The sequence below is a fragment of the Daphnia pulicaria genome, chromosome 7 (genome assembly GCF_021234035.1).
Source record: "Daphnia pulicaria isolate SC F1-1A chromosome 7, SC_F0-13Bv2, whole genome shotgun sequence".
Lineage (NCBI taxonomy): Eukaryota > Metazoa > Arthropoda > Branchiopoda > Diplostraca > Daphniidae > Daphnia > Daphnia pulicaria.
This window is the reverse complement of record NC_060919.1, coordinates 9,007,715-9,079,655: the sequence shown is the minus strand read 5'-3', so window position 1 is coordinate 9,079,655 and position 71,941 is coordinate 9,007,715. Positions and strand designations below refer to the sequence as shown.

The following is a 71,941-nucleotide window of genomic DNA, read 5'->3' as shown; positions in this document are numbered from 1 at the left end:
AATGAGCGCAATGAGCGCGTTGCGAGCCAACGGCAATATCCCTGAACCTAAAAATGTGAGAATCCCTTTGATAAGCATATCTAGCGCCGCCTATAGTCAACGCTAAATCTTTGCGCAAGGCCGACTGTCGGAAAAACATCAACTCGCAACATAAGTGATCTCGCTTTCAAAGCGGTTAGCACTACTTTTGCCTCCCGCCAAGACTGAGACGATTTATAAAACCGATAGTGGAAGACAGGTTCCGTAGCGGCGGAGTCGAAGGCATTTCAAACGAGGAAAAAGAGGACGACAAAAGATGCCTCCTTTTAGCGGGCAGTTGTTCCGCTGGCGGAAGAGACTCCTCTTCTAACCACGTCATCCTTACGCTTTGCGTCATCCTCATGACCACTGTCAGACATGGACATGGCACTCAACTGCGAGATCTGCTTAGCCATCACCTCTTCCTCATTTTCTTCATCATTTTCCTCATCATTTTCCTCATCATTTTCCTCGTCTTTCCCCTCGTGTGTCTTCTCCACGTTTTCCTCCTCTTCTTCCCTATCGCTCCCCGAAATTGCGACTACGCGGCGTGGCAACAACAGCGTCGGAGTGACACAAATGTGGGCAGCTGTGTCGGTCAGAAGGGCGACGAACGTCGACAATTCTGGGATGCAAAACTTTTCCCACTCAATTGCCATCGCCACGTCTTTAATCTGAGAGCGCTGCAGATTGCCACAGATTGCACCCGCTGAAATTATTCTACATTTCCAACTCGTGCCAAAGCGTAGAGACCGCACATGTCCAACTCACTGATCCTGCCCGCAAAGTGTGCGAGAAAGTCGGCTAGCGTCGCCCAGGCACGAAGCTCTTGCGCTGCAATGAATCCAAACCCATAAAAAAATTATAATTAACGAAAATGCAAGAAATGAAGTAGTCGCTGTGAACATTCAAACTATCAAACTGCAGACGTATACATGATAAGACATAAACTTAGATGCCCGCTTACGCATGTCTAGACGTTCACAACTATAGACCTATGCATTAATTTTGCGCATACCTTTGTCGCAGACGTCGGCGTAGATTGAGCAGTCGTCAAACTTCTTGCAGTACTTTACAGCCAGATCCAAACGTTTTTTCTCTGAGATACTGCTTGCCCAGGGCGGCTGGTGACTCTCAATCCACACAAATCCACTCCATGTCGTTTGCGTTGATGTTTTCGGCCGAAGAGGGGGAGAGCCCAACGCAGTCTCCGTTAAACCAACGAGTGCACACTCCGCACTGCACGACAAAATATGAGCCAATTTCATCTTCTCGGCAAAGCGGATGATTGCACAATAGGGCCTCGTTCTCATCGGCACGGACATCCTAGGTATCGCGAGGCAAACGTTTGAGAAAAAAAACCTTTGATCCTACTCGTGGTGAAAAAAATCGCAGAGTTTTCCACCAACCCTTCACACCCTCGACCAACTAGGCCCAGTAATAATTCGAAATCTCGCCCTGGATGAGGGAAAAAATTAAACACCCACCTTCAAGACCAATTTGGAGGGCGTGTTGCCGGCATCATACGTCGTCCCCTCGCGTGTTCCTAGCGGCCTGTTGACTCGCTGCATAATGCCTAATTTTGCAAAATTCAAAAATTAGCAAATGTCGCACTCATGCTACTGTGTGCACACCGACAGTTTTTTTTTAACATTAGCCAACAAAACACAATACTATTCACCCTCCCCCTTACAATTTTTTTTTAGCTTAAAATGTCCATTTACCTACTTTGGTAGCGTATAGGTATCCCGAAACAGGCGGTCGAATACCGTACCGCGGAATTTTATTGACTATGCCGTCCAAAACGTTGGTGGCAAAAACATTGGTCGTGTAGTTTACCGTCTTGTTGTGCTCAGTCTGCAGGCCGCGACAAAAGAAAAACAACGAATCTCGAGGAATGCCTCGCTCAAACATCTCCGTGATGAACGCCTTCTGCAGCCACAACATACGAGTACATCCAACAACAACGAGAACAACAGCATTAATTAGCGTGGACTCAAGAGTGACCACACGACATGAGTAACATCGAACGTGAGCCGCGTTCACATTACCGTGAAGCAACAAGGACCTGAGCAAACGTCACCGACGTAATGTTTACAGTGGCTCTTTGCCAAATTGGATGCGAAGGCAGGCTTACCCTTTAGTAGCAAACGAATAGACACAACTATTCGGCATAAAACGTCACGCTTTGCTGTTCGTCAACAACTACGGACTGGCAAAACCACACAAAACAACAAATCATCGTGCACATAATCACTAAACTCAACAAATCCTGATGACCAATGCATAGGCTGACCGGCTGGTTCATGGCAATTAGAACAGTGTTGCCTGGCCGGTAGGCGTTGATGATGAAATTTGGCAACATGTTCAGAGTCATGACATCAGGCGGTTGCTGGCTGGTTGGTTGACTCATCGCTGACAAGGGCGAACGGTCACAACCTGCGCTCGCGAATTTACCCACCAACAAAAGAGGCTTCGGATAGCCAGGCCAATTCCCGGCGCCGAAATAAAGTTCTTTACTAAAGACAGAGGCAAAAAAACGTTGCACGCGCACATAGAAAACCAGACACACACAAACACAAACAAAAACAGACACTCACACTCACACACATACACACATTTCAACTCTCACAAACACAAACACACATACACACCCCACTACTTGACCGGGACATGCTTCCAACCCAGATGCTTCCACGCTTTTCAACGACCCATCTCCCCTTCCCTATACATCTTCCCCAAAACCCATAAAAAATATTTTTAGCAACACCAAAAGAATCACTTACGTTTCGCTAAGTTGTACAGCTGTATACAACTTTTTGAAGTGATTGTCAGCCAACTTGTTCGACAAACCCGACTTTCACGTGCACAGGAAGACAAGCGTTTTCGCGCTTCTAGCCGGCGCGTGATTCTGAAGCTGGTAGCTGTCCAAATTGCTTCCGGTGACCTCCCCGTATGTCATGGCGGTGCGATTCTTGCACTGCCTACAGGTCGCAGGGTTAGATTTGACCAATTTGTAGACACGGAGCTCACAGAGTGAGCAGACGGGTCCGTCGTTTTCCTCATACTCAGTAAGTGGTCGAAAGGAGCTGGCCTGGACCGCTTCGGCAATCCCCTGGCCGACCAATGCTTGCCTGCGGGGTCAACAACCACCCAAAAACTAAATTAATTTTCACAAGTATTCCAGACAATTCAAATTTACACAAGTAAACGTTTAACTTCCACCGACTCCTTTCATCCACCATAAACAGGCTCAAACCAGAAATTTTTCAATTCTCCCCAACGAAAACCTACCAATTGAGTTTGTGAACCAATTTCTTTAGTGACGGTTTGCTTCTTTCCTTATCGTAACCATGTTCCGTCACTCTTGCTCTCAGTTCTTTGTGGTAGGTGGAGCTGTGACTGCATTTCTTTTCCGAATGGCAGCCCTTTTTGCACTTGAACGCCTAGTTTCCGTAACATTTAACGAACTCCTTTGGAATTCTATCTCTGGGATGGTTGGGTCACGCTTTCCGGCTGCAGTCAGCTTCGGCGTGACGTCCACCATGTGCTCTACCATTCGACATAACCAAAAAGTAGAATTATGCTTTTTTATCCAAGAAATTCATTCCGAAAACAAATAAAGAAAACAATCTCAACAACTTCTCAGCTTACTGTTCAGAGAACGCGAGAAGACGCCTTGCGTACCCATCCAGTCGTCGAATTTCCTTTTATTGGCCGCGATTGTTTGCTGGATCTTACTCGTCGTCGTGAGTGTCACAATTGGCTACAAGCAACAACAGAAATGAAGGGAAAAACATGAATGTCTCCGAGAGTCTAACTTCCCAAATACCGAAAAGAAAAAAAAAATTTGATTTCACCTGACGCGCCATGTTAGGTATGGCCGCCGCCAAATTTTGTGGTTTCGGCCAATTCACATAGTGATTAGTTGTCAGAGCGTTGTACTTCCTCAAAATCGAGCCCCAACTACACTCATATTGAAATAAAGCTGGGTCGGGAGACTGCGGCATTTCTTCATCATCTTCGAGATTTTCCGCCACCTCTGTTTCTACGGCCTCTTTCTGCAGCTCTAAGGTTCTCTTTCTGAACGTCTTTATTTTTTAGACGCTACATCCTGTAGATTGTGGTACATTCGTTCAGTGCTACAATTCCTGCAATACAAATTTAAATAGGGTTTTAATGAAGCGAACGGTGATATGAAATGTTTTGTGAAAGTCATACGCACGCAATTCTTTAACTGTCGCTGTTACACAATGTTTGTTTTAATTTTTTTTTCATATTTCCGAACCAAAAAACATTACAGATAACGGTATCAAAATTAAACGTTGTAGCGATGAAATCTCTAGCACGAACCGTAATCCGCCGAAAGCACTAGACTTGCTCGTGAACAAAATTCGATTTAGCTAGGACATAACGGAATGAAAACGGAGAACTGGGAGCCATCCGCCATGGGCCAGGACAATTTAGGCGACGAGACTCTACCTGAAATACAGGTCCATCCACTCTCTGTCGCCGGACGGAAAAGAAGTCGCCTTTCTCACTAGATTAGCCCGTGAACAATAGCCGATGTGGCGAAGAAAATGTGGAACGAGGACGGAGGGCTGAAAGCCGTCCGTCCTATACCGGGACGAGTCAGTAGTCGAGTCTCTACCTGAATTTGATCTCCGTCAACTCTCCATTGACCAACGAAAAAAAAGTCGCCTTTTTCACTATACCAACCCGTGTACAATAGCCGAATTAGCGAAGAAAAAAATGAATGAGGACGGAGGACTGGAAGCCGTCCGCCCTAGACCGGGACAAGTCAGTCGACGAGACCCCGCCTGAATTTGGTCTCCGTCCACTCTCCATCGATCGACGAAAAAAAAAGTCGCCTTTTTTACTATACCAAATCGTGTGCAATAGCCGAATTGGCGAAGAAAAAAATGAATGTGGACGGAGGGCTGGAAGCCGTCCGTCCTGGGCACGGACAAGTCAGTAGTCGAGACCCCGCCTAAAATACAGGTCCGTCCACTCACCATCGCCGGAAAAAAAGTCGACTCTCTCACTAGACTAGCCCGTGAACAAAGGCCGATTTAGCGAAGAAATAAATGGATGTGACAAGCAAGCGCGTTTTTAGCCTGGAGCGGGCTCCATCGAGTCCAATTTACTGTTTCTCTAGATGACAAGAACTTAATAATAAGAAATTTCCAAACCAAACTGACTGGTTCACAAGGAATAGATTGAAGCCTAATTCAAGTAAGAACCTTCTTTTCTACACATCTTCTTCTCACGCTGCGACCAAGATAGCGCCTATTCCTATCACCCTCAGTGACACCGTCATCCCGCCGTCCGACTCAATTAAAAAACCTGGGTGTTTTTCTTGATAGCTCCCTCTCCATGGTGGCCCAAATTAGCCAGGTGTGCAAGAATGGCTTCTTCCAACTACGGACGATTGGCAAAATTTGGAAGTTCCTGACCACCTCAGCTGCAAAATGCCTTGTTAACGCCTTGGTTTTATCGCATGTCGACTATGCCAACTCCCTGTTCGTTAACCTACCGAAGAACCTAATCACTCGACTCCAACGACTACAGAATGCTGCCGCTAAACTGGTCGTCGGTACCCGCAAATTCGACCATGCTAAGCCGATCATCAGACACCTACGCTGGTTGCCTATTAAACTAAGAGTCCATTTCAAGCTTGTGTCCTCACAGCGGCGTAAAGTGGCTTAAAATTCATACGGCGAAGAATGCTTAAAATTTTAAGGTTTTAGTGTTTTACAAGGTGCTTAAAATAAAAACGGGTGCTTAAAAAACTGGGTGCTTATCGTATTTTGCATGCTTAAAATAAAAGTACTTTCCAAAAGTTTTTCACCATGCTATGCATACTTAACATTTTGTCGGTAATTAAAAATATTGGACTTTAAACTAAAATTCCCTATTTCATTTCCAGTACGCATTGCATGCTTAGTTAACAATTTTTTTTCATTATCCATATTTATTTTTCAGTGACAATTGGGTACTTTAATAACTATAGTGTACAGTCTTTAATTTTCAGCACTCTTTGCATGCTTATTTAAAATATTACAATATTATGCCGTATTTAATTTTTAGTACCCATCGAATGCTTTAACCATTGAAACGCATTTTTACATTTCAGTACGCACCGTAGCGTACCGAGAAATTATTTCACTTAATCAAAAACTGTATTCAGTTAACCGTAAAATTTGTTGTGTTGAATTTATTTATTTTGCACACAGAAAACATCAAAACACTAAAGTGTAAACAATGCAATCGTCAGTAGTAGCATCGTTTACAGAGTCAGTAGAGTCCAAATGAATTTCACTAGTTTTTAAATGCATGTTAAACTTGTCAATGAATCTCCCAACCGTAGACGTTGTCTTTTTCCCCTTTTTACCGGGGGTTGCTGTTTTCTTCTTAAGCGGCTGATTGTGTGCTCGTGGATAAAACCGTTGAGGTAGGTACGTATCCAAAAACCTGATGGGTTTCATTAGTTTTCCAAACAGCACATAATTTTAAATTAAATATACCTTTCTTACCGAATCGAAAGTTGCGTAATGAGGAATAAGAGACACGATCTCATTCATTAATGAGGTGGGATTTACCTGCACTATAAATCTTCTCTTTTCAAAATCAGCATCACTAACCGGCCTTGAACTGCTACACTCTCTTGGTCTTTTCGCACTTTGCCGAGAAGAACCGGCCGTCGGCACTATGGTATTCTCGAACCGCTTTTCTTTTTTACTTCAGTAACTACGCATGTTTCTGGCGGAATTTTAAATGTCATCCTTGAGGCATCTCTGAAAACATACATTTAAATATAGTTTAAGAAACGCATTTCAAGTGAAATAAAATAAAACTTACATAACCACTTGGGTTTTTAGCTGTAATATCCTCCTTGATTTGAGGATACTCAGTGACAATCATTTTGAAATAACAATCTAAGACTTTCTTTTTTTCGCCATTACCAATGCCATCACTTGCCAAAAAATTGTAGTGTACCGCATGAAGTCTCACAAACTCGTGATAAACGGAACCACTCCTTAGCCGTTTTTCGTCTCTTGCCAATTGTAGCACTCCTACTAAATTTGGGAGAGTGACCAAAATCATGGTCCTACTCTGTTGTTCACCGTTGAGCGGGTTTTTAAAATTAACACAAATTTTACGGTGTTTAGATGACACGATTTTTACTAGGTGATTTAACTTGTAGTTTGCTGCTCTTTGTCTACCAGTGAAATGTGAAAAAAAGGCTCAAGAGGGGTGATTTGTTAAGGGAGGAACGGTAGAATTCGTATCCCAAGGCCAAAGAAAACTGTTGTTCTTTCCCCGGGAAATAATTTGTTTTATATAATGCTACTTTGAAAAAGAAAAGGGATCTTTTTTCTGTTCCACCTAAGATTTCCGAAAAATAATTATTTCTCATTGTCAAGGTCAAATAAAATCTCGAACTAAAATTTTTCTTCTAAAGCAAGAACTATTTATGTGATAACATCCAATTTATTTACCTCTTTTTTCTTAAAAGGGACATTTTTTGACTCGGAAGCACCAAGAATACCGGAGAGGTCCGTACATGCGAATTTGTGTCGTAAGGTGATGAAGCGCATGCAGTTTTGTTGTCATGGTGCTGTTCCCATCACATTTTTAGTAAAGTTCCAGAAAGCCGTTGTGATGCATTTCAATTTTATTTTCGACCTTGAGTAAATCATCTTCTGTGAAAGATATACACTGTAGTGACGCGAATATTTTTAAAAGCAGCAAAAAATTTGAGTAGTGGGGATCAGTAGTTGTACAAATTTCACCAAGGAAAAGAGGGAGGATAGAACACAGGCTACTCATTTCGGAGGAGGAGTAGGAAAGCTTTTTTCCCCTTCATTTGTCCTTCGCGTAATAGAGGGAGGTCGAGTCAATTCTCTATGAGAAGATAGAGAAGAGATAAAGTGATTCACTCCTTCGATGGAAATGACTTTGGCTGTCAATAAATGTTCAAGCAGCAAGCCGCTTTCAAAATTAAGAATACCTTCATCACCGATGTGCATTAAGTCATGACAAAAGCACTTTGTGGGATCAATATAGCTAAAATATTTTGATAGTCATGCTTTCTAGCGTTCAAACAAGATAAGTGGTGACACTTTGCATGAAAGGACGGGGTAGACTGATGTATATTTTTTATATGGTTATATTCAATATGGATGTTGGCTGTTGAAACATACCGATCGCACATACCACACTGAAATTCGAAAATTTCATCCATTTCAACTTAAATTTACTGAACTATCGGATGCTACATCTCCCTGAGAAACTGGCTCATCAGGGGAATGGCATCATAGTGAAGTTTCATCAGGGTGCTTACAAAATTGAAAAGCCCTTTCTAAATCAAGCACCCTACATAAAATAAGCATGGATTGTTGAAAACAAGTATTCAGAGGGGGCTGAAAATTAAAAGTTCATGCTTAAACGAAAAACAGGGTGCAATCCAGTTACTTCTTCTACTCTATTCCCTCTGCCTGACGATGACTAATATCGGAACGACGGAGGCTACGACTGATTTCGGATTTATATTTTTCAAATATTTATTCAATTAAGGGACGCAAAATTTATTTCTCCTCCAAGTGCTGAATTTGTAATTAAAAGCCGTTTTTTTATTGGCTTCTGAAATCAGGTAATACTCGAGTATTTGAATGATAAGTACGTCTATTTTGGATAATCTTTTTAAACTTGACTATCAATACTTTATAAAACTTGGGCCAGCCTAGATGTATCTGTACTAGGCAAAATATTTCAAAAATTAAACGAATCAATATTAAAAGAATCTTCATCATAGTTTTACAACCACTAAAGCAGCATTGGTCCTCAACGGATGGCTTCTTTATGTGAAAAAGCCGTGGTAGAGGTGTCATAAAATCAAAGCGCTGCTGAAACAACATTTTTTTTCGATCTTGGAATGAAATTATATATTTCATAACATTGAATAACTCTTCCGTTTTAAGAAGTACACATCTGTACTTTTATCAAGTCCAGCAACAAATGTTAGTCAACGATTACTCATTTTGTGTTTTCATGGTTAATACAGATGCTAACATAGCTTTACCTATGGTCTCTCTTTATTCGGTCGGATGCAGATGTTAGTCTAGAAATTAAGGAAAAAACATCTTCTTTTTTTCTTCAGTTCTACTTCATCAAATGGTAACGGAACGGTGATCACATTCCAGCAATATCGAATGGTGTTCAGGTACTTACTGATGGCCTTGTGATTAGGGAGGAGCCTCAAGTGGAAAACTTAAGTGGTGGTTATTCCACCCTTTTTACTTATGGTTTTTCCGCACCTTCAACTAGTGACTATCTAATGCTCTACACTTTCTGCAGAGTAGTTTCTGAAAAGGGAAAAGTGGTAACAAACAGTTATATTGATTGTTTAGGTCGTGTGTTAAGCCACCAAGAACCAACGGTTTGGACCAACCTGAATGTTTAAATTCTAAACAGATTATGAAAAAAAAGATAAATCATTCAAAAGATAACTGTGAAAACAAAGAAATGTCAACGAAGTCAAGACAAACATATTGCTCAATCCACGCATAATAGAATCAATTAATTCCTATTTATTGTAATAAAATTTTATTATAAATCTATTCTGTTATATTTACAATAAATTTAACTTACAAGAGCATGCTGTATAGAACTCTCGACTAGTGGACCCCCAAAAGTCAACCAAATGAGCAAGAGCCTGAGGATGGCTGGGAATGCGTTGAAGGATCCTCCATTGTCAGTTCCCTGAAATAAGTTTCAAGTTGATATATTTTGTTGAGTTAGTTGTAAGATCATACTGATTTATCTAATAAAAGTGATTTATAGCGGGATGCATAGGACATTATTGGGAGTATTTTCGCAATTTAGAAAATTCTGCTCAGCCCACCCATTCGTTATTTAATAATAGAATTTCGTGTGTTGAGTCATTTTTTAACTTAACTATTATCAAATATAGTGGGATGATAAGGATTCATCATCTGATCTCAATTAAAGTGCTCACGAAAGGGGGCCTTAAAAATTTTTAAATATCATAAACATAAAGAATGATGGATCACCGTATCTTGTTCCATTATGGTCTGCTGCTATAAGTATGAAACATGGCGACTATTTAAGAACAGAAAAGTTAAGACTATTTTTTAATACTTGAGTGGATTCCATTTAGAGAGAGAACCCCTCTCTTTTTCCACGAGTTTAGTGTAAAAACGTCTAGATCACGCTTTTTATCAGATTTAATAGAATTAAAAAAAAAATTTCCGTCATAAAAACATGACTATAGTTTTAGGGAAATGATTCTGAGCAGATATGAGTAAGAGTTACCTTGGGGCTTCCGGTTAAGAATACATATCGTTCTTATCCTCTATAGGGCATTTTTTTTTTATTTTTCGCGTGGCTTGAGAAAAGCCTACAAAAGCTTTATTACACAACCCTTGTGCATCCCTGATCCCCATCCACTATAGGGTAGAAAGTAGAAAGGGAAAGAAAATCCGTTAAATTTCGGCTGCAAAAATGTCAGCTCTTCTTCGTTTCATAAACAGATACGGCAATTGTTCGCTGTTCGTTAATTCAACTCACACTTTTATTTTTTTGGGAACCACAGATAAAGGGAAGGTAAAATATTTATTTTATGTGTTTTCTTATTAGTATAAAAAAGGCCGGGGTAAGGGCGGGGCTAACTTACTGGATGTAAGACATCCGTTTCAGAAAATGTTTTTCCTTCTCTCTAATTACTAAAACAAAATTAAAACCACTAGGGACAAATTAAATTGGCGAAAGAAAAATACAGAAACAAATTTATTATCTTTGATTCTGTAGCCGAACTTTTGTTCCCAAGCGTTCATTTTGATCAATTTAATATTTTGTAGCAACTCGTTCATGAGTACAATATGCTGATCTGTGGCACATAGCGTCCGACGACGGAAGTACCCTGTTAGTCTGGAAACAAAGTGCTGCACTGGATAGAATAAAGAACGAAGATTAACATGCCCAAAGCTGCGTGAGGTCCCAGCAGCCAAATCAAGGCATCCAAGGCGTGCACAACACCCTTAATGAAAATAAATGGATCGTCAATGATAAACGGGACGAAAACAAGAATCAAATCAAATCGCTGACCATCGTGTTTGCAAACAAGTTGACCATTTGTAACAATGACATTTAAACCGCATTTAAATAAGTTAGCTTGAAATAAAATGAATATCAGGATACAGAAAGACGTACTTTGCCGATGAATTCGTCGTCAAAAAAGGTGAGGTGAATGACTTTCTTTTATAAAAAAGTTATGAGGGCCGTCCACTTTTTTTTTACTATTTTTGCCCCCCCCCCTCGTCACTATTCGTCATAAATGTCTGAACCCCCTTAAAAATTCCGTCACAACAGCTGCCCCCCTTTAAAAAATTAAAAAAACAAAAAGAGTTCAAATTAAGTTCAAAACGACTTATTTTTTTGTTTTTGTTTTGGTTTTGGTTGAGATGGCGATAGTGTCGATTGTGTGACGTCACATTTTTGAAACCCCCCTTCGTCACACTTCGTCACACTTCGTCACACTATCCCCCCCTCCCCCCTAGGCGTCTGAGGACGTTTATGGACGGGGTTATGGATGGTGGACGATCTCAGTCGCGTTTCATTCTGTAAGCGACACATACCGATATGCCGAGGAGAACAAAGCCCATGAATTCAGGGACTACCATTCCGCCCGCCCATAAAGCGCCATGCCACCAAATGCTGTCGTTTTCTGGACAGAATCGAAGCAAGCAGGTCACCAAGAAGATCTATATCATGTTATTACCAAATAGGATAAGTAAAAATGTTTAAAAACTCATGAGCGGAGTGTGTATCATACCGGTCCTATAAATCCGATGATGATAGACCCTGATGTTGACAAGAACTCAAGTTTGATTTTACTTCCAAATGATGTATTTTCAAAGGGGCTCTTTCGAGGTCGTACAACGTGACTTGGTAGTGATCGTATAGCCTCACATGCGATCTAGTCTGATATTGAAAATGCTACGGTTTACTTCGGTTTGAAATATAAAATGATGCATCAAATTTGGCTAGCTAGTCGGGAAACCGGTTCTTCTTGATGATACCACTGTCCGTCACCCGTCTCATTACCCACAGATGAGAGACCCCCTCCAATAAAAAGGACCCCATAGAACATTTGGGATTCAGAAAAGCGTCCGAGTTGTCCACTGCAGCAATATGAAGAAAAGCCAATTTGCGTCATGGCATGCACCGGTTCAACGCAAACGACGCCCATGTGAAGAAAACATCCGCCGACTGACGATACAAAAGGAGTGGGATGCGAACATAAACGTGAGTTATTGGGGGTACAGAACAGTTTCTGTTGAAGATTGAGGTGGTTCTGGTGTAGATTTTTCAGATTGAATGAAATCACCTACACCATACCGAACAATAGTGGGGTACGTAGGAACCTAAATTTAAAAAACCAACAAAACAAATTAAAATAAAAAAATTAAAAAGAAAATATTTGTCATACCGGGTGCATTTGTGCATGCTTGAGAAAACCTGATTCACTTTTAAATACAGGTCTAGCAACACACCGATGACATATCCGGTCTATAAGACAATTCTTGTAGTGATTTGATTGTTTTACCTTTGATTCAAAAGTTTTCAAACATTTTTCGTAGTTAGGGCAGGGACTCATTTTGAATCAAAGGACGATGGATCCGTGATCTGTAGTTCTTAGAAAGACAGCATCGCCAGTCCCGTGCAAAAAATTTAAAAATTAACATTTTTTAATTGTTTATATAATTGAAACGAATAAATATTTTCAATTATTAATGAGAGTCTATCCTTTTAGTGCATTGAACTTGTTCGATTATTTTAATGTTTTTTTTTATCTTCATAGTTTAAGAAATACAAGCCCCTGGATCTCCACTGCCACCAAGATTATGGGACAGTTGAACAAGAGCTTGTTTTTTATAGTTGGAAAAAAAATTTCATTGATAATATTTACAATTAATAAATATATGAGATTTTTTTTATGTGTTTTAAAAATTCAACAGCATTCTTACTGTTATGTTGCATTCTATTTTTATGTTTAAGCTCACCAGAAAATTGAGAGGGGTCAGAATTGAAACAGCTAGACAGGTTTACAGGTAGAGAACTTCATACTTGTTCATAAGAGCATTGTTTTTCATCCACTTTATTCACCCAAGTCCCAGCTACAGCGTCACTACCCCGTTGTCGGGAATCAGGGTGGCAGTAAAAAATCAGTGATGACTGATGAGACCGAAAAGAGATATGAGCGAAAACAGTATCGTTTACTTGAAACTGTGGTAGGATCTCCTAAATCAATACAGTAAATAAACCAAGAAAGAACTATTTAGGAGTTGACAAATCAGAAGTAGGTAATGGCGAGTCCATTCTTAGTTAAATTCCCTTTCATGAAACTAATGAAAATTTCTGTTAAGTCTCTAAAGGCCTTAGTGTATTTCAATCTATATGGAAGATACATAATCAATATTCCCCTATTATTTCCCAACTTGCACTGACGTTATTTTCAGGTTCAGGAGTAATAGGTTCATGATGTGGTTTAACATGTTGGGCTTTGTATATCATTTTTCTCTGGTTGTACCGTGTATTCAGTACAACAGCTAGAAAAGAATTGCTTGCTAATCAAAAGAGAGTATGACCTATTATACAAAAAATACGGCTAAAATAGCAACTTGTACAAACGTTGCTACAGAAAAAAAGAACATTCTGGAAGAAAATAAGTTAAATATATGCAACTACAAAGGGCAATATTAGAGAAACGGAATTGAGGGAAAACAAGTCAAAATAAGAAAAAAGGACGTTCTAGAAAGAAAGAAAATGCAACAACTGAGAATAAAAATAAAAATTCAATAAACTTTTAAAAATGACGTTCTCCGATGTCGCGGTTGACCTTACAATATGGAATATGGAGTTCCCTACTAGAAATGCAAAGAAAGGAGATGCAATTGTGATCAACCCAGCCTTTTTCCATGGAAATACAAAAATGTGAAAAAGCCGTTCTTCATAACAGTGAAATCAGTGTTGGAGACAGTAAAAGAAAAGTAATCTGATAAGCTTGCTGAAATATATGGGAATATGATAAAAAAAAAATTGTAAAAATGTGAAGAATAAGCTGTCCAGGCACCAAGAGATCTCAAACAGTTAATGCAAAATAAACAGCAGAAGAATGGAAGAAAATGAGCCATGACGCATAATAAAACGTATATCCTTTTGAAGGAATTCTATACCCACAGCAACCAAAAAGTTGACATAAACGGACACACATTGTCCCATCTAGACTGCGTAACATTAAATGAGTAAAATTGAATTCCTTCCTACTTTAACAGTTTCGTTCGGATTTTCTGAATTTAATAAGTCTGAAAGTGTCGCTGGAGATAATGAAGTGTGTTCATCTATACATATAGCTGCCATTAGCTGGTTGGAAATACAAAGCAATTATCTTTCTTCGGATCAGTCGTGTTGAAGATATAGCAAGCTAATTGATTGCGTTTACGTCAGTTTACTATTAAAATGACCCATTGATATAGTACGTTTAATTTGTTATCCAGCTTATTTATGGTTTCTTGGCTGTCCACCACCAATAAACCCGATCTTTGAGAGTGTGAAAGGAGTCTTCTCTCTGTTTCTTTTCATCGGTTCGATGAAAGAAAAAAATCATTTTCCATCACTGCTATGGCAGTTGATATTAATATTGTCGCTGATAATTTCCGAAACGAGAACAGCTCAAGTCGTATAGACCGTAATTTGAATCATACATCCACATCAATCGCGTTGACTGTCCTACAATTGATGTTACACCCTTCACAATATGACTTGTAGAGGTTCCCTTTGATTTCATCATCCCTTTGATTTTCTGTTTGTTAACATTGTGTGTTAACATGTGTTCACTTATCTAAATGGTTAAGGATATGTGTAGATCTGAATTAACAAACAGGTTTTTAAAAATTTGTATAACTTGAATTTGGATGATATAAAAGGAAAAATAGCAAAAACTCAATAACAGCAATGTTTTTCCCCAATCTTCTATTGCACCGAGAGCTTATGTAAATGAATATAACAGTAATTATAAGACACCGTGGCAGCGCACAGCGCAAAGAGCTCTAGCTCTACACATCCAGTTCAGTGAACGCAAGCGCCCCTCATAAAGAAAACCTGGACGACATGATTGCCGGGCAACTTGCGACCACTACTTACATGTACTTTATATCTATCCACCTGTACATAATATCTGGTATAATATATACCGGTACACAGTTTTCGGGGACGACGTTCGCTCGTTAAAAGTTAGGTTGAGAAAAAAACAAAAAAACAGTTTAAAGAGCTAATAAGCGAGCTTGATGAGATGCTGGGGAACAAGATGACGAACTGCACTAATGGCTCCACTCGCTCTGCCCAACCTGAATCGAACCAGATTTTGACCAGTGGACGTCGTGGGTATCCGCGCGCTTCTTGTGGTGATTTACCCAAAAGAAAAACGGGGTGGACGGTAAAAAACCCACAACAAGTGAGCCGGACTGACTTCTTCTTATTATTATTTTTAAAAAAGAACTGTTCTGAAGTCGCTCAAGTTGCTGACGAAACCTTTACCTTTGATCGTCTCTTCAACTTCTTTTCAAAAGCCAATCTCTTGCAGCAAAAATACCCGCCGGAAATCTTTTGCCTCCCTTTCTGTATGGACCCGTCAGATGGGAGACACACAATCATTGACGTACGCGAATATTTTGTATGTGTGTGACTCACCGCAACTTCTTCGTGGTGTCGCAAGTGGTGATGGCCCCAAGGATAAGGCATGACTGGTGCTGGCGGTGCTGGTGGCGGAAGTGATGGAGGTCGAGGTAACACGATGGCTGGATTGCTGGATGCTGCTGTCGTCCCTGTGCCCGCCGTCACCGCTCCTGCTGACGACGCTGGATACGCTGGATACGCTGATCCTGGTGGCCGCCTCGTTCGCTGTCGAATCAGCCCACATATATTTAGTCCAGACACTAGAGGAGGAACCAACACACCAAGACAAACAGGTTGTTGAGTTTTTCCAAGACAAGTCTTTTACTACGTGCGGTAAATGTGAAATTTACGCTGCGTTTTAATTTTTTCGTTCGAATCTATTTCCAACCGATGACTGGCCTGGTCATCAGAGAGTCGACGCATCAAAGAGCGGGAGGGGATCCGAACGTGAAAACAAGAAAGTGACAAGTTATTGGCTGGCTGAGATGACGCAATTTAAAAGGGAGTTGTAGTAATAATCGACTAAATAACGAGAAACACAACAAACAACTTATAGAAAAAAGGGGGAGGGGGAGAAAGAGACTCGTTTGATTGGATCCGAGAAATGATTTGGATCAAAAGTCGGTGGTAATACTAATGGCTACGGAAAAAGCTGCTGGGCATCCAAGTCGTCATATACGTCACAGAATTCTGTTTCGCCTTTTGCTTCCCAACCCCCCAACACTACTCGTCCAGTCTCGTCCTTCTTTGTTGTTGTTGTTGTTTTGCCCATGTCCACAAAGTCTTCGTGAATGTGTTTCGATTCGCCCTTGGCTTCAAGATATTCACTGATTGGGCAGGAATAATTCGAATTGTAACCATTTTTTTCTCTCCATTTCGGAATAAGAATCCCGCGGATAAAACGAAGAAAGGTTTGGGACTGACCCCCTGGATCGGAAATTGTAACGACGTTCTGCATTGATGAAGGACTTTCATCATATACTTCCGTCTCACCACTATCTCATCAGACGAACGGGACGAACAAGGACAAGAAAACGGGCGAACGAATATTTTGGGTGAATAAAAATAAAATTTCCCCTTTTTTTAAAAGAAAAAGAATTACAGCCGCATTTGAATGTGTTTGAACTGTCGAACTACTGGAATATGCGAACAAGCCAAAAGTCCCGTAAAAGTTGAGCTTGAAAACGAAAGGCCCACCACAAACAGGAGAGAGACTTTGTGTGTGTGTGTCCTTTTTTGTTTTATTTTCCAGATTTTTGCACCACTACACACTATCCCAATCGGTCGTTTGAAATTATTCTCCTTCTTCTGACTGAAACTTGAATGTGAGCGGTCCGCATTCTTTCGTTCAATCCCTCGCGGCACTTCATGAGGCCCATTGCGGCGTCACATCTCTCCCCCCTCTCGTCTCGTTGCATCTTCTGACCCTTTAATCCCTCCCGTGTGTGTGTGTGTGTGTGTAGGACGCAATGGAAACTATTCATCACGCACGGTCGTGACAGGGCGCCCGAAGTCCTAAAGTCTATCCTGTCTGCTCAGTATCTCCTGACTCGGTTCCTGACGTGCGACGACGAACGACACACTCCCTCCCCCGTTTGATGATTTGATGCATATACGTTTAATTCAACGCATAAATCAGAAATAATCGTACTCCGTAACGACTTATAATCGACGCCACCAAATAGTACCAAAAAGACAGTGAAGAGAGAGATATTTTTCCCACCTTTGATCCTGGGAAATATGGCCAGACATCATTTCACAAGTTCTCCATCCGTAGAAAAGTTGAATACACCAGGAAGGAGGATAGGGTAAAGGGTGTCCACGTGATACATCCACATTCACATGGGCGTACACGAGGACATTTAAAGAAAGGGGAAGAAATCCGTAACTCGGCTGGTAGTCAAACTGGATGCTGCTTATCTAAATGAAAAATACAAAATGGATTACAAAAAAATATCTATCAGAAATAATAAGTAAGGAAAAGTTGAAAATGAGATAGTAGGTAAACCTTTATTGTTAACAAACTTTAGAATTGAAGGTGTTTGTCTGTACAAGTTCACGATGACCGGCCAGGCGTCGATTTTTGTAACGCCAAAGTGGATTCTTCACCCGATTTAACCAACCTATCAAGCTGATTAGCACCAATGACACGCCAATGAGCACAACATAGTTAAGCTTAGAGAAAGGTGCGCGCGCGCCATTTCTTTATTTCCCCCTTTTTTCCTAGGATAGATGAGAGTAAGCTGAATCAAGCTTCAGAAAAAACAGCAATTCTTAGCTCACCACGGGAACAGCTATGTTTAGCTTATATATTTCATGGTTCTGTGTGTTGCAAAGTTAAGCTTACTAAATCTTTAGTAAAAAACGAAATTTTTGCGTTTTTTCTAAGCTTAAAAAAGTACTTTTAAGCTATCTGTCGCGTACGGGTATCTCATAAAAGATTCCGTAGATGACCTGCAAAAGTAACCGTATCGTAATAAAATTAAAACATAAGAGCAAATTGAAGTAATTGGTTACAAAAAAAATATTACACATTATAACGCGAACAAAAACGGATTTATCCACAAATTTTCTTGATAATTTTAATTTCTATGTTGAACCGGAATATCCCGAATAATCTACGCCTGCATGTTGACCATTTTCTTCTATACAGTGAAAAAAGTGTGTTAGAAACGTAAGATAACAAAATTATTTATCAAAAACAATATAAATACTTTTAAATTGGAATCAAGACGATCGAAGAAGAGAGTGTGATTATATTAACTCTAACATGCTTTAGGTGACAACCACAAATGAAGTTGAAGGCTGGGACACACATCTCGCAAATCACGCTGGACTTAGCATTAGCAGTAAAGGCCTCGACCTGTATATCCTCCTCGAAGTTCTCTACAAGGAGGCTATACAGGTTGATATAAACACCAAGATGCTTGAACAGGGCCAACAACTGTGAAGACAGCGAAACACTTTCAAAGAATTAAATTCAAAGCTGTTTGGTTTGTGGAACAACTATTCCAAACAAAAGATAACCACCGCAGAACTTTTAGAACAATGTGCAGATATTTACACAAAATTCAACGCAATTAAATATGAAAAAACGGCGAATGATACTCGTCTCTTTGAGTTAGAGACATAGAAATTAAGTGTGTGTACAAAATTGTATTAGAGGGCTACAAAACAAGAAATACAAAGAGAACACTGTGTTCACCAAAAAATATTCAACATTTCACCAAACCCAAATTGATTCGGGTGTTCACCGAAAAAAATGAAACGTTCCATAGTGAACACTACCCTGAACTGGTGGCACGGTTCCGGCTGTACAAAGTGTAAAGTTGACAGACCTGTAAAGTAACGACAATTTTTAGGCCACTGGCCTGAATGTCCGGCACCCCTAGATGACTTGCAACATAATTTTTTGTTTTGTGCCGAAACGTTCACAGTTGGTGCCGAAAAAGACACAATTGGTGCCAAAACGGATTAAGTTAGTGCCGAAACGGAAAGATTTTTAAAAAAACGAGGATTATTTAAATACAAAGGGGGTCCAAGCGTTTTATATGGGTAAGGAAAACGCCAAAATCGAATGTGCCAAAGAAAGTGCCGAAACGGGTGGACACCCAAACGGATTCCTGTTTTTCCTGATCCATTCCTGTCCCATTGTTGACTCTCTTATCTCGTCTACCACACAAAATTACCACTTTTGACAGTGAATCAGCAAAAAACCATGTTCCTGGCTCTTATGACGTAGTCAGCATCGCTGTTTTGGGAATTCTTCTCATACCTTAAAGACGAATAACCGGATACCTGAGTTGTTAAAAATTAAAGCTTCGATATTAAAAAAATAAAAATAAAAAAAATGTTATTCTTATACGAGCTTATTCTTGAGAATGTTCATATAAGTTTTTAATACTTTTTCATAAGAATGTAATTGCTCTAAACTCGTTAAAGGAAGAGAATCGAAGTCTTCCGGAATTTCCCCAGCTTCCTCGTCACTTACTGGCTTAATTGATTTTCGATCACATTTAATTTATCATTGATTTTTGCTAACGCTGACATCAAATGTTCTTTTCCAAATGAAGCCCCTTTTATTATAAAAATTATATAATAATTTAAATGAATACATTTAGATTAAAATGTTACCACGACTAGTTTTCTCCGGAATGCCAACAAGAGAATCTTCAATATCAGGAAAACCAGGAAGGTTTGTTTTTATAGATAGGTGTTGATATATGTGTTGCCATGACCCACTGTTTCCAGATTTACATATAGGACAGGTGACGGAGTTGGTGTAGGAGTCGGATAAGAGTAATATTCTGCAGTATAACTCCTTGCCTCTATTGCTATCAGCGACTAAAAACGCGTTCTACTTTATAAAAAAATTACGTGTTTCCACGAGTCCAAAAATCTGCGTGCGAGATAGCGAAATCCCTTTGTCCAGCGTCTTGAGACGGGTGTGCAAGCAATCCATTTGAGATTTCGGGTAAAAATTCCAACTCAACTTTAACATCGCACTACTGGTCAACTTAATATTAATAACATCAAAATAGAGAAAAATCTCACTCCTTCTCCACCGTGCATCATCCCCGAGCGTTTGCACTTGCAGTGACTGATATCTCATATTCAGTTAAATTAAAGATAACTTTAATAAAAAATCAGACAAAATGACTCCAAGCCATTTTAAAACTGTGTCCTTGACATTCGCTGTAATTTGAACTAAAACTGCACGATATACACTCGTTCAAGGTAAAAAAAATAGGAAGGGAGACGAAAAATGTTTAAGTAAACACAAATGTATCAAATGGAGAAGGGGTAAAAAGAAGGGTTGTTAAAAACGAAAGCAATGACAGGGTTATTATTAGAGTCAAATAACAGAGGTGTTGCATACGTTAATTTGAAAAATGTTTCCGGACGATCGAAAGCAACTTAACACACAATCAATAATTGTGCTAACTTACCAGGAGTTTTTCATTAAGAAAATCGCCAAAGAACGATGCATTAGTGAGGCCACTGTTATTTTATTGTAAAAGCGCCACAGGGATATAGAGGACGTGGAACGCAAATTTTGATCAGGAAGAAATTTTTAAAAATTCAGCAGAAATAACCAAACATGTCTTGAAAGATCATTAAAATCACTTTGGAAAATGTGTGGAAGAATTCTACCCCTCTGCTGACATGTTGTGTGAGAAAAAAATTCAACAAGCACTTGAGAAGATGAAACACCACTAACTAGTTGGACAAGATACATTTGTTGTGTTTTTGATTCCGGAGTTAAAGGTAATAAGTAATTTTACTTGAATTTGTTGGTGTGATAAACATTAAATTTTTTTTCTATTTATTTAGGAAATAGTTGTCAATTTAATTGAAGAGATTGAAATAACTGAAAATTTTCCATCAAAAATAAAGTCTGATTCCCATCAATGTGACATTGTTCCACCCAAAGTACCGTTGCTTGATGAAAATTGGTTGAGCGCTGAAGGTATTCCACAAAAACTTAGATTATCTGGTCAATCAACATCATCGACTATCTCACCTGCTCCACTATTTGGCGGCATTGGAACTTCAAGTCTACCTACTAGAAAACCTGGATCATCTGGTGAATCAACATCATCGAGACTCCAAAGTTTTGCGGCAAAAGCCATGCTGGTCCTATAAATCCAACACCATTGATCCCATTAATTACTTCTACATTATTCAGCCGTAATCACTCCCATGCCACCAGGCGATCAACAAACTTCCAGTGCAGTGGATTACAATCCAGCCATTTCAAGCAACCAAATGGAAAACTACTACCGAAGACAACTACAAAACATCAAGAAATGGTTATGCACTACCAAGAAAAGGAAAGAATCAGAATGGGAAAGGAACAAGGAGAATTTGAGAAACAAAAGCAGGAATTTGAATTGCAATGTGCTAGGGAAAGAGCAATATTAAATGTCGAAAAAAATCTGGAACCCAAGCAATCTACACCGCATTTCGTCCATCCAACTCGATATCGGAATCGAAATTCATTTACAAATACTGCTAACGAGAGCAATCAAAAGTTTTAAAATGGAAGCTGAAAAAAAGTACAATCAGTTTCCAAATCAGCTCTTCATAGAAGAAAACGCTAAGTATAACCGTTACTTACGCGATGATACAGAACAAAAAGAGTTCCCGTATTACTGGGTCGACACTTTGGGAAAAATAAGGTGCCATTATCCTGAGCGCTCATTGGCAGTTTATTTGAAAAATAACTGTTTAAATATGTCAGAATGCAATCGACGAATTTCTGTCCAATTTTCGTAAATTCCCTTGGGAACAAAGTATTCCGAAGTCCTGTAGATCACTTGGTAGAACGTTAAGAAAGGGTTCCCTTATACCATGTGCGGCTGGTCACTATTTTCATTTTGGAATTTTTAAACAATTGTTAAAAGTTGTGTCGGTTATCATTGATGAAAATAGTATTCTAGTAGAAATCCTGCTTAAATTAGTGTTGATGGTGTTCCTATGTCCAAGAGTAGCAAAAAGCAAATTGTAGCCTTTGACAGGTTTGATAACCAATATTGAATTTCAAAGAGTTGTTATTTTCGGTTTGTGGCATGGGGATTCAAAACCTTCAGACGTTAATGAGTATTTGAGGGAATTTATTGAAGAAGCTAAGAAACTATTAGATGACGGTTTCACTTTTCGTGGGAAACGCATACGATTTCGAATTGTCCTTTACATTTGTGATGCACCAGCTCGATCATCTTTTCTTAAGTGTATTAAGTCTCATACCGGATTCTTTGGATGCCCTTTGCCTACTGCATTCAATACGGACTGTTTTCTTAGAAACTGACTCCAGACTGAGAACTGATTTTTCGTTTAGGAAACGTGTTCAAGAAGAGATCCCCATCTAGAAAAATTAAATTGTGAAATGGTTTTAGATTTTCCGAATCGTCCGCAACATCTAATTGATTTGAGAGTAACACACAAAATGCTGAGAAAATGGAAAGTTGGCCCTCGCCCACATAAACTTCCCCGTACAAAATTCAGGAATTATCAAATCTTTTGGTTGAATTACAGGTGTTTATTCCCTTTGAGTTTGCTAGGATACCACGATCTCTTGATTTTTTGGCACCATTTAAATCTACTGAGCTTGCTTTGTTTAATGCCTACGTAGGTCCTATAGTGCTAAAGAATACTTTTCCAGAAAGAGAATATTTGATGTCCTCAAAGAAATACTGCCACTCTTTAAATACCTATACAAAAAACCCTTTGATATTCTTTGTTAATGATAGTTGTGTCATTTATGGCAAAGAATTTCTATGTTACAACGTTCACAATTCGATTCGGTCCCTTGTACAATTTTTCTGCCTACCCATTTGAAAGTTTCTACCAAATATTCAAAAAATTGGTGAGAAAAGGGAATCAAGTCCTTCAACAGATAGTAGAAAGGGTTATGGAGCTAAATGTTTTACTTTTGCAAGGGGTGCCTTTGAAAGAAAAATGTTCTATTTAATTTCGCTTTAAACACACAAGCGGTCTAATGTTTTCTAGCCTTCGACCAGCGCGACAATTTCAAGAAGTCAAATTTCATCCTTGGCGATTTAGCATTTAGACAACAGCTGATTGCACTGTTTAACTTAGAATCAAGACTTTAGTTTGCATCGTATTTCCTCTGTTAATAAAAAAATAAAATATGTAATGTTTCCTTATTTATTTAATATTTAATAATGATATGTAATATACTTATTAACTTTAAAATTTTATTGATGCAGCTACCATATTTAATTTGTGAGGAATTGATAAACCTTGGGTAGAGGCTGTCCATCGTTCATGGTATCACGATGACAAAAAACTTTGTTTATGGCCACCCAGATTAAAGGATTCTCCTATAAGTTGCGAGGTTTCAATGAAAATGGCCACAAACCGGATTCAGATTTGATTGGTTATCCCGCAAAAATAAGAAAAGCATACGGTTTGTTTTAACATAATATATTTACCATCGTCTCTCCGTTAAATACTTTATTTTTTACAGAAAATTATGAGAAGGCCACCAATAATCAAATAAAAAAAGCAATAAAAAACTCAGAAGATCTTGATTAGAAACCAAAGATACCGAAAGAAACACGAAACGTGTTAGAGTAGCTAAAAAAAGTATTTGGACAGTGAGCCCGACGAACTAAATCACGGAAAACATCAAAACCACAAGAAGTAAAAAAAATGCGTTGAAGCTACAAGAGGGCCAATTCCTACGCCACCAACTTCACCATTTGAAAAAGAAAACACAAAACAAAGAAGACAACGAAAAACCTTTTTCCGGAACGCGTTCTACTGACCTTCCAGGCCCGTCAACTGCAATAGTTTTTAAGAAAAAAAAAAATGTGTTGTAAATTCCCAGAAAGAGGTATAACTTAATCTAATAAACACAAATAAATTCTTTATCGATTTAAATATGTCATTTATAAATCCAGAAACAGCCATTAGATGTTGAAAATATCGACGAAAAAATATACAATGATGAAAATTACGGATAAGTTCAAGAAAATAGTAATGTTGAAAAAAAACAAGCAAATGGTATTAACAGGAACAATCGTTCATTTAAAATGTAAAAATGTGTTGGCTATTTTGTTAGGCAAGCAGAATATGATTAATGCCTATGGGAATCTTGTATCTGAATTCAAATTATCTAAAAATTATGGACTGCTGGAACCACTACAAAAAGGTAAAATATTTACAAAACATATTTTAAAAACAATATTACACTATATACATCAATATTTGAAACACTAATTATTAGAAAGCAGAGAAGCTTTCAACACTTGAAGAATCGAAAAACCTAATCATGGGGTAAAGGATAACAAGGTTTTATGTAAGAAAATTATAGATGCTATTCCTAAATCTGAAAAACCATCAGGCGATATTTGCTACAAAATTGGCTGAAACATGCAAAGGATGGTATGAAAGCAGAGTTGGCAGCGGCAGCAAAAAGAAGTCAGGAAGAGAATAAAGGCAATGAAAAAGAGGGTGGTTCCGAAGTAGACAGAAGGCCACTACCATCTTCGTCCTGTGATGAAGATTAAAAATTTTTTGTTTGCTAAATATCACTTTAATAGTGGTATATTTGGATGTTGTCTATTAATGTGTACCATGATTGTTACAAATAAAATTAATGGAGTAACAAAACAAATTGTAACATTCCTTTTTTTGTGTGTGTTAAATATGAAAGCCAATTAAAGCGCAGTTTTAGTGAGGAAAAGGTCCAATTCTTGTCCTTATTCTAAATCCGAAGGACGTCTAAAGGATGTCAAATTAGGACTTCCATGTGATGTATCCTGGGTAGGACATTTGATCTGAATGGGACGTGAACTGGCCTGAAATTTAACGTCCTATGGATGTCCCAATAGCCCATGAGAAACCCCCATAGTAATTCCCTTGGACGTCTCTGTGCTATATGGGTACTAGCTACTACTATAGGTCACTTATGCAGAACAAGTTCATCTTGCTCGCTCTCTCTTGACTGCTATTCAGAAGTTATAAATTGCTACGTATTGGTCTGCCAGTTTGTCCATTAACTGAGGTACTCGTACTAGACAGACTTCTGGTGTGTCATCATTTCTTTTCAAGTTTTGTTTTTCTTTTCTTCTTCTTCTTCCGCAATTATATTCAAATTTGTCTTTTCATCTAAACAAACCCAAAAGGAGTTTATATTCACGGAATGTACCTGGAGGGCGCCTCACTCGACCGAGAAATTTGGGTGATTTACGGTGAAATATTGATGTGATGATGATTGAGTGTAGATGATTTCGACATCCCTGTTTTTAAAAATTTGAATACCTGCTGGCTTATTTTTTTATGGGAAACCACAGACCCAACAATCAAAACGGCAGACTTTTCACGTGGCTTGCAACTGCTATTTTCAGCCATCACTGTTCTCAGCGAATTGTTGACTTGAGGCAATTTTCGTCATGATTATAGATTTTTCATAGCTCTGATCTCTATGTACACTGTGAAGGAATAGTGCATATCGTAGCATTCAACACCGTTCAACACAACACAGACGGCGTAGGTTGTTTTGGATAATTGTTTATGTGACAGCTAACAGGTTTTCAGTTATTCATTTGTTCTTTTAGCAATACAACAATTTACCTTAAATTCTTTTTTGTTTTGCTATTATCTGCCCTTGGATGAAATTAGCAACTGAATTATCGATATTGTTTTTAAACGCAAAAAGTTAGCCTTTATTTCTCCTTAAAGTTGAAGTTATTTGAACTTTTTATGTAAAAATTGATTGATAGAAGAATATTGGATTATGTGCGACCAATTTTGAAGTTGAATTTTAAACTATCTTACATCTAGCTGAGATTTGTTATTAATTGAATTAGCAGGTATAAAGTTTATGAAATTCTTCAATATATTTTATACTAAAAGCTTTACTTCTCTGTGCTTCATAGTGTTTCGGAAAAACTTAAAGTGAATGTTGAAGGATGCTGATCTGCGGAATGAGGAATACCACACCTGAACGTGATGAAGAACATGCTAATCCCCAAAAGAAAAGGGATGTGGAGTCTTAACCTCTTGTAGTGAGTAAAGATCAGATAATTTTAGAACTGCCTCTTCCCGCTCTTCAGTTTGCAGCCAAAATCTTAGAAAGTTATAAACTATTCAAAACTCTAATGGGAAAATACCCCAATTTCATCCTGAAAAAGACTTCAAAAGAAGATGACCTAGTTTTTTTATTCTACTAAGAGAAACTAAAAAAAAATGACTGAAGTAATCGATTATTTTGTATTTGTACGTGTGTATTTATGGGGGTAACGAAGGCCGAAGATACGGTTATACCTACTGGGTCAAAGCTATGAAACTGCGTTTTCCAGGAGAAAGTAACGTACCGAACATACTGAAGAGGACCCTTAGCCAAGGCTTGGTACAAAGATGTGCCTTGAAAAACCAAAACGAAGTTGAAAGTTTCGAAAATTTAAATGCACTGTCCCTTCAAAATGATCCCATGGTATAGGTGTTTCAGGCCTTTTTAATCGGTAAACTTGTTTTGACGAAGCATCGTTTATTTCCAGATACCTTGGCTTCCCAATCTAGAAGAGCCATTTAGAACATCTTGTAAACATGATGTTTGATCTTGTAAACATAATGACATGATCTTTTAAACATGATGTTTACAAGATGTTCGAAATGACTCTTCTAGATTGGGAAGCAAAAGAAATGTGATTATTCTTACGCTTTTGCATTCACGGTGTTCCTTATCGAGCTTTTTGGAACTGATGAGTTTTTGTAGCAACTAGTCCTCAAACCCGGGTACAGGATCGGAGGCAAATGCAAGCTTCCATCGTAAGGTGACTGTGTTGCATCATGTCTGTGTCCATCCTGTTGTGTCTTGTGATACCCAGTATGTCTCGCTTAGTGCTGAAGCCTCTTTCGCTGGAAGGACTTGTTGCAGTATAGATGCATATCTAGATGCCAAATGCGGACATAGGGGCACGAGTTGTTGTCTGCTAGCCAAATTACTATTTAGAGACTAGTTGCTGCTGCTCTAAGAGTGTAAATGTTTTGTTTTTAAATTTGTTTAAACAATTTGACGTGAATTGACATAAATTTTCATGAATCGGGAAATTAATATTCAGCTAAATTTCCATGAATATTTACCAAAAAAATCACAATTCAAATGAATATGAATTTTTATTTTTCCAATTCGAGTTCAACTGAATATTCGAAAAAATCTCAAAAAACACAATTATTCGAGTTGAATCGATTCGAATCAAACGCAATTCGGGTGGAAGCGCTACCTAATATGGCGGCCGCGAGGTTGCCATGGCTGGGGTACGCGTCATTGTTTTTCTCTATGGCAAGCCGAAAGGGTCACAAAAAATAATAAAAAAAAAAATTGCCATGGCGCCATCTAGTGGTCAAATAGAGAACTAAACGGCGCTTCGGTGAAACTTTTTTTACATTATTTTTTGTGACCCTTTCGGAGTGCCAAAATGAAAAATAAAATGAAAGAATAATTCTAATTATTTCAGTTGATTTATTTTGAAATTAAATGGTAGCATTTTCCATTGAATAAAAAAAAGAATCGTCACAAAAAGAAAACATGGCAATGATGCTGAGCAGACGACGATAGCAGACAATGATTGGCGATGACGAAAAAAGTGTCTGTATTCCTACAAAAAAAAGAAGATATCGATAGCTTAATTGATGGTAATTGATGGTTAATTGGTGGCAGAAATATAAAAATTTGTGAATTTGGTTTTGCAACTATGAATTTATTAAAGTTTGCAGAATTTGTAGGACACACCGATTAAAAATTGATAGGCAAGACTTCAATGGATTAATATAAGAATGGGACTAATAGAGTAGTCTAACGTCCAAAGTTGCCAGTTCGCTGAAATTGTGAAAAATTGATTTAACACGTAAAAGTAAAATGTCTTGCATGGCGGCTTATTGAGTTTCGCCTGTTTTAGTTTTTAATTTTCCCTTTTAAGTCGTCTTCAGTTGCTATTCTTAATTAGATAACTACATTCCTTAGTTATCAGGTAATCTTTTAAGATTTATTTCCCTTCGATAGTCATTGTAGTTTATTTATTATGAATTTTTAAGTAAAAGGCAATTTGTTTTCCAAGACTATATCCTGCCCCGAGGAAAGAGAACCCCACGCCACCCCTTTGTCCCCTCTTAGTTTCTTCCTTCGTCTCTTCTTTCCATTCTTCCCTTGGGACAGGAAATGGCAATATTTTTTCGTAAACACGGTAGGGACGGTTACAAAAAAATTCATAATAAATAAACTACACAATGACTATCGAGGGGAAAAAAAAATCTTAAAAGATTACCTGATAACTAAGGAATGTAAAATGTAGTTATCTAATTAAGAATAGCAACTGAAGACGACTTAAATGGGAAAATCAAAAACTAAAACTAAAACAAGCGAAACTCCATAAGCCGCCATGCAAGAACTGTTACTGGTTCGTGTGAACGTGTCAAACCGATTTTTCACAATTTCAGCGAACTGGCAATTTCGGACGTTAGACTACTCTATGGGAGGGAGGAGGGCGTACAAAAAAAGGGGACCCACGTTTCCTCTTCTCCCCCATTCGTCCCATTCTCCCTCTTCTCCCCGTTCTCGCGCTAAAAAGGAACGGCGCCATGCTGCGTTGCCAGATAAAACGGCTAAAGAATACAAATCCGAAAGAGCCCTATAGACCTTATTAAGATCCAAAGGTATGGGTCAAGCCGACCCCTTTGCGTCGCGTTGCAGTGTGAAGGGGTGCCGTGAACAGAAGATTTTTATTTGGCTCGCCCGATGTGGTTGCAAGCCAGGCTTTTCGGGTTAATCGTGCCCGAGGGAAGAAAAGGGAGGAAAGAAAAGAATGAAAAAAAGAGGGGACCAGACTTTCCTTTCCTCCCTATTCTTCCCTCGGGCACGATTTACCCGTAAAGCCTGGCTTGCAACCACATCGGGCGAGCCAAATAAAAATCTTCTGTTCACGGCACCCCTTCACACTGCAACGCGACGCAAAGGGGTCGGCTTGACCCATACCTTTGGATCTTAATAAGGTCTATAACCGGATTGGTTTTATAATCGGGTGGTTCGATTAGTGGACAACCACTGCATTGAAAAACCCTGAAAATAGTTTGAAAAGATGGACTGTTCCATCATTAATAAAAAATTAGATTATTTTTAGGTGCAGCAGACCAGTTGACGAGAAAACTGCTGCACAAAAACCGAAAAAAGTCAGAATTTCGGTTACCCTCCTCCCCTCAGTTTTTTTGTAATATCTCCCAAACTACAAAATGTAGGCAGTGTGGTTTTCACCAATGGACAAAGCGAAAAAATTTTCACAAAAATCATCTATTTGTTAATTTTTAGAACCCTCAGCGACGATTTCCGCAAAATCAAAAACCCCCAAAACGATCTATTTGTCTTTGAGTGGCGGATCGCTTGTTAAAAAATAATTTTAATTTTAAAAATTGATTTTCTTGCGCTGAAATCAGATAAAAAATCCAAAAAATCGCAAAATTCGAAGAAGATTTAAATCAAAATCAGGAAAAGAAGATTTAAATCGTCAAAGATTTTGCCAACACTGAACATTTATTTATTTTTTCTTTCTTTTTTATGGGGGGGGGGGGGGTTAATTCTTCAAATCAACCAAACCAGGTCGAACTTACAGTTACAGGCTGTTTATTTCGTCTGGTCGGCGGGTGCTGGCTCACCCTTCAATATATCGGGTTTGTTTAAATTTTTTCAGTTGTATTAAAATTTAATACATTTTCCACCTCATGCTAAAGCTAGAAATCTTGTGCTTCGTATGTTATCCTGTAAAGCCAGGCATGTTACGCAATGTTACCAAATAGTTAAATACTACTAAAAAGCAATGCTCCTCAAGCGAAACCAAACCCTCTTTTAAGTTACCATTGTACTTGCTGTAGTGTCTGGATGTCCAGTCAACGCAAATGGATTTTCCAGCTACTTTGCTCAGTAGAATTCCATGTGATTGGCGTTGCGGGCGTTGCTTTGCGGTAGAATGTACGGCGCGTCTCCCACTTCTGCTGTTGTCGAAACGATCATCCTCAGGAATCAAACTGTATCAACTTTTTCTTAGTCAAAGCCGGTCGAAGCAAAGGTCAAGCGAGAGGTTATGGTATCGTTCATCTCTAGGATCGTGACTTGATTGACTAGCTTAATTTCGGCATGGAGTGCTGATATTTGCATGCGATTGGATATTGACTTTGATGGTAGGAGCAGGGAGGGGTTTCTGGTTCTAAACATCAAGGATTTCGTTTAAGGCCCACCTCAGTTAATATCGCGTTAATGGCTTAGCTTACCGCTGTAGTTGATGTTTTTGTTTAACATATTAGCTACTGAGTGGGCTGGGCTGGATGACAACATAAGCATTGCATAATTCCTAAAAATAAGCGCTGTTCGCAAAGATATACGTATATGTATATTCTGGAATTGATACTTGGCTGTTCGGTATACCCCCGAACATGCCTTGTACTGTTATAATATAATAAGAACTTAGGACTGTACAGTATGTATGCGATTATTATGACTTATATGACTGATATGATTTACTAGTCTTATTCCACTGGGTCTAGAGACCCGAGATGCCGATAGAGGCGACGGAAGATCGAAGTCACCAGTACGGCTGAGACTGGCAAGTTTTTTTCTTTTTTTTTTTAAATACCCGATGAAAGATTATGGAAATCTAGTAATTAATATTTTCTATATTTAATTAATTAGCAACTTAATTCTTATTTCATTGACCAAAATGTGAATCTTCCACGACGCATCGTCCACTGTAGAACCGAGTACCTGAGACTCGACCGTCACCACAAAATTTGGGGTCGTAATCATAAAAATTGAATTCAAGCAATTAAGATAACAGAAACGAAACGTTAATTATTGAATTTTAATGGAACTTATTTTCCGTTTGCGAAATGCTAAGTTGGTTTCTCAATCACATCATCTAATTCATCTGACAAATCTCATCAGACAAAAAAGTAAAATAAACTTAATAGAATTCCAAGTAACTTAACACCGCGTAGTGAATTTCCTATACACTGGAGCTAACAAGCTTATTAGGTTTTTTGGCCTTTTTTTTCTATAACATTGTACGGTTATAATAACATCCTACGTCTTTTTCCTGACGTAGATTTGAAGCATAATTGTTAAGATAACTAAATATCTGACAAATAAAGTACATAACATATCAAGAAAAAAATTCATTATCTTCTGTTTCCATCAAATTTGTTGTACAGCTCGGGTTAATCATGTAACCAATCAAAAGGGTATTGAGTTGCTATGGCGACGTTCAAAAGTTATGCAGTAGATTCGTAGTACGGAACATATAGAAATAGATGGGTTTCGAGAAACGAATGGGATTCCGGGTTGAGACACTCTTGACGCACCATGACATAATATCTCTTCAGCTTGTGTTGCGACCTTTTCACCATAAAAACGAACAGCACAAATGAAGGAATAGGCTGATACGAGAAACACCAATCAATTAAGCGCTAATCTAATGGAACCAAATGTAGGCACGAACTGTAATTCAATTTTCATTCAGTTTTTTATTAAGTTCCAGAAAATAGGGGAGGGGGGTCGGCAAACGTTACGTTTTTGTTAGAGTTGGGGCTTTTGTGACAATCTGACAAGAGGGGGAGGAGGGGGTAAAAAAAATAAGCCAAAAATCGCAGTACATAATTTCTGAACGTCGCCTATGCTAAATGGTAACATTGAATGAATAAGTGGCGAATAAGCAGATTCAGTTTCATTTTCTCCCGTTGTTGTAGCTTACAGTACGCATCGGAACTTTAAAATTAGAAGCGCCCTGTTGTTGGATCTGATAGGCCAACGGATGAATTTTAAAGCCATAAAGTCGTGGGACAAATTGATTGGTTGGTTTTTTCGGTCTGTATTCAGGGTGAACCATGAAGAGCATGTGGGGGAATCCTGTCCCAAAGTACGCTCCATCAGTGTGGTGATGACGGGAGGATTTAGGGGTATAGACGTCCATACATTTTGGACAATAAAGCTTCACCATAGCTTCCCCTGGAACATCTGATAGGCCTGAGAAGGAGAACCCAAAAATATTTCAAGATAAAAGATAAATTTCTAGTGAAAGTTAAAAATCTAATAAACAGTAAAATATATAGTAATAGCAAATCAAATCATATTTTTTAATATTACCAATTGGCAACATCAGTTGATTCTCACAGTATACTCTTGGGCAATGACCAAAATCACCAGCATGATACTTTTCAAGCATTTGTAGAATTCCACGATTTGTTAAAATGTATCTAGCATGAATCAACCCATAAAGCATTTCAGCAGCTTGTTCTATCAAATCAGACTGATTGGGGTTGTCTTCAACATCATCATCTTAAATGAAAAATACTGGATAAATGATTTACACTAAGAATATGAATGAAAGAATTCAATTGGTTATTTATACCTGGCTCTAGGTCCAAAATCATATCAAGTGCCTGCCGATAGTGTGGTACTTGTTCATTCAGTCCAGTTAAATTGAACTTGTCTTGGATATAATCTTCATCAACCTGTCGAGCAATTACAAAATATGCTTAGATTAATTGTTTAAATTTGAAATTACAATTATTCCTTTCCAAGTCTTAATGAATCAAATGCACTCTTGTTATAGTAAAATCCAAAGAAAATTCTGTGATTTTCATCAGTTAAATTCTACCACTTTCTGATCAACTGATTGAAATATTAAGTGCTGTAATATGTTTTGACCTATCACATAAAATTCAATTTTTATTTTATCTTACCTCACAGAAGAATTCATTTCCACGTAGGCCACAAAACCAGGAGATCCACGAAACTTCTTCGGAGCTGCTCATTTTTCTATGGGTGAGAAAATTTGTGTCAAAACGTGATGTAATTCGTTTAACAAAGCCGTTGATGTAGTTCACAAATCCAAAAATCAATGATTTCTACTCATCAGTTTACTGATTACAATGCGCGCCCTCTCTCCCTGTCTAGCCTTCAGCGTGTGCAAACTGTGCACACCTCTCCCTTCAGAACACGTAATGTAAACTCTCCCCAAGTCACCATTCTCATTCTTATGTAGACTCTCACTAAAAAAATTGCTGAATCGACGAAATTACCATACCCGTGTACACTATGACCCCTCCTGTTTCGCTGAATATTTTCCAAGTCAAAATTGAATACAATTAATCGTAAACATGACAGTTGAAATTCAATAAATCTTACCTCTTCAAGCCTCTGTTCGCCACCCTAACAAATATGTGTGCGAAGTCGATCTCGTTTTTCTCCTAGGGCCTTATTTCTACACAGGCTTTTTTCTGTAAGGTGACATCTATTAGTAACAAGAAGAAGTGTGTGTGCAGTACAAGTAATTCCTTATGAATTCATGATTATGTGGTGAAAGCGCGAAGTTTTCTTATAAAAAACATGAGTAAAGAGAACCCATTCCTTGAATCACACAATTTGAAGGAAGAAAATATAATAGAAAATATAAAGAAATGAAGAGTACGTTGCTTTTCAATGTCTCTTCTTATTTATTTCCAGTAAATATTAGCCGCTAGATGGCTTTTTTTGTTTATTTATTCGGAAATTCCATCGTAAGCTTGTCTGTAATCTTTTCAACGCCATCTAATGATTTTCATTCACTAAACGATAATAGAATATAATTATCCGCCGTGAAGCGTTATCAACTCTACTCAATGTTGTGAAAATGTCATTCGGTTTTTCAAATGAAGAAGATGATGACTTTGGCTCAATTTCAATTAAGTAATATCATTCTTAAGTCATTTCTATTAGGAATAGATGTTTATGATATAAAAAATTACAACACTAAATCGCTATTTTAGTTCTAATTTAGCATCAATATTTCACGATTCGGGGATCCACCAATCCAATTCAAAGTCATTAATCTATACGGCACCTAAACAACCTCCAAGTAGTACACTTCCAACCACAAAGGGCATGTCCCAAGCAGTTATTGCTGCAGCTGCTGTCACATGTTATAAACTGTAAGGAGGAAAGCCAAATCAAAGAATTAATTTATTTTATTCTCCTGTTTATCATTTCCAGAAATAATGAAAAATATGAACCACTTCCTGGAAAAATAGGATTAGCCTTATTGGAAGAGAATGAAAGTAAAACTTATCGGATAATCCTTTACCAAAATAAGCAGAAACCACTAGCAAGTGTAAGGGTCACCTCAGAATTTACCATAATTGTAAGTACAATTTTTTTTGTGGATGGGGGGGATTATTTACACTACTATTTAAACTTAAATAATTTTTCTCCACTGTTTTGTTGCAGAGTCAACCAAACAACTTCTGTACATTTTATGATGACCACATGCAAAACTGGGCAATTCTGTTTGATTCCAAAGAAGTTGCTCAGAAATTTCTTGGAAAGGTATTAAATAATTGTTAAGTGTAAGCAATATGTGATTAACTATAATTTAAATGTATTTGACATTACTTGTAGATTGATAAAATGAAAAATGTTTTGGCTGGACACATGAATAAGCCATCATCTGCAGAAGCGTCTTCCATTGATAGAATAGATGGCTCATTAACAAACCCTATTGCAAATGAAACACTCAGTCAAGATAGTAACAAAACCAAACTTATATCTCGGTAATGCAAGTAAATGTTAAATAATTCCAAGTATTATGCAAACATATTTGATTGTTTCTAAACTACAGAATTGCTAAACTTGGTCAGCCCATTTTACCCCTCAGTGGAGCAATCGTGGCAGATGATAATAGCGATTCCGAACAAGTATCAGTATTTATCATTTCTTTACATAATATAATGCTGAAGATGTAATTAATATTTTCCTAGTTAATGCAGTCAACTTCCGAACCAGAACCTCTAAAAGAACGAACTAAGCCAAGGAAAGCAGCTAGGCCTGGACCTGTTCTGGCTGCTCAACCTTCGAATCGGATTGATTTCGATAGCACCCTCAATTCCATGATTGTACCGTCGCATCAATATGCTCCTCTAATGTCAGGACAACAGCCTTATCCAATGATGCAGTTCCTTCCCCCTGCTTTTACCGGAAATCAGGGTAATAGCACCCATCATTTTGACACGCTGATGTCAGAAAATAGGATGCAAAGTAGTGAAGTTCGTATGCATCTATGCCGTTTGACTGACAAGATTGACCTTTTACTGCAGAAGGTAGCGTACCCAGGGAAGCGTAAATGTATTTATTGATCTTTATTCATTCATGTTTTTAAAACTAGACCGGTGTTTTAGAATCTCATCATAAAGATAGTAACAATTCTCGGACTGTTGAGCCACATCTTGATGCAATGGCAACGGATTTGCAAAAACTTCATGTCAAATCAAATGAGCATTCGAACAAGCTGAACCTCATACTTGCCGAAATATCAGCTTCAAACAAAAACGTTGAAAATTCCATCAATCCGACGAAGGCAATAGACCAGTTATTTTGTAGCGAGCGACAGGTATGGCTGGATAGTAGAAAAGAACTGGAATGTATTATCCAGCACCTAAAACAAGAGAATGATCGGATGGTTCATCAAATCGGTGAAAAATCTGACAGAGAAAAGGAGACAGACGTTCGAATTCAACAACTTCAAGAAGAGAATGATCGATTTAAAGATGATCTTGAAACCTCTAACCGGAATATGAAAGACGGAACGTTGAATCAGTTGCGAGAGGAGAACATGCGATTAACTTCTTTCTTAGATAAATCGTTGCTAAAGGAGAAAGAATTAGAAAGTCAGTGTAAAAAAGCGCAAGAGAAATTGGAGTATTACGAGTCAAGGTCCAATGAAACTGACAGCCGTCTATTGCAATTTAAAAGTCTTGCTGAAGACAAGGAACGGAAACTCTCTGATCTCCAAGAACATGTCCAGAAACTGGAAAAAGAGTCTTCAGGTCGGCAGGTTCTTGTAGAAACTCTTCAATTACAACTTAAAAATTCTGAAGCGGAAATCGGAAACAAGTCTAATCGTGATGAACAGGAACCAGTGGAAGAGAAAGTTAAGACCATCATGAACAAAGTCTACAAGGAGATCACAAAACAATTCAAACCTGACGAAAGTTACACATTCCACACTATTAAGTCAACCGTTTCGGTGGTTATACGGGTAAGAAGACATTGCCTTGCTATGCAGTAATCAAACATTTAAATTTCTATTTATTCATTTAGGATATCACTTTAGCAGTATTGAACAAGGAACCAACTGTAGAACCAACATTTGTTTCCCAGACAATCAGTGTGGATGTGGATCACTCGATAATCGCAGTGGTGGACGAGACTGATTCAGCGAAAGTTGTAGATCCGGATGTCCAGGGAGACTATGGGTCTATTGTCACGGAGGAAAATATTAGTGCTCGCGAGGAGATCGTAGATACGATTCAATCCGAAAACGAAAGCAAAGAGCGTTCTATTTCATTCCTAGAAACATTACACAGCACTTTAGCAGCTGCTAGTCTTCAAAACGAGCACGGAACAATGTGGAAGCCCGATCCACCCCCACCCCCCTTATTCGATGACTTTGATAACGAAGACGATTGGTTAGCTTAGTGGTGTGAAATACTGAAATGCCGTTCAGACTAATAATGATGTACTATGAAGATAATGAATTACACTTTGAAAATAACAACGAATTCGTTCTAGAAATGTCTTTACTCTTTCTTATTCCTTTCCTAGAAGTTCGTTTTGTTTGGCAATCATGACTTTTTCACCTTCGACAACGTATTGCTCAGTCATGGTTTGAATTTGTTGCTGAACAGAGTGAGATAAATCTGAAGAAACTTCTTTTTCCTTTTTCTTTACATCACGGATGTATCTATTTTGGATGTCACGGCTATGGTCTTTAAATTTCTGAAACATTGTTTTGGCATTCTTGGCGAGATTTTCACGATACTCCCTTGTAACCCTGTTTCAAAAGATAAATTAATTTACAAATAATTAAGCAAATTATAATTTTTGTTTATTTGTTTAAAGATAAAACTGTACTTTGGAATAGGAATAAAAATTGTTGTCCCATCCTGTTGTGGGTTTAAACCCATTCCAGAATCATTGATAGCTTTGAGAACATCCCTCATTAAAGTGGGAAAACCAGATAAATTGACTACTAGTAGCTGGGATCCTTTTTTTCCAATTTGAGCAATTTCTTGTAAAGTGTAAGTCTCACCTTCATGATCTATTTTAAGGTTTTCTATAGACCCTATAAAAATTATGTTTGAGATTAACAAACAGTACATTACATAATATTGTAAACTTGATTACTCTACCAGAAGCTGAACGCAGAGACAAATGTTTCACATAGTCACTTTTGAGTTGGTCTAATCCTTTTTGAAGATCTTGTTTCAGGCTTGATACTTTTACAAGTTCTGCTATTTCATCTTCATTTATAATAACTGAACCCTTTTTTTCTGAAATTGTTAATAAAGAATATTAGACACAAGCTGCAAACCAAAATAAAGATCACATACTTTTTTCGCCGCCTTTTGCTTTGGAATAAAATCGCTTGCTTTTCAAACTAATATTCCAATGCTTTATGATACACCAGCTAGGAAATGAAGGAGAACCAATGGCTGGTAAATGGAAAATCTTGGGTTGGTGTAATGAACTCATCGATCGATATCCTCCATGGCCACAAAAAACCTTTTCAGTATTTCTTAATAATCCCACTGCATATCTAGAGCCAGTTATTTGTCGGTGCAAGTAATTGCAGAGAAAACGATAGGACAGACAGTACGTCATTTCAATATTATTTTGTTTTGTTTGCGATTTTCGTCTGCTATGTGGAGTGCAGATGTTGCGGCGTTGCCGAATTTTGAATGGTGAAAAATCTCGATTTAGTGAAATCACAGACCAGAGCTAATTGGGACATTCACCTTTAGATAGATCTAACAGGTTATATTTGTAGCTAAGAATTAATTGAAATAAACAATAAAAGCAAAAAAATATAACGTAAACGAAAAAATCTGATCCCAAAACCATATGAGCTTTTGGACGGCGCTATTTCATCATCTACCGCCTGGTGGCTTGAAAACACAACAATGATTGACTTGGCTTCTAGATTAGCAGAAAACCCAAAATATTTCAATTTTTATTGAAGATGATGCGATCAGCGTCAGCAATGAGCTCTTCCGCTTGAGAGGGGTGCTGAAGATCGACTGCGTCCACCTCGATCGATTCCGGGTTTTGTGGGTCGACCGGGCCGGCTTTTGGAGAGTTAAGAAGGTCTTCTTCGTTTTTATCCTCGTCCCCACTTATGGATTCGAATACTGGTCCTCTTATTGAACTGCCCGATCATAGAACCATTCCGGTTATAGAACCGAAATGGCTCTGCCGTGTTTCAGCTCCACCCACGGCAGCACGGCAAATCGAATAACTTGATGTTACTTGATGTTACTTTTACTCAATAGGGTTCTACGTATAGACAAAATCGACGGCAGATGGCGCTGGGATCAAGTGTTCTGTTATCGAACCACCCGGTTATAGAACCGCGCACAGGCCGGTTCTATAGCACTGTAACTCATTCAGTCCAAGATCGTCCACCACTGGCGGAGCACGCAAGGCTAGCGGGTCAAGAGTGCGGGGGGCACTTACTTTGACTACCTTGGAGCTCTTTGACCTGGCCTTCATCACCTGGGCCTTTTTCTCCTTCTTCTCTTTTTTCTCCTTTTTAATTTTCATGCGAGTGTTGAGACTTGTTATCTCAAATATTAGGTCTTCAGTATCAGTTTCCTCTTCCTCAGCGGTTTTGAGCGGCTGACTGATACTTCTGATAGCTTCTGTGCTGACTGAGCGCAGAGCTTTTCCTGAGAATGAGATTTCGTTAGAATTTTTTTTTAATTTTTTCGGAACATTTGTTTTACCTTGATCACACCGCTCCACTACTGATGGGTGGAAGGTTTTTCGGTCTATGGTGATCCACAATCGGTGTTTTTGGCCGAATATTCTCGCGGTTGGGTACCTAGTGGAGATTAGCGCTTGGGCCGGAGGTACTATTTTGCTGACCGACCGTGTGCGGGGTCGTGGAACGTCCGAGGTTCCCGGGAAATCCTCGACAATCGGCACAACACCTCAACATTTGAAGAGTTGACCACAAAAAGATGTTCATACCATGTTGACAAACGTCAACGTAGATTAGATATCGTTTGCCAACCACGACAGGCGTGGGCGCAGGGTTGACAAAGCCACTCGATATATCTTGCGTTAAACTCTTCCGCCGTGATTGACGAGATTTCGATGCACTCCGCATGAAACCAGTGGCAGCATATTCCGAACTGCGCCACCAGTCTCGAGCCAATCACGCGGCTACGACAGTGCGGATAATCGCACAGCAGTGACTCGTACTCCTCAGCGCGCTTTCCCTAGATTACAAAAAAATTGTGTTCAATTACAAATTCCAGGTCAGCACACGAGAGACACGCACAGTTCTTTTTTTTACCGTATAAAGGAAATGTCATTTTAAATTGTGGCCAAGAATCTTTTACCTTGAGTGACACCTGTGAGGGGGTACTTCCGTCGTCTTCCACATTCGTGAAGCAGCCTGGTAGCGGTCTGTACGCGCTTACTGACACTTACGTTTCGACGGGCGCAAATTATTCATAAAAAAAAGCGAAGAAATAGTCATGAAAAAATGAACACTCACCAACTTCGGCGGCGTACAGGAATGCAGAGACTGCTGGCCGAATACCGTACCACGGCGTGTTACCTAAAATTGCATTGCGCACGTCGGCGGCCAAGACGTTAGTCTCATAATTAACTGTCTTGCCGTTTGAAGATTGCAACCCGCGACAGATGGGTCGACAGATGCGTTCTTAAATACAAAATTATGCAAGAAAACGTTTTAAAATGAAAAGACCGTTCACCAGTGTTGCAAGGATACCGATCAAAACACAGAATCTCTTAACTTTGACACGATTATCCTCATTGTCCAAATTTGTAAATATAAGACAAATGATAAAGACAATATAGAAGCCACTGAATCCTAATAAAAATGAATTGAGAATCTTGTCGACTAAATCCACGGTTTCAGTTTTGAATTGCTTCATGACTGGCACAACTGCACGAAAGACATCTGTGATCTGGGCAAAATAGACATAGTTAATTGCCGTGTTCACTTTTATGGGGTCTGGTTTATCCGTTAATTTTTTTTTCCGTTCCAGATCATCTTTCAGTTCTTTAGCTTTGTTCTGAAAAGAAAAAGATTGATTAAAAAAGGTTTAGGTTAGGTTAGGTTAGATTTTTTATATTTACCAAATCTGATGAAGGCATTCCTTCTTCCTCGAAGGCTTCCAACAATGGCCTCATTGTTTCCAATTGGAGAACTACAATAGCATATTCGTGCAGCATTGTTTCTTCTTCGTCAGTTAACTCTTCTCCATTTTCCTTCTTTCCTCGCAATCCATCCAATTTTAACTGTAAAGGTAATAAGTTTAAGTATAAAGTTAAAATTTAAATAGTTTTTAAGATACTACCTTTAAATTTTCTAATTCCTGGAATTTTTCCTTTTGAGCCATGTACTTCACGTATTTGCTGTTACTCATTTCAACCTGGGGATTAGTGAAGCACACGTGAAAGATTGAAGAAATTAGGCTAGTTACTTCTCTACTAATAGGTAAAATATATGCTTAAATCTGGTGAGTTAATTATTAACATATAACTTGTTTAGAGATTGTTTCAGAAAACCAAGTTTGAAGTGCGACATGACTGCAAAAGTAGATCAAGTACTTGCATTGCACCAATAAACATTGCTGTAATCAAATACTGTAAGTTTTTATAATAATTGAAATTTGAATCCTGTCCTAATATTTTCTCTTCTGCCAATTAGGGGGTAAAAGTGATGAAGAACAAATCATCCCCTTGAATGACTCTGTTTCAATAAGGCTACTTTGATCATCCCCTTGAATGACTCTGTTTCAATTAGGCTACTTTGGATACTGATATATATGTTATTTAAATTATTTATTCTTTCTTGTAAATGATTAAGCTTCAATTTAGTTGGTACAACCATATATGCCTACTTTAGATGTTCACTAAGACCTCTGCCACCATCAGCCCTGAATTTGCCTAAGACAGTAGGGTATCACTAAAACTCGGGGGTCGGGGGTCGGGGAACTAAAACTCGGGTATTTCACTCGGGGGTTGCCATTTTGTCGTCTGCTATCAAATTTGTTCCCGAGTTTTAGTCCGTTCAAAACTCCGACTAAAACTCGGGGATTTTAAACTCGGGGATTTTAATTAAAAACCCTATTTGACTCTGAACTTTGACAATATTCGAATTATAATTATCCCTGAGGGTAGGTAGTACTTGTACTACCAGAAGGCGATTCATCTGGTAATACTAAATTTAATTTTTTAAAATGCGGATTTAGTCGTTGTTTTCTGACTTTGGACCACCACAACATCAATTAGGTTGTGTGTTGACAGTCTGTAGCTCTCTGTGTCCGTCTGTTGACCAAAGGTGTGTGTATTTTAACCGTTCTATGAAGTGTTTAAACCATTTAAGATGTTCAAGGTGAAATAAAATTTGGCACTTTCAGTATTTAGAAAACAATGAAAGATACTACACACAAAGCCTTCGGTATTTGCTGAAAGAAGAGTTTGAAGAGGATCCTACGAAATATGAGAGAGCCCTGCAGAGAGACACTGCTTGAAGAAATCAAACAAGTAGGTTACTCTTGTTTGATTTGATTTTAACATACATTTTACTTCTTGACATAACAGTTCTAATGCTGAACACTTATTATAATTTAGTGGCTGCTGTCCTTATTGTTACCCCATCAGACCAGAACTCGACAAAAAATCAAGGATAAGTTAGGCACAGATCTGATAAGGCAACAAATGCAACAAAAGCTGTAGCTACATGTCCAACAAGAAATTCTACTGATATTCAGTAGAATTGAGAGAAGGGTTTGAATAAGTATGTACAAGTCAAAGGAATCCACTAATCAGCGTTCCATTGCTGCTCATCAAGCCACTCATCAGATCGAAATAAATTTTTGGTATTTGTCCAAATGCCTTGGCGGCATAACTTCACTGCATCTTTGAATGGTAAGACAATGCTTAGTAGTCTGAAAAGTTTCAGAAAAGTTGAAACTGATGGATGGTTATTTTTACCACTGGCATTTCTAAAAAGTCCGAAAAATCTCTACAGAAAAGGAAACTCAAGTTAAAGCTTATTTTGTTACTTTTAAAACCGGTAAATTTACCTCGATGCAGTCTTGGTTAAATTTTCTTGTTAGCACAAAATTAAAATCATTGTCTAGTGGATCCTTCGTTTAATTTAATATGCTTGTGATTGTGAGTTATAGGGCGTCCATGGATGTTTGTGATATAAACGATGTTCGATTTCCTGTTTTCATGAACATTTCGGTTGAATCCAGTTTATTATACAGTAAATGGAACAAATGCTGCACAAATGTATAATGAAGTAAAATGTATACCTATAAGTATATCTTTATTGACATACGGAAGTTTTATCATCTAAGTTGTCATTATTAATGCTTTCTTGAGGACATCTTCCATTTAGGCCATCAAAAGCATCATTTAGAAGTTTTACCATATCCTCGATTGGTACGGTTCCGGTAAACTGAGTAAGGTTGCATTCTTCACTGAAATATTTGAATCCTGTCCACATGCTATGAGAAAATAGCTAATCGAAGAAGTATATTAATGTAAGTTAACATTTCATTATTACCACATCAATTATTATTACTTGGGTAGGTAATTTTAAATTCATCTTTTGCAAATTGAATGTGAAGATTGAAATGTGAGAGAGCGTAAGTTTAGAGTAAACTTTGGTAGCAAATTCTTCTTCTGTTTTAATCAACAGCTTAAACAGATCGTTATCTATGTTATCTTCACCGAACTGTGTAGAATCATGGTAATTAAACATTTCATTTTAATAAGCTAACAAATTACTTGGAACTTACTTAAAATTTCTTGACTTTCATCATATTATTTTTGCTACACTTGAAAATGTGTGGAATATCGAACATTAAATTTATCTTTTCATTTGGTTCAGTAGGATGATCAATCAAAGCAAAATCAAGTAACATTTTCCATCTTGCCGGTAATTCCGAAGAGACTATGAACACCCTTTTTTGTTTGATGACCATTACACGTTACATTACAGACGGCACCGTTTAAAGTTTGAAGATCTGCAAGGGCTCTAATAACTAGCTTTTGAAGCATAAAAGAACTAGCTGGCCCACTCGTAGCATAGACACCCATTGGCTGGACCCATTTAACCCTGTATTTTCGAAACATTAGCACAAGTGCATGGCCAGCAATTTTTTCCCTCTTTTCTGGTTCCAAATCCTCTCCGTAAACAGGGAATCCATAAAATTTCATCTTTTGTCTGTTGAACTTCATTGCCGATGTTGTTTTACTGACGGCTGATTATCTTCGTTGTTGAATTCAAGGTTGGCGGGGTCTCGGTACCGGCGGTTATTTTCATCATTATAACATTCTGAAGGAATGTATTTGAATATGAAAAATGTCTTTGGTACGTTAACTCTGCGGAAAGAATTTACGAAGACAAGTTTGGGTGTAGGGGAGACCGGGGCTATATGGGACACTTTTTTTTCTTTACGCTGCCAATTTTTTAAATAGCAGAATTAAGTTAAAATAAAAATATAGGAGTGAGTTATTTTTCATATTTTTTCGTTAAACTATGTAATAGTTATTTAATTAAATGTAAAGAGGAAAAAATTAAGGAAAAATTTTTTTTTTTGGTTAAACGGAACAAAGCCAGGGGCAAAACGGAACACTTCTTAAACTAGAAAGAAAACCCTATCAAATAGCTATCTGGGTTTTATGAAAATATTTCTAAAAGTATAAAAATAATTGAAAACTAAACGTCCAAAATTTTTTGTCCGATTCCCATTTTTTTGTTTTAACCAAAAATCTCGCAAAATTAATCGGAAATTCAGGAAAAAAAGTTTAGAGGATAAAGAAAACATCATTTACAATACGCTGTATTTATTTCAGCATTTTAAAACAAATCGTACATATCAAAACTGATAGCTCCTGCGTTAACGGGCGTGTTCATATAAACTCCAATGGACAATTTAAAATTAAATAATAATTTAAAGATAATATTATTTCTTATTTTGATCTTAACACCTACTTCAATTTTGTCTTCACGTCCAGAACAACCACAGTTATCATGTCAGTCATGTTGTCAGAGTACTCTAGTACTCTAGTACAAGCTGATACAAACGGCTCATTTTTTTTTAAATTTAAAAAAATATTTACGGTGGAACCAAAACTCCATAATAAAGTTTTAAGCGCTTCGGTGACAAAAAATTTAGGCTTATTCAAAAGAGATTCGCAACGAGTAAGTAAATACCCTTATGTTTGAATTCTCAATATTGCATTTTTTACTTTGTCCATCCAATAAACCTGTATCAATTCAGTGCGTTTTATCAATCCAGTTTTGTCGCTGAACAAAAAAAAAGTTTTTTCTTAAATTAAATTCATTTTATGTTATATTTTTCCTTCCTGTAAAGAAGCGAGCAAGGATATTTTGAGGAAGGGCATGTTTTAAAGGTTTGGGATTATTTTCAAGATTAGAGATGGAAAGGGGAAATGAAAATTTCTGTTTATGATCGTATTTTTACCCTGATAGCAATAGGATATCCCAAGGCTTTATTTTATAAACAGTAGATAACCACCATCTTATACTTTGGTTAATTTTTTCTTGTAAAAATGGTCATAAGGAAAGGACCAAACATAGTTTCTTAATCGGTTTGGTGATTGTTGTGCAATGAAAGGTTATGTGCATATTTATTGTATTCTGTTCTTTTCAAACGAACAAAAACATTAACTGAATGCTGGGCATTTTGTTTCATCTTGCCAACGGATTGAAAAGTTTTGTGGAATTGATATTCTTGGCCGGATTTGTCAAATAGAGTAATACCTATGATTTTTTGATGAGTAAACAAAAGGAAAATTTGTCAAACCCACATATCATACACACAATAATTCGCATAGTTTTATCCATCCATCGTTCATGGCCGTGGCAAAGTGGAAACGAATTTCTTGGTGACGCAATATTGGTGATTAAAATTATACCAAAATTCCAGCTAAGTTTCTTCGTGAAGATAGTTGAAACGGGAAGTGGCCCCTGGTCACCAAACAGATTGAATGTACTGTTTTTATTTCTCGACCTGATGCAGAACACTGCTACCAGACAGGTGGAAAAAAACAAGGGACTGGGAAGCCTACAAATAATAGAATATGAACAAAATCGTAAGCTGATGGAACACTGCCAAATACTGTAGATTTTCTATCACTTTTAAGGACCACAGGAAATTCAATTAAAGAAATAAGATTGCTGAATTTTTGGCGGGAAGGGTCGGTTTAAATCTTAGTACAAGACCACAATGGGATCTAGATCTAAAAAATCACTCATCAATCATTCCCGTTGGGTGATCGAATTACAAATTTTACTGATCGAATTATAGTATATGGCACTTTGAATTGGACCCGGCACTGAAACTATTGGACTTATCATTGATTGTATCTTGGAATGAAATGCGACCAGAATAGGTAAAGTTGGCTAATTACTGATTGTGGGTGCTTACAGTAAGTGGCCGTGGTAAACAGTTCATCGATCATAATAATTAGTGAATGGTTCCGGTTCTTCTGTGATTTTGGCTGCCTGAAAGAACTGGATTCGGAAAACGGTTAAGAATTTTGCAGTGCCAAGTTCGGGGAATTTCACCGTCTAGTTGGAGCTAGACAGGTGAGTTCCAGTCCTTGGTTGGCCTAGTGAAATGGTTAGGTAGAACGCCATAGACAAACTGCGAAGCACACTATGCTTAATATATTCGTGGATGGGAAGTCTCTGTGGGAGTTGTTGGCGGCCATTCGATTGAATCCGTTGTCTTCAACTCTTCCAGTGTCGCCAGTTTTGCTGCTGTGCCAATTTTGGAGGAAATCTTCTATTCCTTCCTTTGGAATTTAAGTCCATGTTTATTCCTTCTTCGGTGTCCGTACAGCACAGGTTTTCTTTCGACGAGATTTCCTAGCACAAGAGCTTCCGATCTTCTTGCATCATGGGGTGATTCACTCGGTTTCTCCCTTACAACAACCATATGTACCCTAATAGTATTTTGTCCTCCTTTGGTGGTATCCGGCTACGATGTCTTGCACCCAATTCCACGTGGTACCGCAGTCCACACCGTCTACTAAAACTTCTGAACCGGCTTGCCAGGCATCGGGTGTAGTGAATTCTGTAATAGCGAAGGCTTATACTCTTGTCAGGGTGCCGTTGCAGGTAGCAAAATTTGGTCGTGCGACTCCATTGTTCTGGCAGTCGTTCAGCATTGTTCCTCTCCGCAGTGGAATTGTTCCCATGTCTTCCTCGTTAGCTTAGTTGGTCCAGCGTTCCCCTGCTTTTGATTCAACCGCTGTTGCTGTCATCATCAGCTCAAGCTGTTTTGTTTTTAGGGAACCGTTTGGCATGACTTTTATATCATCTTTATATTTATCGTACCTTTATGTTTTACACAAAAATGGAACAAATGATGTTTGTAATCTCTCCTACCATTTTTCTCCCCTTTGTTGAACAGACTTAAGTCTCCAAAGCTTTTTTTACTTCGGTAGATACTCAATTGATTCCATTGATCCACAAATTTTTTTGACGATAGTTCATCTAGCCCGAATAATGATGATGTATAAATTTGTGCTGTGTTTGTCAATGCCTTTGCATTCCAGAAGAGAAATCTCGCTAAGTTGGGTATCTGCAAGTGGTCTCTCATTACTCATATCAAGAGATCTGGAGACATTTTCGAGTAAGCAGAGCCTTATTTGTATTTTTTTTTCACTCTACAACTCACAACTTTCGTTCAGAGGTATTTATCATGGTGGCTTTGAACCAATGACAAACAGTGAAATACTCCTTAATATTTTGGCAACCAGGGTTCAATGAGTTTATGATGATAAGTTCAACAGAAAAAAAATCAATTGTCTTGAATGTCGTTTATTTTTATATAGAAATTCTTCTACCAGACACAATTTAAATTCATTAAATTTCCAGCTAGGAACCAAATGAGAACTACAGCACATAAGTTTAATGAAAAACCTAACTTTTGTGGGATTGTAGGTGCTGTGGATGGATGTCGCATTGAAATTGATGTAACATCTGAGAATGAACTTGCAGACAAAATTATAAAACGGCATCGAGGAAAGCCTTGAGTGCGAAGAAAAGATTCATTACGTTTGATTAATATTTTAAATTGTTTCTTAATTATCCCCACTCCTGCTTGAGTTACGTTCACTTTGACCGGTCTTCTGTTTCTTATCTCACTTAATGTCATGAAAAAAATCATGACAAAATTAAAATATCAGACTTTAACTTTAATGTAATGTAATGTAATGTATTAATTTATAGAGCGCCTTTTACAAGCATGATCAAAGGCGCTATAACTCCATCGAAAGAGTAGAACAAAGTAGACATATCATTTTGCATTGGGATATTCAAGTTTAAACAAATATGTTTTCAACATTGATCGAAACTGAGATAAGGAATTGGCTGTTCTGACGGGCAAAGGAATACTGTTCCAGATCTTGGGGGCCATCTTTGCAAATGAGCGATCACCATAATTGACTAGTTTGGTTTTGGGCAGAATCAAATCGAGGGAAGAGCGAAATTTCCTCCGAGATATCAGCTCAGACAGATACACGGGGGCACAATTGTTAATACATCGATAAGTTTGGGGAGCAATCTTAAAAGTTTTTCGAGAAGAGACCGGGAGCCAGTGTAAATTTATAAGAACATCAGAGATATGATCGTTTTTCCTCCGTTTAGCGATCAACCGCGCAGCCATATTTTGCACAGCTTGTAGTTTATCAAGTCGTTTCGCAGGGAGACCAACAAGAAGGGAGTTCCCATAATCCAAAATAGATGTAACAAAAGCATGTACAAGTTGAGCAGCCGCCGAATCAGAAAGAAATTTCCTAATTCGCAAAATACGATGCAAATGGTAATATGCCCTGCGACACATTGAATTAATTTGGGGCTCCATAGTTAAGCGAGAGTCAAAAATTACACCAAGGTTACGGACATTTTTAGACGGAATAATTGGCACATCACCAACCATCAGAGGATGTTCATGGGGCGTATGGTATCCATGGACAAGGAGCGCATCCGTCTTGCTTTCGTTGAATTTCATCCGATTCGCCTTCTTTATTTCATCTTCTTTATTAATGGAGCATGCTTTTCAAGCACATGAGCAATAGAGGTGTTGTATTGCTCAACAATCTCATCAATATTATCGGCTGGGTTGGAAATGAGAGGCATGGAGATTAGATCTTCTCTGAACCTGACAGGATCGATCGATTTCAGTTTCCTGAACGTGATGGATCTTTGCGGACGGAGAGGACGATGCAGTTGCAGCAATTATGTCACTGCCAGATGGTCACTTATGAGCCCTTCAACCTCACAGCCCATCACCAGATTGTCAGACACTCTCGCAAGCACAAGGTCAAGGATGGGGCCTCTAATATAAGTGGATTCACTTACATGTTGAAAAAGCCAATGTGATTCGACAATGGAAAGGAATTTGATAGCTGTTGAGTCGGCAAGATTGTCCACATGAATGTTGAAATCTCCAAAAATTTGCAGGCGACCAGGCAATAGAACTAGAAGATAAAGAAATTCAGAGAATTCAGGTAGAAAATGACAAGCATTTTCCCTTGTCGAACGATAGATCAACACAACACGCAGGCAGACAGAGTTCACTGTAAGAGATGTGGCCAGGTACTCGAACGACGAGGCTGTAAAATTCACAGGAAACAAGCAACCAACATGAATGGTACTTCGAAAGAGTAACGCGACAACTCCACCTGAAGTCATAATCCTGGGATTGTGAACAGCAACAAATCCATCCGGACAAATTCCACGTAGTATATCCTCACCATGTTGAACAGTGAGCCAAGTTTCAGTGATTGCCAAAATATCGAGTCTATTGGATAATAGGTGGTGCGTGATTACATCTGGTTTGCAACACACCGATCTTGCATTAACAAGGCCAAAAGATAAAAATTTCTTCACCTCTCTTGCTCTTTTTGCCTGCCTTCCACTCCTCCATTTTCTACGGCCTTTTTTCCAACCGCATGCATCCCGTTGACTAGGACTATGAGAACCAGGTTTTGCAATACCAAGTGTGACAACTATCTCACATCAGACCTCACACAATGAGAAAAGTGGAGAGTTCTTGCCTAAAGTCAATATATATTCACGAGAAATAGGCACACAAAATCTGGAAGCAGACGATGGAGCAGAAAGTAAACAGTCAACCAGCATGATGTGACTCACAGGACGAGAGGTGAGAGCAGAAATGTTGCACAAGAAATGCCAAACTCGAACAAGTAATGCCCAAGATATCCCATAACAGATTAACCAACTTTCAAACATTAATTTCACCAAAATAACCAGGAAAAATGAAAAAAATCAGAACCGTCAAACTAGTGCAGCCACTCAGGGCGCTCGATAGCGGACGACTTTAACGACGACGAACTTTAAAAACTAAAATAGATTTTACCTTTCTTTGCTGTTGTTTGATCTTCTGGAAAGAGCTGGATCCATTATTGGCACGATAAATATTCGCCTTCTCAAAATATTCACCGCTCTCCATGTCGCGCTGGATCACAATATCTTCATCATGTTGTTGTTCCTTCTGGACTTCTTTGTTTTTTTCTCTTCATGAATCGCTTCTCTTCTGTTTTTTCGTCATTTTTTATTAAAAATTCAGCATCTAAATTCTGCGTCACTTGTGATGACTATTTAGTCAATAAATGTCAGTCAAAAGAACTAGTATGCCACTGGACAGCGAACTGCAGTCGTCGTAACTACGAGCCAAATAAAAACACATGAGAACAACACAAAAGAAGAAGGAATGAATACAAAAACAACACCAGCATACGAATGTGTGGGTACCGTTAGCAAATGTTCAATGAAATACGATGATAAAATCTATGTTTTGAGTGAATCTCCCAAGTGACGAGAAACATCAAATGATCAAAAAATCAAACAGATCAAAATTTTTACAAATTTTTGAGAAACATAGATCCCAAACAGACGTAGTCACCTTCGTTCCGATAGCCATAGTCAGGCAGAGGGAATACAATAAAAGAACTAACTAGTTAAATTATTGTATTCCGTCTTCAACTGCTATGCAATGAATTTCATGTTAGTGATATAATATTTTCAAATAAGATTTCCAAAGAATCTGTGTGTTCATATTGTTTCCCGAAGAGTTAGCATCTTGTGTCAATGAGCCTACCGCTGACAATCTTAGCTTATCGAAAATACGAACGGGCAACTGTTTTCACCATGCATGAGCGTATTCCAGCTTTCAACGTTGCTTTTTTCTGTTCCAAAAAGCAATTTCTGCATTTGACGTTATAAACAGAGCCTATCACTTAAGAACATGCTTTTATCACTTGTTCTCATAAAGAAGCAAAATTTTGTACGCAATTGTTGGAAAGATAAAGATCTACTTTAAAAGACTGAATGATGCGTACATATTGTACCTTTTAAGATAAACAGAAAAAAGGAACCTTTTCTTAAAACCCACCTTGAGTGAGTTGACAGAAATTTTTCTCATTTAATGAAGTTAACGGGTGTCTAAATGGGGTAAGGGAATCAGAATTTAAGCTTGCAGTACGCGTGGAGGACCCGTGATTTCCGCCAAGAGATGCAATCTAGTGAATGAGAAGAAACACTGTAGCGGCAGAAAGGAAAAAGGGTTGGACAGCCCCCCCCCCCTTGAGGACAAGCAAAGTCCTCAAAGCAGCAAAACCGTTTGTGCCGCAAAAGCAACGCCAAAAGAGAGAGGTCGAGGAAAGAAAATTTACTTACGTGAAAATTTCTCCATTTCACGGAAATTCCTACGTGTTAAAGGAAAGTTCATGGAGATGATAAAAATGTTGAAAAAAATGTGGGAATTTCAAATCAATTATGAAAAACTAAGATTTTTTTATTTGGGGAAATTATGATTTCTTAGAAGTATCCAAACCTGTTTTTCTATAGTATCCATCTATAAACTACCTGTACACGCACCCACAGTAGTTAGAAAACAAACTAGTAACGAGAAACTGTGCGCTTTGGGCTGAGTGCGAGTATCTACCACCTGAAATTCTTGTGATAAAACAGTTTATCCCGTGCCAACGAGACAATTTGTAGTTTAAAGGACTTGAAAAGTCATCTCGTTTAAAACCTCCTATTAACATGGGTAATCCGATTGATATAACATGTAAGTATATATGGGATGAATAGATCAAGGTAGTAATTGGAGGTTGAAAGTGTATGATCCCATGGTCGGCAGTAAGGTCAGTGAAAACATGGGTGCCCACAAGGTGAAGCTTTTTCCCCGTTTCTCTGGGCAATTCTTATTGATGTGGTCGCCAGGCTTTCTTTTCCGTTTCTTCACCTGGTCTCTGGCTAGGTTGATGGCCTTACCATTGTCACCTCCCATAAGATTCACGTGATAGCCACAAGAAACCTTGAACTTATGTGCAAATCGATTTTTTGTTGTTGCTCAGATCAAAGTTCATCATAAATGCGCATAAAATGTCTAAAGCATTAAAAGTGTTCTTGCTCTTCCAAAAGTCATTCCCTAAATTTTTCTCACCTCAGAATTTCAATAAATGACGTGTTTATTCACCCGTCGACTGAAACTGTCTTTCTATAACTTACACTCGTTTTTCAATTGAAACGGTTCACTCACTTCAATGGTAAAACTGTAGCGTCAAGAAAATCATTTTTTGGGGGTGAACAATTGTTTGGCGACTCCTGGGGTTGGACCGAAAGCGCATTGAATTTCTCTATCACTGTAATCGAAATTTTCTTGCTTTATTGCCAGTGATGGGATAGTCAAAAAATGACTTACGTCAAATTGTGACGTAATTTAATATGTAACGTCAATTTTCTCAATTATTTAACGTTTACGTTGACTTGATGTATTTGTAATTTTAAACTAATTTTTTACGTATTCGTTTTACGTATAAAATTTATAGCCCCCTTTTTCAAACTCGTAATTTGGCAACAATGTTGCCGAGTAGAGTGGAAATTCGCTTGTTCTCCACTATTTTTTTTCGTCGTTTATAGTGAAATAAGTTTTTTATGTTTTTTAAGAAATGGCTAGGTCCACTGATTGAGAGGAAATCCCACGGTGAAAATTTTGCATTTTCAAATGGTCGAATTTCATTCAAGAAATGATCAAGAAATTTTTTTTACCTTAAAGACAAAACACAATTGTTCGTAAAGAAGTGAGAACGAAACTTGCCCGATAATATGTTTCCATAAATAGGTGACCTACTCGAATGGCGGGAAATTTTTGTAATACCACTGCTTTTATTCTTAACGATGAATAATTGAATGTCTTACGATTGGGAGGGGGGAGTGAAAACAGGTAAGTAAGAATACCACACAAAACTAAAAAATAATTTCGATAATAACACATTTACAAAACGCAATGCTCTTCGTCAAGCTTTGTCCAAAATGAGTGTTCTTTGAAACAATATTGGAAGATCAATAAGTGCATTGCATTTCAAACTCTTTATATTATAGTCTGTCGCTTCCTTTCTGAAACACTACAAGAGATTGAACGCTGCAAACACAGTATTTCGTTCACTTATTGGAATTCTAGTTCTTACGTAAGACGATTTGGACTTATTGATCGAGTATATGCACTGTGTTAAGCCATTAGCTGCTATTTAAGATATTTTTTAACGAGAAAAGGAAGAGAAAAGCTGTTTTCTTGGCCTAGGAGTTGTTCTGACTTTTTTTAACAAATCTCAAGAAGCAGTTGAATCAAAGACTCTTTCTTAATGTTGAGCCAATACGTGATTAAACACTGTCAAAAATTTAGGATATGTATGACAGGTGTAACATTTTATGTATACTATTTCAGGTTTAGCCATCTGTAAATTGATTAAACCAATTCTTAAGTGCAGCCTGTACACATCAATTTTTCAAAATTAATTTGATTGCAGGCTCAATGTATGCATTTTACGAAGAATCCAGAACATATCGGCAGTCAAATCCCTCTAATGTCGGGCAATCTTTTAAAAATCTCCTCTTTATTTTATTTTAGATTTATAATTTTAGCAAATCCGCTTGAAGATTTCAAGAATTTAAAATAAAAAAATTGTTAAATAATTTACAGGGTAAGTTAAAATTTAAAGCTAATTTAAATAATAAACAATTTACAACGGATTCTGAAGGTGCAGTTCTCAGAGATTGGTCTCTTCTGCCGCATCCTCGGGAAAAGTTTAGAGTTTTTGAAAACCAATGGTAATAAATGGATGCAGGTGGTTCATGATTTTAACCACCTCTTGTGGCAAAAGGGTTCTTTAGTGATCGAGACGCGGTTTACGACATTTTGTCTCAACCAATTTGTAATCGATCCCATATACTTAGTTCTATGTCAAGTTTGCAGCAAACTCTAGAAAAGCAAACGTTGTTTGTTGTTAAGAGCTGCCAACAGCAGAATAACGGCTAGGACTGTATTTTTCCCGCTGTATACGCAACCAGACTGGCTAACGGAGTCAATCCAAATATATGATGGTAGAAGTATGAGAAACATATCCATGGGTGTTTGATTAATGACCGATTCACGCCATTTTCATCTTCGAAAGTCTGTCAACTCAGGCCGATAAAGAAATTACTCTTCATATCGATGTTAACTACTGTTGTGTCGAAGGACTAAGTAACTTACTTCACGGTGGGATATGATTGAATTTGACACCTGCGGAGAATTGTATCACCAAATGTGTCACCGACACCCTAAAGATACCTAAAAACAATTCCATTGCGATCCTTGTAAAACAATATGTTAATAATGATTTTATTTTCAAACCTTGAGATTCACTATTTTGTATGCTTTTCAAATAAATATTTTACCTCCTTAGGTCCAGTACATAATTTCGAGATTCAGTTAAGCTACATGCACCTAAAGTTCTCGTGCTCAAGGTTACTGAAAGCAGATATTTTGTGTGTACTTTATATCAACATTCGATTGGAAAATTCAATACACACGATGCCTGAAAGAAGACAAAATGTATTGATCAGTCAAGACTATGCAGTTTTTTTTTGCTTTCGGCAATGAAATTATCATAGAGTTAAGATACAAGGTAGATAAGGAAAAATTGTGTAACTTAATACCACTGAACTTGAGGGAATATGTGCTATTCAGCTGAATTGGGTTATGTCATTGACCAACATATTTTGCCTTGTGGTTAATGTATGACTGAATGAAGGCAAGAAAAGTAGGATTGATATTCATAAACTGAACATATGAGCAGCACCAGCAAGCATATGGTGGTACCCCCTTGTTTCCCTATATAATAGATGGCCCACCCACCCCACCTATAGTTCCACTTTGATATTTCCCAAAAGTCGAGCTCTTTTGAGATCTTGACTGAAAACTCACGCGGTTAACTCTCTGCTCCTCCTAAAGGGGTTGGATAGATAGGATGGGGGACTTCTATACATGTCAGGAAGAGGGTGTAATCAATAAAAACACATATATCAGAGATGGAACAGGAATCGCAAATCTTTTTTAGACGTTTGATTGGAGAAATTCCTTTTGAGAGAAGAGACATTTCTTTCCCCTATAAGTAACCTTTGGTGGTCAACTGTCTATTGGCAACTAAATTTTTCCTATTTTAAACCGTTCTAAAATAAAATTTAAATTATTTCAAATTAGTGATCGTGTTAATCGGATGTGAAATGTTTTTCCAATAAAACATTAGTTCAATTGAATACAATACGATTCGGCCAAAAACCATTTTGAACTTTAGGCCGAATGATCTTTTGACGATATACGATTCGGCCTGTTGAAAAAAATGAATGATTCGGCCTGTTGAAAAATTGAATGATTCGGGCAATTATTAAAAAAAAAAAATTTTCGGCCATAGGCCTTAAATTTATGAGACGATTCGGCCAAAAAATTATTCGCCAAGTTTTTTGGTCGAATCGTATTAAGGTTATCAGACGATTCACGGCTGTTCGGGGCTATTCAGATAATAGGGCTGTCAGCCATTTTACCTTTTAGGTTTATTTGAGCAACTAATTTTTTACACTTAATTTTCTTAATGGAGCAGTCTAACATCCTGTGTTGCCATCAAATTTGTGTCCAAAATTGCCAATCAGCGTACAGCAGCTTTAAAACGCTGTACGCTGATTGGGCCATTTTGGACACAAATTTGATGGAAACGTGGATATGTGACTGCTCCATTGTACAACGTCGACCCACAGCACCAACAAATTCTAACTTGCAAATGAAGCACTGGGACATTATAAAGTATGGATAGACGTTAAGAGTGTTCCGAGTGTTCATCAAAGGCAATTAGTAAAATTCAAACTAGATTGTTGACTATTATAGACCAAATTATTGGCGGCAATCCTCCGGCCTTCTCCCTCCTTCAATATAATGGTTGCCAAATTAAAATTTTGTTTGGCCGAATCGCACAAAATCAATAATTTCGCATTCGGCCACCAGTCAATTCAAGAATAGAAAGAAGTCTGATCAATTGGCCGAACAGTATATTTTTTAATTAATTACTCGCCATTTTTGGCCGAATAAAAAACATAAAAACAAGGCATTGGCCGAATTGTATATTTCAATGTATTTTTCCACTCATACGATTCGGCCTTGGCCGAATAAAAAACTCAGAAAAGCGGCCACAATTCTTTGTTTTTTATTCGGCCAGGCCGAATCGTATTTTTTTGGCCGAATCGTACGGTTACCGTTCAATTGGTTTGATATTAAATAAGTTAACTTTAATTTAAATGCGGAAGTCAGTGTCAATGATTACATAACCAAAGCTTTCTCATACTCCGATGCCTGGTACTTAATGTCAATATTGACCTAAATCAATCGTGGGGAAACCCCGAGACCACCTTAAAAACGTCCCACTTGTCGTTTCATATGTCAATGAAAAAATGTAAAACATTATTATTGTATATTTGGTTAATCAAACAAAATATTGGCAAAAGATTTATTATTGTCTAACTCTATTTTTATTTTAACAATTGCAACATCGTCACAATCTGACTGAACGTAAGGCTCGTTAAACCTTTCACACAAGTTGTTACACACCGTGAAAGAATCGTGCAATAATATTCAGCAACCTTAGCCGTGAACTATTATTATTACTGTATTTCATGTGTTCTAAACCAAGGCGCAATTTGTCCCTCCATTGTTTTTAGTATTGGACTTAGTCCTATTCATTTGATAGAATTGCTCTCAAGCTATCTTCAAGCAAGCAACCACTCATATCAGCTATCAATGTAGATTTCTGTCTTCTACATAATTTGAAGTGTATTCTATTAATTCATCATCATTCTTTCAATTCCTTTCATAGGATTAAGACCTTTAAACAACTAGCACCGCCAATAAATAACATTTACTTCCATCTGATTGGACATTTTCGGTCCATTGCTGGTATTGATGAGAAAATTCGTAAAATTTTGATTACTTGTTGAACATATCTGAAGGTAATGCAGTAAAGATTAGTGGTAAAATGATTATCATTGGTGACTAAAAAACAGGCTTGGACTGGTGCTCAAGCTCAATCAGTCTAAATTTGGTCCCATCATGGTGTTGGATCATTATACTGAAAGTAGGAAATATTGATTTGTATTCAAGAAGTAAATTTCTTTTGGTCTCCCGAATGACAAGCTGATAAATCAGATATAGTTAGATAATAATTCAGAAAATAAAACCTTCAATTTATTACCAATGTTAGAAGGTACAACTATTCATTTGAGGATTCATGGTTGTAGGGTGCCTCAAGCAAAAACCAAAATAAAGATATAACTTTCCCTACATGATGACATCCGAAAAGGAAAAAAAACAAGCCAAAATCAAAATTTGTTTGGCAGCATTCACTTTTAACACCACTGTTTAAATCAATTGAAAAGCTAAAAAAAAATGCATTTCAGCTGGAATCAGAAAAATGGGAATAACCAGGGGAGAAAATAATAGGAATACGTATAGATAAGTTCTGCGTTGCAGGATTGAAAATTCTAGACTTTACGCATTGTGAAAAAGTTCAGTTGCCTATGTCTACAGTCATCCGTGAAAGTTTCTTGAGCAGGAAAATGGCTCTCTATGTTTTTAATGTTATTTGACGGAAGGGATACTTTGATGTCTACCGTACCCCTCAGTATTTTACGCATTTTTTTCTTTTTCTTTCCATTCTACTCTTCCTTACCTAAGAAAAAAGAGAAAAAGGCGTAAAATACAGAGGCATCAAAGTATTCCCTCCCACCATTTCCTAGATTAGAGTAAATACACAATACATATACATATATATGAAAATTTTCTGAAATATGTAATGTGTCATCTAACCAATCTGTCATCCTCGACTATGTAGGGCCGCTCAGTAGCAGGGTTGCACAACCTTTTTTTTCCAGTGTTTCTGCTGGGCGGGAAAAGGCGGAGTGGTGTTTTCTGACGGATGAACACGTGCTGCTAGAAAGGGGGCGAAAACAATGACACTTGCTCTCTGCGGATTTGCAATATCTAAATGGAGAAATGAATGATGTAGAAACTAAAAAATAAAACATAAACAAGAAATAAATGTTCATACTTATCGTTGATGACGTCGGCGTCGTTACAGGAAAACGCGATCCAACGGATGACGAGGGCAACAATTCCTGAATTCCGGATGATGAAGGCACAGTAGGATCGCTTGTGTTGCTGATGTTTGGGGCCCAATCTGTTTTTTGGTAGCCTTGCTCCGAGTTGAAGTCTTTTCAATCTCATCTTTAGGCATCAGAGCCAATTTTCGGAGGAAAATCTTTCCCAACTGCTGGCCCATCTTTACCACATCTTGACTGGGGTCGTTGTAGGTGTAGCAGTTATCAAAAATGTTGTTGATGTCTCGAATGCAGTCTGTGGCACTCCAGTAGTAGTTGTTTTGCAGTCGCTTCTTCACAGTTCCCAGATACATGGAAACTTGATGACTTTAAAGTAGTCCTGCGAAGAGAAAGTAACACCAAGACATTAGCGGTCTTGAAAGACTAGAAGAAAAAAAAATTTGTCGACTTACAGATAAGCCATACTTGATTATGTCAACGGGCTCGTGTAATGGCCAAGCATACTTGTGGTTCCACAGTGCTAGCAAGACAGTACGCTGCAGAAATTGTAGCTGGTTTGTCACTCTTCCAGGGCGGCTAGGCACAACTGGAGGTTGCACCTGCTCGTTGATGGGTTCCATAATTGGTTTCTCTCTTGGAGGTAGTTCAGGTCTTGAATTATGTCTTGACATCTAGAAACATGGTACATATTGTTAAAAAAAGCTACAAAACACTTGGATAAATTCAAAAAGTCATACCATTTTGTTCTTTTCCTTGTTTGAATCACCTTTACTCGGATAGAAACGACAATTATTGAAAATAATACAATTCTTATCTATTATAAATCTTATTTGATTGCTTTTACACGATATCTTTAGCAAAATCTCTAGTTTTAACACAATTCCCGTAGTCACCAAGTATCTAAAAAATTTGAAAACCCAATAACAATAACACAGTCGAGGGAGCTTGGAAAACCAATAGGGGTAGCTTCGTGAATGAAGTCTGTTCTTGATCGCAAGAAGACACACAATAGTTTGCTATTGTTGTGCCATTCAAGTTTTAAAATACCAAAAAGTCGCTAAAGACCCCTCGTCACCGACGTTTTATTTTATAGAAAAAGTTAAAGTATATCACACAAACATTTTGTGTAGAAAATGTTTGCGATTACTCGGAAGTCGTTATCAATTTCCAACTTTTTTAACTTTGATCAATCTTACTAGTCGAAAAATTGAATTCTTCTATTTCAAACGACCACAGGTAGCAATGGAATACGAAAAAGATGTACCGAAAAAGTCTTTTTCATATCCATTTTTAGACATAAGATATCTGAATAGTGATATCTTTTTCATATCTCCCTTGTCGCTCTTTTGTAGATCCTTCAGATATCAATATTTTGATATCTTCTTGTTGACATGCTTTAGATATTGCAAAATAAACATACAATATACATCATTAAATGGATATCTTATTTTTGATATACATTTGATATAACAGACATAATGCGAAATTGATATCACTTTTTCTATTTTGCTATAACAACTTAGTATTACATTAAAAAGCCAAATTAAAAACAAAGAATTTCTTTATTTCTGTTGAATCACATGTAAAATTTTGTAATATTACAAAAGGGCGATCAAGGAAGGTAGTATTCCATACTGCATTTTTTTTCGGCGGTGAGGTTCCTTGTTTTTGTGAATACTTCAACTGCTCTCCTGTTGAAAGTACTTTCACTTTCCAAGGGAAACCGACGTCTAATGGCATCTGAGAATTTAAAAGTAACACAGGTTGTCAAATTTGAAGTTTTGTATGTAGGCCTAGACATGTGCATACGTACTTTTTATGCACTGGCATAAATCAAACGCATTGAAGGACACCATATTTTCTTTTTCCATGCCATAGAAAGTGTATGATTTCCATAACTCCGGACCAACTACGTGTTTGATTGTATTTGATACAGAATTCAAATTCGGCATTGCTCTTTAAAGCCAACTCAACTTCCATCACTTCCGCTACAGAGTTCAATGGGAACTTGTTTTCAAACTGTTGGTAATAAACGAAGTTGACGAATTGCAAACTGTATCATCATTTACAGTTGTTTCATTGTTACTACGACGTTTATTAAGCAATTCTGTCATTCCTATAGAACAAAAAACCCAAACAAAACCCACCAAAAAAGAACAAATGATGTTGGGAAATTTAATCAAATATGGCTCATATGTTTTGAAATATATTGCAAATTATTTCCTTTGATAATGTAATCCAGTTTTGAGTCCATTCCAATTACTTTTCTAGTAAGTGTTTCAAGCCTTCTGTGTATTTCAAAAAAATGAAATCATAAAAATAAAAATGTATCTTTGATTTATTTTACTTACAATAGAAGCGTAGACAGTGGTGGTTTTACAGAACTAGTTGTTGGTCTCGAAAATTGTTTTGAAGTTCCAGGTCTTGTTGAGTCATTGTCACCCCGATTCTCATCAACTTCAACAACAACAGCATCAGTTACACGTTTTGAAACTGTTGCTTGATGAGAAACTATAAATTATGACGTAATGGTTACTTTTTGGAACAAAAAGAACTTGTATATAACATTTACCAGATTCCTTTTTATTAAACAGATAAGATGCTGAGATAAGTTTCTTCCCTTTTGATTGAGGAATGTAATCATCTGTAATAAACATAAAACAGAAATATATATAACATCATTAAGCAACCATATTTAATATGTCAATACCTGAATTGGATGAATCAGACTCATCAGATTGTTGATGATGTTCATCAAGACCATCAGGTGACGATGATATGGTATTGCTGTTTTCGTTGCTGTTTTCTTCATCTTCATTACTTTCAAAATTCAACGGTTGTGCATCATGTTAAAAGTGTTGAGTACTCGAGTGAAGTGGTTCACAAATAACACTCACAACTTCTTTCACGGGAATCATCCCATCCTCAAAAATATCTAAATAACAATTTAAAAAATAAAACAAATAATAGGACACCTACAGCTAATAGTAATAAAGCAGGTAGTAAAACTATAAGTTGTTAATTAGGTAACGAACGATTTACAGTTTCATGAAATACTTTTTCCAATAATACCTGGAGCAGTAGATGGTTTTTTAACTTTAGTAACACGAGTTTTTTTTTGGTACAGGAACTTCTACATCATCTTCTACCAAACGAACTTTCCTTTTTTCTTTGTCGTTGTGACTGTCTGACTTTCTCCTCCTCGTTCTTCGATTCGTCAATAATTTTTTGGGCCGCTTTAGTTCGTCGTGCTGTACTTTTTCCTTGACTTTATCTTCTACTTCATCAGTGACTTCATCCGCTGCTTCATCCGGTTTTTCCTCTGTGGTTTCACTCTCCAGACAATCTTTGCTGGGCAATTCGTCTTCTTTCCCATCGTCTTGTGAATTCGAATCCAAATCCGACTTTTTCTTGCTCTTTTTCAGGCTCATTCCTAGGCTCATTTTCTTGCTCTTTTTCGTTTCTGGTAACGTACCCTTTGCTTCTTCTTCTGACTCAGTCGCGGAATCAGTTTCCTTTTGGTCGATCGATCCATCAACGACTTGTGATACTCCATCGACCCAAACTTCCAAGTTAGTTGGATCTTTGATTATTTCATCGATGCCAGGCAGGTCTTCTCCGTTGGTTGCAATCGACTTGTCCAAATCACCAATCGCTTCCTCTGCAGCCGCTGCGACTTTCTTGCAAAAAAGGCTTCCAAAGGCACCCTTTGATCGATTCTCTGATTTGCCATCTGCTTTCTTGACTTTCTCCTTGACTTTGTCTTTATCTTTACTTTTGACTTTTTCTTTCACTTTACCTTTTTCTTTGACTTGATCTTCGACTTCATCAATTACTTTATCTGCTGCTTCATCCGGTTTTCCCTCTGTGGCGTCACTCTCTGAGCACTCTTTGTTCAATTCATCATCTTTGCTAGTTTCTTGGGGATTTGAATCCAAATCTGGCTTTTTCTTCTTTTTCAGACTAATTTTGAGGCTCATTTTTTAAGTCTTTTTTAAAATTATGGTCACTTGACTTTTGGATAAATTCCTGTGGGCTCAGTCGCGGATTCAGTTGGCGTGGTATAGTTTCCGTTTGATTGCCTAGGAACTCTTTCTCGACAAGTTTGACATCAGAAACATCCGCGATTTTTATACGAATTGAAGATTCCTGCCACAAAACAAAGTTTTCTTTTCATTTACGATCTAAATCGCTTCACGCTTATCATCGTTTATCATATAGATAGGGAAAGAATCGAGTTTACTGTTCTAACTTGTATTAGTTTTAAATGGATTAGGAGAAATAGTTCTTAGTCTTAACTTAACTAAAATATTACTATTTTGGTTGTTATCATTGGTAAAACTTACTTGTTGAGCAAGTCTATTTCTCCGAAGTCGCTGCTGGAAAGACTGATGCCAGTATTGCGCTTGACGTGACGTGGAACGTGACAGGCAACGAAAGTCGATCGTCAAATCGTGCAGATGCCGTTTAATGAGTCTTGTTTGACTATAGGTCCCTTTCAGAATGGAAGCAGTCTGATAAATTGCTGAGGTGGCGTCTGGTCGAATGTAAAAACAAGATCCTTCTCAAAACGCTTTAGAGATCTAGAAACAACTGACGTTGCGTAGATATGAAATAGCTTTTGCCTTTTCTCCTGTTTTATTAAGATTTTTACGATACCACCTTGACAATTAGATTGAAAGCTGCCGTTTATCTGTTTAACTTTGCTTTAACGCCAAAGTCGAAATCGCCAAGGTTTGTTTGTGATCCAGCTGGTCTCTTGCTTTGTTATCAACACACGGGTCGATTGGTCTATAGAACAATATACGACAGTCGTCAATCTGGTTGACGATGGCCGCCGGCTCGTTGGATTATTTCGGCGATCCGTCAAACCTCAACAACCAAACTCTGAGTGGCAGCCCGGCGGATCCGCTGGAAGAAGATGGATCCAATACAATAGCCATCGGTGGAAGCGGAGGCGGAGGCGGTGGAATGATTGAGAATTACAGTTTGACGGAGACGATCCTCATCAGCGCCGCCCTTTTGTTCATCATCGTCGGCACCGTCGTCGGCAACATCCTCGACTGCGTCGCCGTTTGCTAGTCCGTCGCTTGGGAGTCTCTTTTTACCCTCCCAATCCGGCCGGATTTTAGTTATACGGGAGCGGCCGTTGTCTCTTAAATGCAAACGGGCACCTATTTATGCCGGTTCCGGCTCTGTTATAGGACCGGAATTATGAATAATGAATGGCGAGGGAGGGGGGAGGGGGTTTAGCATAGTCGATCCGTATTCTAGACCGGTTGAGTAAAGCTCGTGTAAATTCTCCACTCCGCCGGATCGTCGGTTGAGTGGCGACGACGTTTTCGACTTTTCTGACTGGTCATGCGGAATTAAACATTGATTTGTTTCGACGTCTTATTCCTCCCGGATTCCCAATCTAATTGAAATGGACGCCCAGCACAAACTCCACAAACTGTGAATTGGAATACTGTCAAGGGGTTGCTGCTACTGCTGCGTGTATTAATGTCCGCGCATATTCAATGTCGATATAGGGAAATGGGACGGGGGGACTTGTATCATCTCGTTAGAGATCCTCTTCCATTTGTAATTTGCTTCATTGTTATCGAGTAGTCTTACTTGACATCCAATTATCGTGGAGACTGTGCACTCACAATGTCTCTCTCGCTGTTGTGTAACAGCAGAGAAAATTAATTGGAATATCACGTCCATTTATTTGACCTTGTCGACAGTCCCCGCCCTTTTTTGAATTATTATGCGATTGGCAATTAATTCTGGGAGGGATTCTTTAAAAATGTGTGTTGATTTTTCTTTAAATAATTGTTAGGCGCCGTCCGTGCAATTACCTGCTGGTGTCGCTGGCCGTGTCCGACCTGTGCGTGGCCCTGCTGGTGATGCCCATGGCGCTGGTCTACGAGGTGCTGGGCACTTGGCCGTTTGGTGCCAGCGCCTGCGACACTAGAGTGGCCTTCGACGTCCTGTCGTGCACGGTCGTGCGCGTCCATCCTCAACTTGTGCATGATCAGCGTCGACCGCTACTGGGCCATCACCCGCCCGCTGGACTATGGCGTCAAACGGACGCCGGCCCGGATGATTTCCTGTGTCTCCCTCGTCTAGATCTCGTCCGCCTGCATTTCTCTGCCGCCTTTACTCGTCCTGGGCAACGAACACGGACCATCCGCCGCTCCTCATCCACCCACCACCACCAGCAGCAGCATCTAGCCCAGCAACAAAAACAACAGTCAAACGAGTCCGATGACCATGTCCAGCAACGGACCATTGGCCAATTTCATTGAATTGGCAACGGCTGCTGCCGGACAAGATTACCAGTGTCATGTGTGTCAAGAGTTTGGCTACCAGATCTACGCCACCCTGGGCTCGTTCTACATCCCGCTGGCTGTCATGGCGGCCGTCTATTACCAAATCTTCCAGGCGGCCAAACGGATCGTCGACGAGGAGAAAAAGGCCCAAAGTCATTTGCTGATGACCAGAACCAACAGCTGCGCCAAACAAAAAGTGGCGGCTGCGACCGTCGGTGGTGCTGGTCAACCTCTGCAACCGGTCCAGTCATCTCTCCTGGTCCATCCTCTCCACCAGCCCAGTCTCTACACCAACGCCGCCATGGTTATTGTCCGTCGTCACAGCGACCGACGGAATTCCTTGATGGACAGCACGGACCGAAGCTGGGTGGGCAACCATTGAACCGGTGTCAGCCGGCCAACAACTTGGCCGCCAAACCATGACGTCTGCATTTCGTCATCGTCCGCCTCTTCCTGCGCTTCCCTGATGGGCACGGTGAGGAACGAGTCGAAATTGCAGAGTCAGGCGAAAGAAAAGGGAAAAATCCAGGAGAAAGTCCAGACATCCGGTGCCCTTCAGCCGCTGAGTCGACTGGATCAGGTCAACAACATGTCGCTGCTGGACATTCCCCGCAGCGTGAGCAACAACTGCCCCCATCGCCGCTATTCCTCGTCGGCCGCCAGCACGGCCGAAATCCACGTCTACGAAGACGACGATCCGGAAGGATCGAATCGGTGGAGCCGCAATCCCTCGGTCGGCAACGCCCAACTGTCATGTGCTCCTGATCTCTCGTCCATCCAGTCAACAGGAGCCGCTCCCGCTCTCCATGTTCCCTCGGCAGTGCCAGCGGCCCCTCACCGGAATTGCCAGAGCATTCGCACTCCCACCCACCAGGAGAATCAACTCCAGCGGCGAGGAAGTCGCAACCGATTGCGTTTCGCACTCAACAAGGAGCGCAAGGTAAAATATCAAAACTAAAACCAATTTTTCATCTTGGACATTTAAAAAAAAAGAGAAATGAAAATCGATTCCGGATTGGACTCGCAATCAATTCTTAGACGGTTTGGCGAACATTCAAAAAGAAAAGTTTCCGGCAGATCATACATAAAACCTTCGTACCCAAAAAGAAAAACAATTGGACCCTGCCCTGTATCAAATTGGCTCTAAAGGACCTGGAAACTCCTTTTGGCCAAAACACAAAGTTTGTGTGTGTGTGTTTGTGTGGCAGGGGGGGGGGGTACTTCATCTCCTGCTGGATCGTATCTCCTCGGGGGGGGTGAAAAGGGCCATAGAAGGAGCCCTATACACTCCATTGAGCAGATCCTAAGTGAAACAGACTACACAGAGGGCGTAATGACGTCGAGGAGGCCATATAGTCCAGAGTTATAGTCGTCTGCCACCGAGTGTACTCTATGCCACTTTATATCTTTCTTTCGCAGCGGCTCACGTCATAAATTTGTCATTTTTTTCTTTTTTATTTAAAGTTTGAATAGTTTCAAGTCTTTTAAATTGTTGATGGGGGTGTAGTCTGGTTTTTGGGTTGTTATCCTTGTCGGTTGGTTTATTCATCCGATGGAATTTATGTTAATTTTCTTTTAATTTTGTTACTTGACGAATGTGAAAGGCGTCGACGACGTTGGGGACCATCATGAGCGCCTTCACGTTGTGCTGGTTCCCGTTTTTCGTGCTGGCCCTGGTCCGTCCGTTCATGAGCCACCAGACGGCCTCGCTGGTCATCCCTCGCTGGTTGTCGTCGCTCTTCCTCTGGCTGGGCTACGCCAACAGTTTCCTCAACCCCGTCATCTACGCCACCACCAACAAAGACTTCCGGCTGCCCTTCCGCGAGATCCTTTGCCTCAGGTGCAAGTCATAATGCATGCAAGAATCATTCGTTAACGAGGTTAGTGGGTCTATGTAAGAAATGATGGGACGTTTTGTTTCCGAGCCGTCCCTTCATCTCATTCTTTTCGAGCTACATCAAAATGGAAAAGACAGCGCGTCTCCTCGGCACAAGAGAGAGAGAGACACGACAAGCAGTCTGAAGTCAAATTCAAAACGATGTGGAGGAGAGATAAGAGCGCGGGAATCGGATCTGCATAGATCTGCCTCAATTTCAGAGCCACTTATGCAAAAACGGGTGAGCGACTTAAAGTCAAGACCAATCGGCCAATCTATCCTACTTTTTAGTTCCCTCCCGTGAACATGAGAAGCAAGACGAGCGCCTATCGAGGAAAAGATATCGCGTTACAGTTTCGTGCTCTGAGAACCAACAAGAGAGAGAGAGAACACGCTCAACTTTGACATCCCTAAATGTTTACCTCCATTACAAATAAAAGAAAAAAATGTGTATACATGGCGAAGAGTGGCACAAGGAAAAATGGGATCGGACGATCAAAATTGTCCTTAAAGAGCATTTATACAGAAATGAATGTCAACTTTTTTTCTCTCCTACTCTCATTCAAGAGAAGAGCCAATCAACAAAATAAAACAAGTAGTGACAAGGCTATTCCTCGCCTGTCTCTCTCGGTCGCATCTTTCTTTAGGTGGCACATGTGGCAGCTATTCAATTCTATGTAATATTATTACATAGGCAAACACCAGTAGCCACACCCATGGCCGTGGGAGACGCTTTTGTGTTTCTTTTTATTCTAGTCGTTGTCAAATTGCACCCCACAGTTCAATTGAAATTGAATGTTAAACCATAAAATATTTATATAGTATATTCTAAACATTATACCGAACGAACTCTATAAAAACTAGATTTGTGAATGACGTCATCGTGAATCTATCGGAATCTCTTTCGCCTCGTGAGTGACTTGCTGTTGAGACCGTTATTTACCCCAAACACAAAATGGATCCACAAAATATATATTTATTGCGGAATGAATTGTTATTCGTATTTTTAATTTTTGTATTTGATTTGCATATAGATGAAATAAGTACAAAGTAGAGGGGGAGGAAGGGTCGTGAAAATAGGAGAAAAATAAAAACTTTGGAGGTGGGGTCTAAAAAATAAATCGTTCGCATTTTTTTACGGTTGCTGGGGGAGGGGTGATAAAAATTTTAAAACAAAATATTGTTCGGAATAGTAAGCCGTGTCTACTTACGTACCGAAATATGTTTTGTTGAGACGAGTTAAACGACACGGAAAGATAGATGTGTTTGTGATTGAGATGAGATGTGATTCTTTTGTATTAAGACAGAGAGTGCAGTATTCTATTGATACATGGATATCTGACTGACTCTGACAAGCGATGGAATAAGAGTGAGGGGCCCGACCCCCTCCAGAATATTACATTGACACCAGGGTGGGGGAAGGGCACAAAGAAATAGCGCAATCAAGCGGGTGACAACGGGGCCACCTGTCGGGCCCTTTAAATATATACAGTTGCGTTAAGCTAATTCAGCTGGATGTTACAGCCATCTGTTGGAAGTCCATTTCATTTCCAACAAATATTTTGTTTCATATCGCTCATGAAAAATTTATATTTGATTAGCTTGACAAAAAGTTTAATCACTATAAAATTTTAACTAAAATACTCCGTTCAGCGGATGTAATAAAACCGCTTTAATTATTTAAATTGAGCGGTTCGGATTTAGGGGGAGGGTTCGATTTTTAATTTCTATCGATATCTTAGGCCCAAGGCGGCTAATTAGAATATTAGTGTCGTCTGCTGCTTTCGTTTTGTTTCCAATGAACTTTTTCGGAACGTACACAGATTATGACTGCATGAAAAACAGCACAATTAAACGTCCAACTACAACAATTAAACGTCCAGCTACAACTTTCCTCGTAATTTTAGATTGAGAAATTTCAATTCTGTATTATGCTTTCTGAAAAAGGTTTTGACAAAACTCAGTAGCATTGCTTCGACTTTCTTAACGTGCGAGTATGCCAGACGGAATATGAAGCGTCATGTTGATGAACGTTGCATATTTCACACTAAAAAGAAAATTGTTCCAATTGGATTAATCTACCAATTAATAGTTCAAAATATTACAAAATAAAAGGCTAAAATTAGAAATTATTATAACTTGTGTGATAAATTAAATGCTGTTTTTTATATGTATTTACGTGAAATTAGTATGTGTTCTGACATAATATTTATAATTTGTGTACACAGTTGCCTATTATTCATCCCCATGTTATGTGAGCAGAGCCATTAGAGATGTGAGTGTGCAGATTAGTATTAGGCTATTTTACTTCCGTTTGAAACCTCCTTAACATCATGGATCCAATGCTTTCTAAGAGATCTTTTGAGAGGCATGTTACAAACGCTATTAAACAGTGTCAGATTGAAGAGAAACAAAGAAAACGAAATGAGAATGAAAGTGAAAGTGCAAACGCGAGTGCAAACGCTGAAGAAAGGAACTTATTAACTCAATTTCAAACAAGTGGAATATATAATTTTGATGTCAGTGATGACAACACAGTGGGTGAACAGGAAAACTTTGATGAAGTTGTTTTTTCATCGGAGAAGAAAGAATGTGTGTTTCGCAGCTTTCGGAGTATAATACATCTTCCGATGAGAATGTCGATGTGAGTGAAGAAAACGGAAACGAAGAATATGAAAACATTCCCAGTGATGGAGTGGTTGTTCATCTATGACATTTAGTGCCAATCATGTCGAAAAAATGAATTTTCACCTCAAATCAGAAGTTGCAAGAATTTCAGTCAAGAACAGTTTGACGCATACTGCGACGAATGACATTTTTTTTTTATTGAGAGATTTGGGGCACGATGTTCCAAAAGACGCTAGGACACTTCAATCACAGCAATTTCGAACATTTCGGTTTCATTCTTGGAATCGTAAAGAAAATTAGACAAGGTGTCGGTGTAGGTGTAATCGAACTAAATTTAGTAATTAACATTGATGGTGCTCCTTTGTACCGCTTTTCAAAAACAAATGTTTGGCCTGTACTTGGCAGGATCACTCATATAAAAGACTCAAGACCTTTCGTTATAAGCATATATTACGGCCCCTCAAAACCATCGTGCTTGGAAGACTTCTTGTGTCCCTTCATTGAAGAAATGAAGAAATTAGAAAAACATAAAGTAACCGTTGACGGAAAATATTTTAGTGTTAATTTACAGTGTGTTGTGTGTGATGCACCTGTCGGCAGTTTCGTTAAAAAATGTGTCGGACACGGAGCATTCTTTGGACGTGAACGTTGCGTACAAAGAGGTGAAAAAATTGGTGGTTTAATGACATTTCAAGCAACAGATTCAGACTTCAGTAATGATATGTCATTTCGACACCAAAGAAATAAAAAACATCATCAGGGAACCAGCCCATTTACGGAGTTTAACATTGACATGATAAAAGGTAATTATTATGTATATTGCAAATAGAAATATGAACATTTTGTGTAATATTGATATAAATAGGGCAATCTCTCTAACGTATATAAACGGTATAGCCTAAATAAAAAATTTGTAATGCCTTTTTTACATGTTTTTCAAACCAACATCATAATTAAACTATGTTATTTTATTTTAACTGTATACGAGACGAGGACGCCGCAAAAAAAGAGAAATTAATAAAAGAATAAATTAATGAAAGATTATTAAAGATATGGAGATAATGAAAGACTGTGAAGATTATCTACATATTCCTTGTTATTATGGCTTATATTATCTCATTATTGTTTTTGCAAATTTAATTAGGTTTTCCGCTAAATTACATGCACCTAGTATGTTTAGGGGTGATGAAAAAATTACTGCTGCTGTGGAGAGGGGAGAAAAAATCAGCCAATAACTGAAGACCCAGAAAAACTAAGCGAACTAACAAACAGGCCAAAGATCGAGTTTTTCGTCTTTCTGCAATCGCCCAAACTACGATAAATAACAGAATAATTGCGTTAAGCAAATGTTTCCCTATGGAGTTCCAGAGAAAAAGTCGAAGTTTGGATGAAATAGAAGATTGGAAAGCGGTAGAGTTCAGAACATTCCTTCTTTACAGCGGGCCGATAGTTTTGAAAAGTGTTCTATCCGAAGAACAGTACGAACAATTTTTATACTTCCATACAGCCATCCGGATTATTTTTTCATCGTCGTCAACAGAAGAACAATTAAACTATGCAGAACAATGTTTGAAATACTTTTCATTTCAATTTGGTGTTCTTTACGGAAGTTACCAACTGATTTATAATGTCCATTCCATCAATCACTTGGCCGATGACTGCCGTTTTTAAAGGGTTCTCTAGACTGCTTCAGTTCATTCCCACTCGAAAATTTTCTTGGTAGATTACAGAAGATGTTGCGGGGTACAAGAATACCATTAGCACAACTGAAAAAATGGTTATCCGAAATAGATAATTTTGGAAATTATAACCCAGATTGTCAGAAACATCACTACGGTCCATACCAATTTAATTTCAGCTCAATTAAGGTAAAATCTTCGTCCGACTGTTATGTCATTAACAACAAATGCGAGATTTTTAAAGTGCTTGCAAAGACAGATAAGTCCATTTCTTTCGTCAAATATTGTTTAAAAAGACAATCATGGGAAATTTTCAAATCTCTTTGATTCTCCGCTTAAAGCTTCTCTTTTGAAAATTTTTGTTGCTAATGATCCCAAGTCTGATGTACATAAACCTGCTTTTAGTATAGAATTCATTGATTTTAAGAATGCTGTTAAATGTGTTGGTTTGAATTACGAAGAAAGCCTTGCATTTTTCCCTCTTCTGCATAATCTGTAATTGATTTTAATAAATATATACACAATTTACACATTTATGATAACTGAGAAATAATAAACAAATTTTAAAATAATATTTTCTCCGTAATCATTTTCAGTACTCATCAGTGGCGTTTACATCAAATAATAGCTTTAATATCGGATTTAAGACACGAACTCACATCATATTTAGTACAATACCAAAAACATATCAAAATAATGTAACAAAAATTGATAACCATAATAAGATATAATTACGACATATTTTTCATATCGCATTTCAAACAGGAAAGAATGTATAAAATAAAATTTTAATTTCATGTCAAAATAATGTAAGAAAATTTATATCTTTAATTAGATATAATAACGAAAACCGCCATTGTCATATCAAAATTATGTAAGACAAATTGTGTTATTTAGTACATCAATAATATATTCAAAATTGGATATCTACATTTTCATACCAAAACAAACATCAATTTCACATCACTTTTGAGATGTAAAAAGGTGTGATTTTCTACAAATAAAATGGACATCTTTATTACATCAAATCCGTGATATCCAAAATATTACACGTATGTCATGTCAATTTCATGTCACACTTTCAGGCAAGAATGTCAAAATGACATTAGCATATCAAATTGATATTAAATTGACATGACTGTGCTATCTGGGACCAAGGACCCCTCGTAATTGCCATTTTCTTTTATACAAATAGTAAAAGTATACAACACAAACATTTTGTGTAGAAAATGCTTGCGATTACTTGAGGTCGTTATCAATTACCAACTTTTTCCACTTTGATTAATCCACAGGTCGAAAATTTGCTTCATCAGATTGAGATTTGCCTCACATTCCGAGTCTTAGGATACGACGGAGAAGTAACGGGTGAACGGAAACCGAAATTTGAAACAAAGTTATATTATTATATTATATTACTATTGCCATTGCCCGATGGTAATCGTCAAAATTTTCACGTCGACATTCACCTTGCTGAAGACAATTACGTCGAAGAAGTCAAAGCGTAAACAAACATTTCCGGAATTCTCGAGGGATCTTTTCCACTATTTGTTAATTTTCTAATCGATTTTTAGACCGTCG

At 38.2% G+C, this 71,941-nt stretch overlaps 4 protein-coding genes across 5 annotated transcripts; 2 read left to right on the top strand and 2 right to left on the bottom strand.

The window, feature by feature from the left end:
* Positions 1-31,454: 31,454 nt before the first annotated feature.
* LOC124350974 (casein kinase II subunit beta) lies at positions 31,455-33,602 on the bottom strand. Its single transcript, XM_046801703.1, has 5 exons — positions 33,479-33,602; positions 33,034-33,109; positions 32,700-32,802; positions 32,435-32,626; positions 31,455-32,314 (listed from the first exon to the last, which is right to left on the bottom strand). Exons 2-5 carry the CDS (start codon positions 33,103-33,105, stop codon positions 32,016-32,018), a joined length of 666 nt encoding a protein of 221 aa, XP_046657659.1. The 5' UTR covers positions 33,106-33,109; positions 33,479-33,602; the 3' UTR covers positions 31,455-32,015.
* Positions 33,603-33,841: 239 nt separating this feature from the next.
* Positions 33,842-36,885, top strand: LOC124350972 (FK506-binding protein 15-like). Its single transcript, XM_046801700.1, has 9 exons — positions 33,842-34,018; positions 34,099-34,260; positions 34,322-34,469; positions 34,556-34,654; positions 34,727-34,878; positions 34,947-35,022; positions 35,086-35,424; positions 35,490-36,362; positions 36,425-36,885. Exons 1-9 carry the CDS (start codon positions 33,963-33,965, stop codon positions 36,800-36,802), a joined length of 2,283 nt encoding a protein of 760 aa, XP_046657656.1. The 5' UTR covers positions 33,842-33,962; the 3' UTR covers positions 36,803-36,885.
* On the bottom strand, positions 36,826-40,800 carry LOC124350973 (ribosome-recycling factor, mitochondrial-like). 2 transcript variants are annotated; one of them, XM_046801702.1, is made up of 7 exons: positions 40,717-40,800; positions 40,496-40,657; positions 39,521-39,606; positions 38,840-39,014; positions 37,516-37,648; positions 37,238-37,448; positions 36,826-37,157 (listed from the first exon to the last, which is right to left on the bottom strand). In XM_046801702.1, the coding sequence occupies exons 1-7, from the start codon at positions 40,783-40,785 to the stop codon at positions 36,914-36,916; spliced, it is 1,080 nt and encodes a 359-aa protein (XP_046657658.1). In that variant the 5' UTR covers positions 40,786-40,800; the 3' UTR covers positions 36,826-36,913. The 2 variants fall into 2 exon arrangements, with proteins under 2 accessions (XP_046657658.1, XP_046657657.1); XM_046801701.1 differs by lacking the exons at positions 38,840-39,014; positions 39,521-39,606; positions 40,496-40,657; positions 40,717-40,800 and adding an exon at positions 37,717-38,014 and having other exon boundaries at positions 37,516-37,656.
* Positions 40,801-64,646: 23,846 nt separating this feature from the next.
* On the top strand, positions 64,647-66,033 carry LOC124348696 (5-hydroxytryptamine receptor 1-like). The gene is made up of 2 exons (XM_046798970.1): positions 64,647-65,120; positions 65,785-66,033. The coding sequence occupies exons 1-2, from the start codon at positions 64,647-64,649 to the stop codon at positions 66,031-66,033; spliced, it is 723 nt and encodes a 240-aa protein (XP_046654926.1).
* The last annotated feature ends 5,908 nt before the right edge of the window (positions 66,034-71,941 follow it).

What these genes read in the sequence shown, in the direction of transcription:
- LOC124350974 (XM_046801703.1), bottom strand. Translation starts at nt 33,105, where the DNA reads ATGAGCAGCTCCGAAGAAGTTTCGTGGATCTCCTGGTTTTGTGGCCTA. An exon ending in GAAATGAATTCTTCTGTGAG is followed by an intron (nt 32,803 to 33,033) that starts GTAAGATAAAAT and finishes ATTGCTCGACAG; the next exon opens with GTTGATGAAGATTATATCCA. An exon ending in GATTTTGGACCTAGAGCCAG is followed by an intron (nt 32,627 to 32,699) that starts GTATAAATAACC and finishes TTTTCATTTAAG; the next exon opens with ATGATGATGTTGAAGACAAC.
- LOC124350972 (XM_046801700.1), top strand. Translation starts at nt 33,963, where the DNA reads ATGTCATTCGGTTTTTCAAATGAAGAAGATGATGACTTTGGCTCAATT. An exon ending in CTCAGAAATTTCTTGGAAAG is followed by an intron (nt 34,655 to 34,726) that starts GTATTAAATAAT and finishes CATTACTTGTAG; the next exon opens with ATTGATAAAATGAAAAATGT. An exon ending in ATAATAGCGATTCCGAACAA is followed by an intron (nt 35,023 to 35,085) that starts GTATCAGTATTT and finishes ATATTTTCCTAG; the next exon opens with TTAATGCAGTCAACTTCCGA.
- LOC124350973 (XM_046801702.1), bottom strand. Translation starts at nt 40,785, where the DNA reads ATGAGTAACAGCAAATACGTGAAGTACATGGCTCAAAAGGAAAAATTC. An exon ending in GGCTCGAGACTGGTGGCGCA is followed by an intron (nt 39,015 to 39,520) that starts GTTCGGAATATG and finishes AGAAGCTATCAG; the next exon opens with AAGTATCAGTCAGCCGCTCA. An exon ending in ATTTTTATTCCTATTCCAAA is followed by an intron (nt 37,158 to 37,237) that starts GTACAGTTTTAT and finishes CTTTTGAAACAG; the next exon opens with GGTTACAAGGGAGTATCGTG.
- LOC124348696 (XM_046798970.1), top strand. Translation starts at nt 64,647, where the DNA reads ATGGGCACGGTGAGGAACGAGTCGAAATTGCAGAGTCAGGCGAAAGAA. An exon ending in CACTCAACAAGGAGCGCAAG is followed by an intron (nt 65,121 to 65,784) that starts GTAAAATATCAA and finishes CGAATGTGAAAG; the next exon opens with GCGTCGACGACGTTGGGGAC.